Raw genomic sequence first — 71,356 nt, 5'->3', positions numbered from 1 at the left:
AACTAGCGTTGTTGCGCTTCGTCTTGGTTGTGGATTTTGACTGGTCAGACTCATACGCTGGCTCCAGGTAGGCTACATGTGATTTTGTACTCTTATCAAACGAGATGCAGACGCGCGGGCCAGCGAAAACTCTACCGCTAGATGCTGTTTGGAAGAGAGAGAAAAAAGTTAACCGAAGGTAGTCAGCTAAGGTTGTTTTGTGTGTTTGCAAAATTGTTTGTTTTTGGCAAATAAAGCTAATGTTTAATTTATTTTTAATTTTAATTTATGTCAATTTTTGTACTGTGCACATTTTAGAAAAGCTACTTGATTTTTCTTGCAAAAAAATAAAAATATATTCCAAATAATATAATTATATTATCTATACCTAATATACCACTTCTAAGCCGTAACCAATAGCCTTGACAATGACTCTCCAGACGTTTTTGTCATCTTTGTCGACCGTTTTGAGGTCCTAGACACGATAACATATTGTGAGGAAAATATATTGTGTTTAACAAACACAAGGGAGACCGAACAATCGGAGTATACATTGCGCGACGGAAAAACGCTTATGGAAGCACTTCATCAACCAGAGCGAGACGGAGGCAACAATGAGATTGTTGTCATCGTCATAACACTTAAACATGTTATCAGCTTCACGTGGCAGGTGACCGTCACCTGTTGCAATGCATTTTTTTCTTCCGTCGCAACGCACGGGCAATTTTGCTAGTAATTTCTTATGTTCCATGCTACTTTTATGATGATACTTACATGTTTTATACACATTATATGTCGTTATTATGCATTTTCCAGCACTAACCTATTGACGAGATGCCGAAGAGCCAGTTGCTGTTTTCTGCTGTTTTTGGTTTCAGAAATCCTAGTAAGGAAATATTCTCGGAATTGGACGAAATCAACGCCCATGGGCCTATTTTTACACGAAGCTTCCAGAAGACCGGAGGGGAGACAAAGTGGGGCCACGAGGCGCCGCCACAACAGGGCGGCGCGGCCCAGGTGCTGGCCGCGCGGCCCTAGTGTGTGGGGCCCTCGTGTGGCCCCCTGACCTGCCCTTCCGCCTACTTAAAGCCTCCGTCGCGAAACCCCCAGTACCGAGAGCCACGATACGGAAAACCTTCCAGAGACGCCGCCGCCGCCAATCCCATCTCAGGGGATTCAGGAGATCGCCTCCGGCACCCTGCCGGAGAGGGGAATCATCTCCCGGAGGTCTCTTCATCGCCATGATCGCCTCCGGATTGATGTGTGAGTAGTTCACCCCTGGACCATGGGTCCATAGCAGTAGCTAGATGGTCGTCTTCTCCTAATTGTGCTATCATGCTCGATCTTGTGAGCTGCCTATCATGATCAAGATCGTTTCTTTGTAATCCTACATGTTGTGTTTGTTGGGATCCGATGGATATTGAATACTATGTCAAGTTGATTATCAATCTATCATATATGTTGTTTATGTTCTTGCATGCTCTCCGTTGCTAGTAGAGGCTCTGGCCAAGTTGATACTTGTGACTCCAAGAGGGAGTATTTATGCTCGATAGTGGGTTCATGCCTCCATTAAATCTGGGACAGTGACAGAAAGTTCTAAGGTTGTGGATGTGCTGTTGCCACTAGGGATAAAACTTCGATGCTTTGTCTAAGGATATTTGTGTTGATTACATTACGCACCATACTTAATGCAATTATCTGTTGCTTGCAACTTAATACCGGAAGGGGTTCGGATGATAACCTGAAAGTGGACTTTTTAGGCATAGATGCATGCTGGATGGCGGTCTATGTACTTTGTCGTAATGCCCTGATTAAATCTCATAGTACTCATCATGATATATGTATGTGCATTGTTATGCCTTCTTTATTTGTCAATTGCCCAACTGTAATTTGTTCACCCAACATCTGTTTATCTTATGGGGGAGACACCGCTAGTGAACTGTGGACCCCGGTCCTATTCTTTACATCTGAAATACAATCTACTGCAATACTTGTTCTTTACTGTTCTTCGCAAACAATCATTTTCCACACAATACAGTTAATCCTTTGTTCACAGCAAGCCGGTGAGATTGACAACCTCACTGTTACGTTGGGGCAAAGTACTTTGGTTGTGTTGTGCAGGTTCCACGTTGGCGCCGGAATCCCTGGTGTTGCGCCGCACTACACTTCGCCGCCATCAACCTTCAACGTGCTTCTTGGCTCCTCCTAGTTCGATAAACCTTGGTTTCTTTCTGAGGGAAAACTTGCTACTGTCTGCATCACACCTTCTTCTTGGGGTTCCCAACGGACGTGTGTTAATTGCACGCATCAAGCTCTTTTTCTGGCGCCGTTGCCGGGGAACTGAAGAAAAGCTACACCACGGAAATTGCCAACTCCCACGGCAACAACTCTTTTTCTGGCGTCGTTGCCGGGGAGATCAAGACACGCTGCAAGGGGAGTCTCCACTTCCAATCTCTTTACTTTGTTTTTGTCTTGCTTTATTTTATTTACTACTTTGTTTGCTGCACTTAAACAAAACACAAAAAAATTAGTTGCTAGCTTTACTTTATTTACTGTCTTGCTCTCTATATCAAAAACACAAAAAAATTAGTTACTTGCATTTACTTTATCTAGTTTGCTTTATTTACTACTGCTAAAATGAATACCCCTGAAAATACTAAGTTGTGTGACTTCACAAACACTAATAATAATGATTTCCTATGCACACCTATCGCTCCACCTGCTACTATAGCAGAATTCTTTGAAATTAAACCTGCTTTACTGAATCTTGTCATGAGAGAGCAATTTTCTGGTGTTAGTTCTGATGATGCTGCTGCCCATCTTAATAATTTTGTTGAACTATGTAAAATGCAAAAGTATAAGGATGTAGATGGTGATATTATAAAATTGAAATTGTTTCCTTTCTCATTAAGAGGAAGACCTAAAGATTGGTTGCTATCTTTGCCTAAGAATAGTATTGATTCATGGACTAAGTGTAAAGATGCTTTTATTGGTAGATATTATCCTCCTGCTAAAATTATATCTTTGAGAAGTAGCATAATGAATTTTAAGCAATTAGATAATGAACATGTTGCTCAAGCATGGGAGGGTATGAAATCTTTGGTGAAGAATTGCCCAACCCATGGACTGACTACTTGGATGATCATCCAAACTTTCTATGCAGGACTGAATTTTTCTTCGCGGAACCTATTGGATTCAGCTGCTGGAGGTACCTTTATGTCCATCACTTTGGGGGCGGCCACAAAGCTTCTTGATGATATGATGATAAATTACTCTGAATGGTACACGGAAAGAGCTCCACAAGGTAAGAAGGTAAATTCTGTCGAAGAAACCTCCTCCTTGAGTGATAAGATTGATGTGATTATGTCTATGCTTGTGAATGGTAGATCTAATGTTGATGCAAATAATGTTCCTTTAGCTTCATTGGTTGCTCAAGAAGAAAATGTTGATGTGAATTTCATTAAAAATAATAATTTCAACAACAATGCTTATAGGAACAACTCTGGTAGCAACTATAGGCCATATCCTGCTGCTAATGGTAATGGTTATGGTAATTCTTATGGTAATTCTTATGGGAATTCTTACAACAATAATAGGAGTGTACCCCCTGGTCTTGAAGCCATGCTTAAAGAATTTATTAGTACACAAACTGCTTTTAACAAATCTGTTGAGGAAAAGCTTGATAAAATTGATATTCTTGCTTCTAAGGTTGATAGACTTGCCTCTGATGTTGATCTTTTAAAATTGAAAGTTATGCCTAATAAGGACATTGATAATAAGATTGCTACTACAGCAAATGCCATCCAAGTTAGAATTAATGAGAATATAAGATTAATGGCTGAATTGCGTGCTAGGTGGGATAGAGAAGAAAATGAAAAACTAGCTAAAGAGAATAATGTAGCTAAAGTTTGGACTATTACCACCACTAGTAATGATAATGATTCACATGTTGCTACACCTCCTACTATCAATGGTAAAATAATTGGTGTTGGCAATGTTTCTACTCCTAGTGCAAAGCGTACAAAACTGCCTGAAATTGCTAAAACTGCTGAAACTGCTTGTGATAAAACTGCTGAATTTTTTTCCAACATTGGGGACAATGATCCCATTGCTGTAGCTCATAATGGTTTAGATTTTAATGATTGTAACATCTCTGAAGTTATAAAGTTCCTACAAAAACTTGCTAGAAGTCCCAATGCTAGTGCTATAAATTTGGCCTTTACAAAACATATTACAAATGCTCTCATAAAAGCTAGAGAAGATAAACTAAAACTTGAAACTTCTATTCCTAGGAAGTTAGAAGATGGTTGGGAGCCCATCATTAAGATGAGGGTCAATGATTTTGATTGTAATGCTCTATGTGATCTTGGTGCAAGTATTTCTGTTATGCCTAAGAAAATTTATGATATGCTTGACTTGCCACCATTGAAAAATTGTTATTTAGATGTTAATCTTGCTGATAATGCTATGAAGAAACCTTTGGGGAGGATTGATAATGTTCATATTATGGTTAACAATAACCTTGTCCCCGTTGATTTTGTTGTCTTGGATATTGAATGCAATGCATCTTGTCCCATTATATTGGGAAGACCTTTTCTTCGAACTGTTGGTGCCACCATTGATATGAAGGAAGGTAATATTAAATATCAATTTCCTCTCAAGAAAGGTATGGAACACTTCCCTATAAAGAGAATGAAGTTACCTTATGATTCTATTATTAGAACAAGTTATGCTGTTGATGCTTCGTCTCTTGATGTTACTTGATACACACTTTCTGCGCCTAGCTAAAAGGCGTTAAAGAAAAGCGCTTATGGGAGACAACCCATGATTTTACTACAGTACTTTGTTTTATATTTGAGTCTTGGAAGTTGTTTACTACTGTAGCAACCTCTCCTTATCTTTATTTTATTGCATTGTTGTGCCAAGTAAAGTCTTTGATAGTAAAGTCAATACTAGATTTGGATTACTGCGCAGAAACAGATTTCTTGCTGTCACGAATCTGGGCAGAATTCTCTGTAGGTAGCTCAGAAAAATCTGCCAATTTACGTGCGTGATCCTCAGATATGTACGCAACTTTCATTCAATTTGAGCATTTTCATATGAGCAAGTTAAGTGCCCCTGTAAAATTCGTCTTTACGGACTGTTCTGTTTTGACAGATTCTGCCTTTTATTTCGCATTGCCTGTTTTGCTATGTTCGATGGATTTCTTTGTTCCATTAACTTTCAGTAGCTTTGTGCAATGTCCAGAAGTGTTAAGAATGATTATGTCACCTCTGAATAAGTGAATTTTCAATTATGCACTAACCCTCTGATGTCTACGCCCCCTCCTTTTCCTGTAGACAGTGTTGGGCCTCCAAGAGCAGAGGTTTGTAGAACAGCAACAAGTTTCCCTTAAGTGGATCACCCAAGGTTTATCGAACTCAGGGAGGAAGAGGTCAAAGATATCCCTCTCATGCAACCCTGCAACCACAAAGCAAGAAGTCTCTTGTGTCCCCAACACACCTAATAGGTGCACTAGTTCGGCGAAGAGATAGTGAAATACAGGTGGTATAAATAAGTATGAGCAGTGGCAACGGCACCAGAAAAGTGCTTTGCCCAGGACAGTAAACAAGCAGTAGTAACGCAGCAGTAGTAACGCAGTAAAACAGTAAACAAGCAGCGATAGCAGTATTTAGGAACAAGGCCTAGGGATTAGACTTTCACTAGTGGACACTCTCAACTTTGATCACATAACAGAATAGATAAATGCATACTCTACACTCTCTTGTTGGATGATGAACACCACTAATTGCGTAGGATTACACGAACCCTCAATGCCGGAGTTAACAAGCTCCACAATATTCAATGTTCATATTTAAATAACCTTAGAGTGCATGACAGATCAACACAACTAAACCAAGTACTAACATAGCATGCACACTGTCACCTTCACACTATGTAGGAGGAATAGATCACATCAATACCATCATAGCAATAGTTAACTTCATAATCTACAAGAGATCATAATCATAGCCTACGCCAAGTACTAACACGGATGCACACACTGTCACCATTACACCGTGCAGGAGGAATAAAACTACTTTAATAACATCACTAGAGTAGCACATAGATAAATTGTGATACAAAACACATTGCAATCATAAAGGGATATAAATAAGCACTTCACTATGCCATTCATAACAGTGAATAAGTATTCTGTGAAATATAGCCTAAGAGACCCACACGGTGCACACACTGTCACCTTTACATACGTGGGACAAGGAGTCTCCGGAGATCACATAAGCAAAACCCACTTGACTAGCATAATGACATCTAGATTACAAGCATCATCATATGAATCTCAATCATGTAAGGCAGCTCATGAGATTATTGTATTGAAGTACATAGGAGAGAGATGAACCACATAGCTACCGGTACAGCCCTTAGCCTCGATGGAGAACTACTCCCTCCTCATGGGAGACAGCAGCGTTGATGAATATGGCGGTGGTGTCGATGGAGAAGCCTTCCGGGGGCACTTCCCCGTCCCGGCGGCGTGCCGGAACAGAGACTCCTGTCCCCCAGATCTTGGCTTCGCGATGGCGGTGGCTCTGGAAGGTTTCTCGTACCGTGGCTTTTTCGTATTGAGGTTTTAGGTCGAGGGGCTTTATATAGGCGAAAAGGCGGCGTCAGAAGGTCAACGGGGCGACGACACTATAGGGGGGCGCGGGCCCCCCTTGGCCGCGCCGTCCTAGGGTTTGGTGGGCATGTGCCCCCTCTCTGGCGGTTCTCGTGTGTTCTGGATGCTTCTGGGCAAAATAGGAACCTGGGCGTTGATTTCGTCCGATTCCGAGAATATTTCGTTACTAGGATTTCTGAAACCAAAAACAGCAGAAAACAAAGAATCGGCACTTCGGCATCTTGTTAATAGGTTAGTTCCAGAAAATGCACGAATATGACATAAAGTGTGCATAAAACATGTAGATATCATCAATAATGTGGCATGGAACATAAGAAATTATCGATACGTCGGAGACGTATCAGCATCCCCAAGCTTAGTTCCTGCTCGTCCCGAGCAGGTAAACGATAAACACAGATAATTTCTGGAGTGACATGCCATCATAACCTTGATCATACTATTTGTAAAGCATATGTAGTGAATGCAACGATCAAAACAATGTATATGACATGAGTAAACAAGTGAATCATATAGCAAAGACTTTTCATGAATAGTACTTAAAGACAAGCATCAATAAGTCTTGCATAAGAGTTAACTCATAAAGCAATAATTCAAAGTAAAGGCATTGAAGCAACACAAAGGAGGATTAAGTTTCAGCGGTTGCTTTCAACTTGTAACATGTATATCTCATGGATATTGTCAACATAGAGTAATATAACAAGTGCAATATGCAAATATGTAGGAATCAATGCACAGTTCACACAAGTGTTTGCTTCTTGAGATGGAGAGAAATAGGTGAACTGACTCAACATAAAAGTAAAAGAATGGTCCTTCAACGAGGAAAGCATCGATTGCTATATTTGTGCTAGAGCTTTGATTTTGAAAACAAGAAACAATTTTGTCAACGGTAGTAATAAAGCATATGTATCATGTAAATTATATCTTACAAGTTGCAAGCCTCATGCATAGTATACTAATAGTGCCCGCACCTTGTCCTAATTAGCTTGGACTACCGGATCATCGCAATGCACATGTTTTAACCAAGTGTCACAATGGGGTACCTCTATGCCGCCTGTACAAAGGTCTAAGGAGAAAGCTCGCATTGGATTTCTCGCTATTGATTATTCTCAACTTAGACATCCATACCGGGACAACATAGACAACAGATAATGGACTCCTCTTTTATGCATAAGCATGTAGCAACAATTATTTTTCTTATTTGAGATTGAGGATATATGTCCAAAACTGAAACTTCCACCATGGATCATGGCTTTAGTTAGCGGCCCAATGTTCTTCTCTAACAATATGCATGCTCCAACCATAAGGTGGTAGATCGCTCTTACTTCAGACAAGACGAACATGCATAGCAACTCACATGAAATTCAACAAAAGGTAGTTGATGGCGTCCCCAGTGAACATGGTTATCACACAACGAGCAACTTAATAAGAGATAAAGTGCATAAGTACATATTCAATACCACAATAGTTTTTAAGCTATTTGTCCCATGAGCTATATATTGTAAAGGTGAAGAATGGAAATTTAAAGGTAGCACTCAAGCAATTTACTTTGGAATGGCGGAGAAATACCATGTAGTAGGTAGGTATGGTGGACACAAATGGCATAGTGGTTGGCTCAAGTATTTGGATGCATGAGAAGTATTCCCTCTCGATACAAGGTTTAGGCTAGCAAGGTTATTTGAAACAAACACAAGGATGAACTAGTACAGCAAAACTCACATAAAAGACATATTGAAAACATTATAAGACTCTACACCGTCTTCCTTGTTGTTCAAACTCAATACTAGAAATTATCTAGACTTTAGAGAGACCAAATATGCAAACCAAATTTTAGCATGCTCTATGTATTTCTTCATTAATGGGTGCAAAGTATATGATGCAAGAGCTTAAACATGAGCACAACAATTGCCAAGTATCACATTATCCAAGACATTATAGCAAATACTACATGTATCATTTTCCAATTCCAACCATATAACAATTTAACGAAGAAGAAACTTCGCCATGAATACTATGAGTAGAAACTAAGGACATACTTGTCCATATGCAACAGCGGAGCGTGTCTCTCTCCCACACAAAGAATGCTAGGATCCATTTTATTCAAACAAAACAAAAACTAAAACAAACCGACGCTCCAAGCAAAGCACATAAGATGTGATGGAATAAAAATATAGTTTCAGGGGAGGAACCTGATAATGTTGTCGATGAAGAAGGGGATGCCTTGGGCATCCCCAAGCTTAGACGCTTGAGTCTTCTTGAAATATGCAGGGATGAACCACCGGGGCATCCCCAAGCTTAGACTCTTCACTCTTCTTGATCATAGTATATCATCCTCCTCTCTTGACCCTTGAAAACTTCCTTCACACCAAACTTCAAGCAAACTCATTAGAGGGTTAGTGCATAATCAAAAATTTCACATGTTCAGAGGTGACACAATCATTCTTAACACTTCTGTACATTGCACAAAGCTACTGGAAGGTAATGGAACAAAGAAATCCATCCAACACAGCGAAAGAGGCAATGCGAAATAAAAGGCAGAATCTGTCAAAACAGAACAGTCCGTAAAGACGAATTTTATTGAGGCACCAGACTTGCTCAGATGAAAATGCCCAAATTTAATGAAAGTTGCGTACATATCTGAGGATCACTCACGTAAATTGGCATAATTTTCTGAGTTACCTACAGAGAATTAGGCCCAGATTCGTGACAGCAAGAAATCTGTTTCTGCGCAGTAATCCAAATCTAGTATGAACCTTACTATCAAAGACTTTACTTGGCACAACAATGCAACAAAATTAAGATAAGGAGAGGTTGCTACAGTAGTAACAACTTCCAAGAATCAAATATAAAACAAAAGTACTGTAGTAAAATAAACACATGGGTTATCTCCCAAGAAGTGCTTTCTTTATAGCCATTAAGATGGGCTCAGCAGTTTTAATGATGCACTCGCAAGAAATAGTAGTTGAAGCAAAAGAGAGCATCAAGAAGCAAGTTCAAAACAAATTTAAGCCTAACATGCTTCCTATGCATAGGAATCTTGTAAATAAACAAATTCATGAAGCATAATGCAACAAGCATAGAAAGATAAAACAAGTGCAGCTTCAAGATTTTCAGCAAAAAGAGAGGTGTTTTAGTAACATGAAAATTTCTACAACCATATTTCCTCTCCCATAATAACTTTCAGTAGCAACATGAGCAAACTCAACAATATAACTATCACATAAAGCATTCTTATCATGAGTCTCATGCATAAAATTATTACTCTCCACATAGGCATAATCAATTTTATTAGTAATAGTGGGAGCAAATTCAACAAAGTAGCTATCATTATTATTCTCATCATCAAATATATGAGGCATATTGTAATCATAATCAAATTTATCCTCCATAACAAAGTGTACTAAAAGACCAATATCATTATAATCATCATAAATAGGAGGCAAAGTATCATCAAAGTAAATTTTCTCCTCAATGCTTGGGGGACTAAAAATATCATGCTCATCAAAGCCAGCTTCCCCAAGCTTAGAATTTTCCATATCATTAGCAACAATGGTGTTCAAAGCGTTCATACTAATATGTTCCATAGGTTTTTTAATTTTCGTATCAAACCATCCATGTCTTAAATCAGGAAATAGAATAAGAAGCTCATTGTTGTCCATTATGCCTAACTAGTGTAAACAAGAAACAAAAAGATGCAATTGCAGGATCTAAAGGAAATAGCTTCGAGTACTTACAACGGCGAAAATAGCTTAGTAGCCGAGATCCGGAGTGTGAGTACCTTTTACCTTTCCTCCCCGGCAACGGCGCCAGAAAATAGCTTGATGTCTACGCCCTCCTTTTCCTCAGAGACGGTGTTGGGCCTCCAAGAGCAGAGGTTTGTAGAACAGCAGCAAGTTTCCCTTAAGTGGATCACCCAAGGTTTATCGAACTCAGGGAGGAAGAGGTCAAAGATATCCCTCTCATGCAACCCTGCAACCACAAAGCAAGAAGTCTCTTGTGTCCCCAACACACCTAATAGGTGCACTAGTTCGGCGAAGAGATAGTGAAATACAGGTGGTATAAATAAGTATGAGCAGTGGCAACGGCACCAGAAAAGTGCTTTGCCCAGACAAGAAACAAGCAGTAGTAACGCAGCAGCAGTAACGCAGTAGAACAGTAAACAAGCAGCGATAGCAGTATTTAGGAACAAGGCCTAGGGATTAGACTTTCACTAGTGGACACTCTCAACTTTGATCACATAACAGAATAGATAAATGCATACTCTACACTCTCTTGTTGGATGATGAACACCACTAATTGCGTAGGATTACACGAACCCTCAATGCCGGAGTTAACAAGCTCCACAATATTCAATGTTCATATTTAAATAACCTTAGAGTGCATGACAGATCAACACAACTAAACCAAGTACTAACATAGCATGCACACTGTCACCTTCACACTATGTAGGAGGAATAGATCACATCAATACCATCATAGCAATAGTTAACTTCATAATCTACAAGAGATCATAATCATAGCCTATGCCAAGTACTAACACGGATGCACACACTGTCACCATTACACCGTGCAGGAGGAATAAAACTACTTTAATAACATCACTAGAGTAGCACATAGATAAATTGTGATACAAAACACATTGCAATCATAAAGGGATATAAATAAGCACTTCACTATGCCATTCATAACAGTGAATAAGTATTCTGTGAAATATAGCCTAAGAGACCCACACGGTGCACACACTGTCACCTTTACACACGTGGGACAAGGAGTCTCCGGAGATCACATAAGTAAAACCCACTTGACTAGCATAATGACATCTAGATTACAAGCATCATCATATGAATCTCAATCATGTAAGGCAGCTCATGAGATTATTGTATTGAAGTACATAGGAGAGAGATGAACCACATAGCTACCGGTACAACCCTTAGCCTCGGTGGAGAACTACTCCCTCCTCATGGGAGACAGCAGCGTTGATGAATATGGCGGTGGTGTCGATGGAGAAGCCTTCCGGGGGCACTTCCCCGTCCCGGCGGCGTGCCGGAACAGAGACTCCTGTCCCCCAGATCTTGGATTCACGATGGCGGCGGCTCTGTAAGGTTTCTCGTACCGTGGCTTTTTCGTATCGAGGTTTTAGGTCGAGGGGCTTTATATAGGCGAAGAGGCGGCGTCAGAAGGTCAACGGGGCGACGACACTATAGGGGGGCGCGGGCCCCCCCTTGGCCGCGCCGGCCTAGGGTTTGGTGGGCCTGTGCCCCCTCTCTGGCGGTTCTCGTGTGTTCTGGATGCTTCCGGGCAAAATAGGAACCTGGGCGTTGATTTCGTCCGATTTCGAGAATATTTCGTTACTAGAATTTCTGAAACCAAAAACAGCAGAAAACAGCAACTGGCACTTCGGCATCTTGTTAATAGGTTAGTTCCAGAAAATGCACGAATATGACATAAAGTGTGCATAAAACATGTAGATATCATCAATAATGTGGCATGGAACATAAGAAATTATCGATACGTCGGAGACGTATCACCCTCTAATGAGTTTGTTTCGAGTTTGGTGTGGAGGAAGTTTTCAAGGGTCAAGAGAGGAGGATGATACAATATGATCAAGAAGAGTGAAAAGTCTAAGCTTGGGGATGCCCCCGTGGTTCATCCCTGCATATTTTAAGAAGACCCAAGCGTCTAAGCTTGGGGATGCCCAAGGCATCCCCTTCTTCATCGACAACATTATCAGGTTCCTCTAATGAAACTATATTTTTATTCAGTCACATCTTATGTGCTTGCTTGGAGCGTCTGTTTGCTTTAGTTTTTGTTTTGTTTGATTAAAGTCGGATCCCACAATCCTTTATATTGGAGATATTACGCTCCGCTGTTTCGTATGAACACACGTGTTCTTAGCTTTATCTTTAATGTTCATTGCGAAAGTTGAACTACCTCATTCATTGATATATGGTTGGAAACGGAAAATGCCGCATGTGGTAATTGGTATAATGTCTTGAATAATGTGATACTTGGCAATTGTTGTGCTCATATAGATCATGTTTAAGCTCTTGCATCATGTACTTTGCACCTATTAATGAATAACTACATAGAGCTTGTTAAAATTTGGTTTGCATGATTGTTCTCTCTAAGTCTAGATATTTTCTGGTTGAGGTGTTTGAACAACAAGGAGACGATGTAAAGTCTTATAATATTTACAATATGTTCATATGTGAGTCTTGCTGCACCATTTTATACTTGAGTTTGCTTCAAACAACCTTCCTAGCCTAGCCTTGTATTGAGAGGGATTCTTCTCGTGCATCCAAATCCTTGAGCCAAAACTATGCCATTTGTGTCCACCATACCTACCTACCACATGGTATTTCTCCGCCATTCCAAAGTACATTACTTGAGTGCTACCTTTAAAATTTCTATTCTTTACCTTTACAATATATAGCTCATGGGACAAAGTAGCTTAAAAACTATCGTGGTGAAGAATATGTACTTATGTGTCTTATTTCTTAATAAGTTGCTTGTTGTGCGGTAACCATGTTTTCTGGGGATGCCATCAACTCTTTTACCTTTGTTGAATATCATGTGAGTTGCTATGCATGTTCGTCTTGTCTGAAGTAAGGCGGTTTTCACAATCAAATGGTTTGAGTATGCATACTGTTAGAGAAGAACATTGGGCTGCTAACTAAAGCCATGATTCATGGTGGAAGTTTCAGTTTGGACACAAATCCTCAATCTCTTATGAGAATATTAACTGTTGTTGAATGCTTATGCATTAAAGAGGAGTCCATTATCTGTTGTCTATGTTGTCCCGATATGGATGTCTAAGTTGAGAATAATCAAAAGCGAGAAATCCAATGCGAACTTTCTCCTTAGACCTTTGTACAGGGGGCATAGAGGTACCCCTTTGTGACACTTGGTTGAAACATATGTTATGCAATGATAATCCGTGTTAACCCAAGCTAATTAGGACAAGGTGTGAGCACTATTAGTATACTATGCATGAGGCTTGCAACTTATAAGATGTCTTATACATAACTCATATGCTTTATTACTACCGTTGACAAAATTGTTTCTTGTTTTCAGAATGAAAAGCTCTAGCACAAAAATAGTAATCAATGCTTCCCTCTGCGAAGGGCCTTTCTTCTACTTTATTGTTGAGTCAGTTTACCTATTCTTTCTATCTTAGAAGCAAACACTTGTGTAAACTGTGTGCATTGATTCTTACATATTTACCTATTGCACTTGTTATATTACTTTGTGTTGACAATTATCCATGAGATATACATGTTGAAGTTGAAAGCAACCGCTGAAACTTATATCTTCCTTTGTGTTGTTTCAAAGATTTCTACTAAGAACTTATTGCTTATGAGTTAATTGTTATGCAAGTCTTATTGATGCTTGTCTTGAAAGTATTATTCATGAAAAGTCTTTGCTATATGATTCATTTGTTTACTCATTATCTTCATCATTGCTTCGAATCGCTGCATTCATCTCATGTGCTTTACAATAGTATGATCAAGATTATGATAGCATGTCACTTCAGAAATTATCTTTGTTATCGTTTACCTACTCGAGGGCGAGTAGGAACTAAGCTTGGGGATGCTTGATACGTCCCAAACGTATCTATAATTTCTTATGTTCCATGCTACTTTTATGATGATACTCACATGTTTTATACACATTATATGTCGTTATTATGCATTTTCGGCACTAACCTATTGACGAGATGCCGAAGAGCCAGTTGCTGTTTTCTGCTGTTTTTGGTTTCAAAAATCCTAGTAAGGAAATATTCTCGGAATTGGACGAAATCAATGCCCAGGGGCCTATTTTTACACGAAGCTTCCAGAAGACCGGAGGGGAGACGAAGTGGGGCCACGAGGCGCCGCCACAACAGGGCGGCGCGGCCCAGGTGCTGGCCGCGCGGCCCTAGCGTGTGGGGCCCTCGTGTGGCCCCCTGACCTGCCCTTCCGCCTACTTAAAGCCTCCGTCGCGAAACCCCCAGTACCGAGAGCCACGATACGGAAAACCTTCCAGAGACGCCGCCGCCGCCAATCCCATCTCGGGGGATTCAGGAGATCGCCTCCGGCACCCTGCCGGAGAGGGGAATCATCTCCGGAGGTCTCTTCATCGCCATGATCGCCTCCGGATTGATGTGTGAGTAGTTCACCCCTGGACCATGGGTCCATAGCAGTAGCTAGATGGTCGTCTTCTCCTAATTGTGCTATCATGCTCGATCTTGTGAGCTGCCTATCATGATCAAGATCGTTTCTTTGTAATCCTACATGTTGTGTTTGTTGGGATCCGATGGATATTGAATACTATGTCAAGTTGATTATCAATCTATCATATATGTTGTTTATGTTCTTGCATGCTCTCCGTTGCTAGTAGAGGCTCTGGCCAAGTTGATACTTGTGACTCCAAGAGGGAGTATTTATGCTCGATAGTGGGTTCATGCCTCCATTAAATGCAGGACAAGGATGTAAAGTTCTAAGGTTGTGGATATGCTGTTGCCACTAGGGATAAAACATCGATGCTTTGTCTAAGGATATTTGTGTTGATTACATTACGCACCATACTTAATGCAATTGTCTGTTGCTTGCAACTTAATACCGGAAGGGGTTCGGATGATAACCTGAAAGTGGACTTTTTAGGCATAGATGCATGCTGGATGGCGGTCTATGTACTTTGTCGTAATGCCCTGATTAAATCTCATAGTACTCATCATGATATATGTATGTGCATTGTTATGCCTTCTTTATTTGTCAATTGCCCAACTGTAATTTGTTCACCCAACATCTGTTTATCTTATGGGAGAGACACCGCTAGTGAACTGTGGACCCCGGTCCTATTCTTTACATCTGAAATACAATCTACTGCAATACTTGTTCTTTACTGTTCTTCGCAAACAATCATCTTCCACACAATACAGTTAATCCTTTGTTCACAGCAAGCCGGTGAGATTGACAACCTCACTGTTACGTTGGGGCAAAGTACTTTGGTTGTGTTGTGCAGGTTCCACGTTGGCGCCGGAATCCCTGGTGTTGCGCCGCACTACACTTCGCCGCCATCAACCTTCAACGTGCTTCTTGGCTCCTCCTGGTTCGATAAACCTTGGTTTCTTTCTGAGGGAAAACTTGCTACTGTCTGCATCACACCTTCCTCTTGGGGTTCCCAACGGACGTGTGTTAATTGCACGCATCAGTGGGCCGAACCTGCGTGCTGCCATCGGGCTCCGGTCGCTGTCGTCGGGATGGGGCGGCGACGGCGACGGGCGTGTCGCATCTCCCTCTCTGGTCGCTCGCGAGGAAGAGCCAGACAGTTTCCGTGCGATTCCGAGGGTCTCACCTCGGAATGTTTCGGGTCGAGTTAAGAGCATCTCTAACAGAGCCCGTAAAAGACCCAAAACCGAAAAATAACCGCCGTTTTACAGGTTCGGGGCGAAAAACGGCGCCGATCAGTGACCGAAAACGGCCCAAAACCGAAAATATTTTTTCGGGCTGCGTTCGGTTCGCTCCGTCGGCCTGTATTTGTAGGGGCCGACGGAGCAAACCGAACGCAGCCCGAACACAATCCCTAATTTGCGCGCGAGGGAACCTTCAGCTCGTCCCAACCGCCGCCGCCCCAGCCGATCTGTGCGCCCTCGCTTCCTCTGCGCCGCCAACCTCCTATTTGTCCCCGATGAGTCTCGAATCGACCCCGCCGGCCGCCGTTGCTACCCCGCCGGCGCCGGCACCGGCTCCCGTGGTCGCCGGAGCTTCCGCCGCTCCACCAACAATCCCGGCCATCGCTCCAACCCCTGTGACCCCCGCGGTCTCGTCGATGACTGCGGCGAAGAGGCGGCGCGCGGGAACGCATCTGCTCCCGCAAGCCGGTGCAGGGGCGGTCCCCGGTGGTGGGTCGGCGATGAAGCCGAAGGCCGTCCGTGCGAGACCGAAGAGTTCGGCTCCGAAAAGGACCAAAGTGAAGGCGGCGACTGGCCGTGGCCCCGCGCCTCCCTGCCCATCTCCGCCTACGCCGCCGCCGCCTCCGAAAGCCACCGCGGCCGCCGCCCATCCCGTGCTCGACGATGGCGCAACAAGGTACACATGAACTTTCCTTTTTTTCCATTGCAAATCCGTATTGAGGCCTCGTCAAATTAGGAATGATTCCACCTCGTACATGGAGATGTTGGGGGAGGTGAGCATTAACCCACTACCGCCATTCAGCAACGATAACTACTGCGCGGAAGAAGGGGAAGAAGGGGACGAAGGGGACGAGGAAGAGGACGACGGTGTGGTGGAGGTCACGGCCGATGGAAATCGGAAGAAGAGGCGGGCCAACAACTACACGGAGGTTGAAGACGCCACCTTGTGCCGAGCTTGGGCCTCCGTGGGGATGGATGCTGTCTCCGGCACGGATCAAACAGGCAAGCGCTACTGGCAGCGCATCGAGGACAAGTTCCACAAACTCATGCCGCGCGTTCACCATCCTGTCGATCGCACCTACCGCTCCCTCCAAGGTCGTTGGGACGCGATCAAACCGGCGTGTAGCCGGTGGGCAGCAGCAATGGACCAAGTGGTGTCCAATCCTCCTAGCGGCGCAACTGTCGACGAATATGTGAGTGCATATTTCAGATAGCTAATTCTAGTTTTAGCGTCGGTGAGATGTTGACGATTCGTTGGTTCCTTTTGCATATGTAGGATCGCATTGCCGATGCTAGGTATAGAGACATGGCCGGCAGCAAGGGCAAGAGCTTCACCATGCGTCATTGTTTTGATGTGCTCCAACACCTTCCCAAGTGGAAGTTGAGGGATGAAGAGGTCGCTCTGAAGAAGGCTGCGATGGTTGCGCTCGACGACACCGAGGACGAGAAGGATGGCAGGAACGCCGACAAGCCAGAGGGGAACAAGAAAGCGAAGGAAAGGATGAGGCTCGAGGGGGAGGCTGCATTGTTGAGGGACAAGTTTGATCAAATGATGAAGTCGAAGGAGGTGATAGCGACAAAGACTTTGGAGACCAAGCGTGTCATCATCGAGACGAAGAAGGAGGTGAGCCTTGCAAAGCTTGAGGCCAGCCGAGAGGAAGCAAAGAACAAAGCCAAGTTGGAGGAGATGAGGATCGATGTGAAGAAGGCCAAAGCAACGAAGCTACTATTGGCCGAAGAGAGGGCAATCTTGATGATGAACACGAAGGAAATGAATGAGCTTCAGCTGGAGTGGTGGAAGGAGACCTCGGCGGAGATCACGGCGAGGCGAAGAGCTGCTCGTCAAGAGGCAACTGCTGCTGCCGATGTGCATCCAGGAGGTGGTGCCGATGTGACTCCTGCAGGTACTGCCGATGGTGCTGATGGCGGTACTGCCTATGTTTGATGCCGGCGGTTAGATCTGATGGTGAACTATGAACTGTGTCATTTGGTTGTGTCATTTGATGTCTGCACTATGAACTATGCATGATTTGTTTGTGTTTTAAACGTTCAGCTTTGATCGATCATATGCAAATCAATTTCATAAACCTTGTTTTTACGGGTTCGGAAGCCCGAGGCGCAGAATAGAGCCCGTAAACCCAAACTGAAAAACAGAATATTCTGTTTTTCAGTTTTCGTTACGGGCTCTGTTCTGCGCCTGCCATTTTCCGGCCCGTAAACACGAGTTCGGTGCACCGAACTCGTGTTTTTCGGTTCCAATTTATATGGGCTCTGTTAGAGATTCTCTAACACATACCGATTCGGCCCGTGGAATTTAAGCTCGGTTTCCAGGCTGTGATTCTAAGGCCTATCCAAATGGTGGAAACTGCTCACGAATTCCAGATTCAACGATTCCAAACCCAATTCCATACATCCAAACACAGCATATATGTTTTATTGTGTAAGCTATGTAGATCTTTAGTTTGATCTATATGTTGTATTGTGTAATCTAGATAGATCTATACATTACTACTTTTTGTATATGTTTCATGTATTTAAGTCGAGCTATCTTTTATTATAGGATGATATTTTGGTGACACTTAATAAAAATTGGACAGACTGACTTTGCACAATCACTTATGAGTAAGAGCAACACATCATTTAAACTTGCATTTATTTGATTTTAACTTACCTATTTATGTTCTAAATCCAATGATTTTGTGTGTGCAGTTTGCCATCATGTGCCAATTTTTTGCGATGTGGAGTGTTGTATCTGGATTAGGGCTAGTGAGAATGCAGGCATATGAAATCGCTCTACTGGCGGGGCTTGAGGAAAAAATGGAGGTCAGGCTGAGTGAAGGTAGCACATCAATGCTAGAGGCACTATTTTTGCACATATCTCATCTGTATAGCTAGCAAGTGAATCTATATTGAGATACATGTATATATGTGGTGTATGAATGTATAATTAAATATAAATGAGTTTTGCTAATGTATTAGCATGCATTGTTAAGTCATGGGCTACTGGGTACAGCTGGATATTGCCTGTTGCATTCTTCCTATAAAGGATGCAACGCTACTCGGCCAGCCAGGGGCCTTGCCGGGGCACATTCATCTGGTCCGTTAAATTCGCCAGCTACAGTGTGGTTTCACCCCCGCTTTTCATTACACCCATTGGATGTTGTCATTTCTTTTTTCACTTGTTGCTCCTCTGGATATGTCTATGCCGAGTGGGACCAGGCACGCGTGGGGCCGACGAATGGAGACAGCGCAGGTGCCCGCTTATGTCGTCTTTCTTCGTCTTCTTTTTACTGTGTGGGGCGACTGCGGGTGAAACCCTGGATCGGAGAAAATATCCCAAACCACTCCCCCAATCAGTGGCGTCCTCTCGTCCCCAATCCGCCGCCCTCCTCTCCTCACCCAATCTCCACCTCGTGTCCCCTCTCCTCTTCTCCTTCCCCAATCCAATGGCGGCAGAGGTGGGCGGACTTGGCGAGCGGTAGGAGCGGAAGCAACTTGTGGCGCATCTGGAGGAACTCCGGGAGCTCTGATGGCGGCGGCGGTCGGACTGGACTGTGGCGGCAGCGAGCAGACGGGAACGGCTGGTCGTCTCGTGGACGGCGGCGGTGGACTGCCGATGGCTGCAGCGGGTAAGTTTTTTCATTTCGTCCTTGCAACCGGGCTCCTCTTTCTAATTCCTCTTCCTCCCTAACTTTATTTTGCGGCTAGGCTTATTCGTCCAGCAGATTCAGCCACAGGGAAAGCAATCCCCATTGGTACTCGTGAACTCCATGGCTACCATAGGTATCGTCCCCTTTTCTTTCTCTTTATTTCTAGATGTTTAGATGGATTCGTCTTGATCTGAGATGTTACCTTGTGGTATTGTTCTTCCCTTTTTATCCCAGGACGTGATTCTATCCTCCCCTTCTTTTTCTCTTTATTTCTAGATTTTTAGATGAATTCTTCTTGATCTGAGATGTTTACTTTCTTCCCTTCTAATACTAGGATGTGATTCGTTTTGCTAAGATGAGTTGGCAGCACTTTAATGGACCTGGCCGGTGATTTACGATGTTAGATTGCCTCATATGTTTCAACTTTGCTAATGTTTTTTCTTTACTTGACGTCTTGAATGCTTTACACATGTTGAGGTTTTACTTTGAAGGTTTGCGTTTGGGTGGCCCAAGATTTCTACGATGTTGTTGATAACGACCAACATCGGTGCAGGAGGATTTAGTGCTTATCTCTCATGTAGGTGAATCTTCCTCTATTTTATTATTTTGTTATGAATGCTAATATAATAACCATCCCTTGATTTTTCATCTTGAGTGTGAATATGCATTTCCTAATAGCTTCTATATTTATGTTGCTTGAATAAGGATTGCATTAGTTGAATAAGATTTTAAGTAAATATTGTATAGGGTACCTATTTTCCATTGTTTAACTCTCTTATCCTTTCAAGAACTAATAATGTTGCCATACTGACCGTTGTTTTCTATATATGGCGTGTGATTAATTAATTTCTCAATTTTGTGAGTTGCGAATGTCCTTAGAATTGATTTGGTGTTTTCTTTTTGTAGGATAATTGTTCACTCCAGTTATGAAGTTTCCATATTTAGAGGGCTGACTCATGGTGCTAGATGCCACTTTTGTTTATATCATTTGCCTCATCGTCATTTCTGTAAGTATGTCCTCAACAATCTCTATTGTCAAATGCTCTTAGAGGATCTATGTACTTATTACTGGGTTTCAGTCACGAGTCTAATAAAAAAACATAAGAGTAGTGTAGTCAATCTATTCTTGCTGCATATTTGTTTGTTGCTTATATGGTTTCTATTCATAAAAGTAGTGTAGTCAAGCCTTTCTGAAGTTTGGTTAGAGCTGCTACATAATATAGTGAGAGCATTCATGTCCACAGTGAAGCCAGTGATACTTTGTGACTTGGGTGGTTTCTATTCATAAGAGTAGTGTACTCAAGCCTTTCTGAAGTTTGGTTAGAGCTGCTACATAATATAGTGAGAGCATTCATGTCCACAGTGAAGCCAGTGATACTTTGTGACTTGGGTGTGAAGCTAAGCTAGCTTGTTTAAAATCCTTCTGACAAGCCTAATGCACTCTGTTCCTAGCTTAGATCTGGTGGAGATGCTTAGCTATGATATCATGTTTGTGTTTAGGTCATATATATAGCCTGAATCCATGCTTTGTGTTAGGTCATATGTAGCCTGAATGCATGCCTTTTTCCTCTTAAAATATCTTACTGAACTGAATACAGGAACACTTCCTTATTTAGTAGGAATTCCTTCCCTTCGCCACATCTTGTAATTTGTAACTGATGTCTGTTCCATATAATTTGGTGTTCAGGTTAAAATTGGTAGCTGCTTATATTGATAGGGACAGTTCGACACAGCTTGAATGCTATTGTCTGGCATGGTAGCTTTAGTCCTGTTTTCCCCTTCTGCTATTGTTTATCATTAGAGCTGAAAATTGTTTCTCAACCAGAGGAAATACAATTGCGTGGTTCTCTTACATTTTTTAAGGCTTTTATTTTCATGTAGAGATGTTTTATACCATGGATCTCTGGCCCTAATCATTTGTGTGATGTATTTGTACATTTATGGTAAGTAGGATGATAGTCCACGAATGATTCAGTAACCGGAAGTTATTTATTCGTTGACACGCCTGTAGGTGTTATTATTATTATTATTTCTGGAATTCTTACATGATCGCCAATTGGTTAGGTTCTAGGTAACTAAGAGGTCATCTCTATAGTTGAAGCATTTAAAGTGTTAGCGGTAGAGTTGGGTCTCTTGCCGTGTATTATAGTAATTGTGGTATTCTCGACTTTTTTGGCTGGAATTTTGAAAGAACAAATTTTTGTTTTGCAGCTAGGATTTAGTGTTAGTTGATTCTAAGGTTGGCTGCAGCCTACAGGTATGCCCATTCTCCCTATCTCAGTTTTCTCTCTATCTTCTACTGTACGTTGAACTGCTTATTAATCACAACACTCTTACCGACCAAGCATTTATGCGACTTGGTGAAAGAACAACCTCGATTAATTGGACCATAAATAGTAGTTTGCGACCATTAAGTATCTTTATCTTTTCTTCTATTGGATGACTTCCTTCCATGTTTTGTTTTTTTGCGCAGCAAGAAATTTGGTAATTTTCTTAGGGTCTTATACTCCTATAAATACATAAAATTGTTAGATTCCCCTGTGTGAAATTGAGCACCAGCGCGGACTCGAGGGATGGGGGCGACAGATAGTTTTCACATTACACAGTTTGACAGATAGTTACACCAGTACTTGTGTATACCAGTGTGTTAACAAACTCTATGATATATATACAAATTTATCTAATAGTCCAGGACCTACTAAGGTTGAACCAAGCAGTATCTCAGGCTTCAAATAAAAATATTGTCCATGTTTTGTTTTCCTAGACAGACTAACGACTGAAGCAGCTCATACTAAGAAGCTCTCTGGTATAGTTCTCTCAAAGAACTTCCGACTCACTGTTTTGGTTCAACGGGATTACTTTTTAGATAATATAGGAAATTGTCATTTCACACTCTTTGGTTTCTGAATGGTACTCCCTCCGTCCCAAAATACAAATGGTTTTCTCTTTCTATATAGGTATCTCATGCGAGATTGGGGCTTTTTGTCTTCGGTGTCTAACTTAAACTGCACAATCTTCCACTGAAACCTTCTGGACAATGCACACTATATTCCGTGAATATGTGTTTGCCTTTACTTTCACGGTTGAATCTGTGTTGTCCACAACGATTTTGCCGACTTGTCGAATATTTGGCTAGCTTGGATTGTTGAAAATCCTTATAGATAAGCATGTGGGTCATAGCAGAATAATTTGCATCATAATTAAATATATGCTGCCACTGCCAACGATAAATTAAACCTATGTTTTGAATTGCATGATATGCTTGTAGCACGAGGTTTTCATGTTTTCAGTTTTTTGCATTGTATCCTTGCTTTATAAAAATGAAGTTTTTTCTTAGCTTATTTGGAAAATATGTATACATTGATTCTTAAAAGCTTAAGTGAAGAAATGTCCTAACCAAATATGTAACTTCAGGTTTGAATTCCTAATTTGGTGCAAATAACTAAAATGAATGGATATTATTCTTAATGGGTCCAGCCTCCTCGCCTATCCCAAATCTTCTGCCCAGCGGCTTGCCTCGTCTGCGCCAGCATCCACGACCCTAGCCGCCGACCATGAGCTTGTATGGATATAACTGGTTAGAAATTCTTCATCTTTGAGGTCCTACTGGTTTTCGCCAATGCCACGTTGCAGAATCATTGTCTGGTTCCAATGTCCATTTTGTTGGTGAGGCTGGTCAGTTCAGATGTTGCCAGGATACATAAATGGCCTGAAACAATTTGAAATGAGAGGTTTGTGATTGAGCACACACGTTTTGAGTTACCTCAATGTTGTTGCAATTTTCTGCCATGTTATGATATGCTGATTTTAGTATAGTACTGAAATGTTAATATGCTATCTGTAAGGTGCCTAAAATAATATTGCCATGATTGAGCACACACGTTTTGAACTACAGATGGTTATTCTGAACTTGTGTTTATGTTGCTCGCTATTGTGAAACATAATTAGTCTATATCTTCTAAACATTTAATTTTTTGCGTAGCTAGAAAATCAGATGCTATGCTTTAGTGATTGTACCACAAATATTTGTGGTCTTCATGCTCCATCTCAAGATCTAGACAATGTCCAGATTTTGATGGTCGACCTTCGTTTCTAGAGCAATGATTTGGTGATTGTACCTCAAATATTCGTGGTCTTCATGCTCCATCTCAAGATGCAGACAATGTCCAGATTTTGATGGTCATCCTTCGTTTCTAAAGCCCTCAGGTATTTCTCAGTTCTCTTATATTGTCTCTGCTCCTAACGATCTCATCTTGTTTACTTCTTGACCATGCCATGCTGCTTGTTTTAGCCACTGTTGAATGATGCTAATTATGCTTGTCATTTTTATTATGTTTTAGCCACGACCTGATGTGTTCTACTAGGTGTGTGTGTGTGTTGTCGCCGTTGTGGGCTACTGCTAGATGTGTGTCTATCTGAATTCAAGTTTAATACATGGATCTGATGTATGTTTGTCATGGATATAATTCCGCATGGTCTTTTATTTGGGGTCCTTTTGGTGGTGAGGTATGTGTTGCTTCCAAGGGTCGCTTGGCTGCGCTCCGCCTGCGCTGGGTATGAACCCTACTGGTGGAGTAGCATGGAGATGGAGAGAATAGGAGCACATCGCAGCTTTGTTGTGGTATTTTTATGAGATGGAGATCAAGTGGTTATGAATCTCAGTGTATTCTAATCAGATCAATTTTATTTGTGATGTAATCTTGCTGATTTGATGCGGTTAGTGTAGTGGTAACCTTCCCAACTACCAACTGGTGCTTTTGAGGTTTTTAATTTTTTGTTTCTCTGCTGAGCAGATTGGTCTAAAGGTGGAGGACTACAAGGGCTTGTCGGTTTGCAAAGCGTTGGTTCTTGAGATGAGCTTATGTGGATCATCTGGGAAGCTCAGGGATGGAGCAGCAATTCAAGGAGATCTGGTTTGAAGTTTGGGAAGGTAGTGTTGTGCAATATGCAGGCAACAAGTCACTTTTTCGCCAGCGCATGTCTCACTCAGTTGTTTTTATGCTTCTGCTTATCTTTTGTCATTTTTAGGCTTCATTTGATCTCTGGACTGCTTTGATGTACGTTGATGAATAAGAGCACCCATCCAAGATACTAAGGTCAAATCCTGATTTCTTTCTCTGCCAAGGTGCATGTTTTTTTGGTGGATTTTCTATTTATCCATGTAGTCATCTTACTAGAAGTAAAATCTAAGTATGCCATCTTATTGATGATTTAGATTCAGTGGTGCTTACCTTTGCTGCATACTCAACACTCTCCTTTTTTTGCTTGAGTAACCATTGCTTTTTATATACAATTTTTTATCTCTTTTTATTAGTTACGAAATTCTGTATGAGGAGGCCAATCATGCACCAGATGTGGTAAAATATAAATAGTCTCGCCTGGGTGAGGAACACTACGGGATGCCACAACCCATTTTCCTACTTTCACTTTCTATATACAATTTGTGAGGATTGATTTGGGTCCTTGCTGCCTTCTCCTAAGGTTTGTAATTTGATTTTTCTTTTCGTAGGGTTTGTTATTTCCACCTTGATTCCCATTTTCTAGGGTATCAACCATCATGTTGGTTAATTGGTCGGCAAGATATGGCGTTTATTGCTTCAGGTCCAATTAAAATGCTTCAGGTCCGACTAAAATGTTTATTGCTGCCAGTGGTCTCCTTATTTTCTGAGAGAGATACAGGATTCTTGGGAGAATGGCTCATGTTTATGACTGCCAGTGATCTCCTTATTTCAGAGAATGTGCATAAAGCTTCCGGCCTTCCCTATATATTTCCAGCAGAGAATATATGCAAGTCCCCTGTATACCTGTCAGAAGGCCAACTTTCAGATGGATCATCTATCGTGTGAGTACCAAATTGCTTCACTAAATATGCATGCTCGCTTGCCCTTCCGTTTATTGTTTTACTACTACATGATTTTGTAGAGTATTAGCTGAAGGAACTGCGATGAAACTCTTGCATTGAAATTATAGAATCAGATTTCAGCTTCCTAATGGATGACATTTGGCTTATGAAGTAAAAAGATATCCAGCTGGCAGGGCAATATTTTGGTTGACCTCATTCTCTTCTTTCGTCAAGGCTAGAAGGTAACAACACATGTTGTTGTGTTTTTGCACTATATTTAATATCGGTCTTGAACCAACATCTTCTAATTGTATATCACCAGACACTTTCTGCAAGGTGCTAAATAAGTGAAAAACTGGCATCTAGCCCCCCCTAATGTTCTTCCAACTCAATGTTTTGAAGTTGCTACGAGCTTATCTTTCAAACTGAATTCTACATTCAGAAAAAAATCTGTGTTTTGATATTACTTACCAATGATAGATCCTTACTGTAAAGAATGCTACTTATGTACTTGATTTCTTCGATTTCAATTTGATTTGCTTGCCCTTCTTCAGTTACGAACTTACAATAGCATATGAATGCATATCTAACTGATGAAGTGCCATCCAATATGCAATATTTTACCATGATAATTATCGTAGATAGCAGCTGTATGTTCATACCATTAGTCAGTGCTTCTCATTCTAGCTAAGTTAGAATGGTGACTAGCATTCGTGTGTTGAATATAGCACTCCCCTTTATCAGATGCTTTAGTAAAGACTATTGATATAAGAGAAAAGGCAAGTTCTGTCTTTTTGTGCAAAAAGTTGAGCACTTCTTTTATTTTGTCTCGCTTCTCTTAGAAAAAATACAAAAATTCAGAAATTTTGCAGTCTTGATTTCAAGATTTGAAGTGAACGTACTAGCTGTCTTGAAGTGATTCATATAATTGGAACCTTTTTTAGGGGCATATAATTGGAACCTGAATTGTGTAAAAACTGAATTTCATTTTAAAAAATACTTATCTTAGCAGTCCCCTTTGTTTGTATTAAGATTTTGATTCATATAGTCGTAACATATAAACAGTTTTGCAGTTTTGAGGTGAATTAGCTGTCGATATGCTTTTTGTGAGAACTATGTCCATGTGCTCAAGATGATAGGATATGAATCTGCCCTATAATTTAAGGTTATATGTTTTAAATTCTTTTGGGAGAAGATGCTGCAGCAATCATACAATTCAGATTTGGAAAGATTAGGAATGAAAATAGAAGGGACCATACACATACAAGATCATTCAAAGCTGTGCCGAATGAAATCGTAATCGGGAAGGCATTGAACTGAAATCATGTTCTTGTTTAGTTATGCCATAGATTTGTTTGGTCTGATTGCAGATGATGCCCTTTAACTTCGTACTACCTATTTAGAAGTGTTCACGGGAAGTTTCTTCCCTGCACGCTATAAGATTAAAAAATGATCAATTGATTTACTTGTTTCTTGCTGTCATTTTAGTTGAGGTGATGCTTAAATAATCTGGGTTTTTTTTACGATGGATAGTTGTTTATCTACAAATCTAATAGTTTGATAGGCCTCTGCGCATTATGATGATAGGTTGCCTCAAATGATTCAAATTTACATCAAATGAGGCATACAGGAGGCCGTTGGATGGGCATTAGGTTTCCTTGTGTTGGGAGGAGGTGCAGTGATTTTGCCGCAGTTTTTTCTACCTAAAATACTTCTTCAGCACCGTTATTTCATTGTGTTAATGTCTTTGCTTTTTGTACAGGTAGTGTCGATCCCGCTTCTGGGGAATTGATTTGGGTACCTTTTGAAGTTTGGTTCTCATATATTGGTCCTGAAAGATATTTTTGTGCAAGTGGCCAATTGATGTTACGCTTATTTGAAAGCCAAGCCTGGTATGTCTCAGGCTCTTCTTTTCTATTCTGAATTTCTTCAGAAAAATATATTACTCTCTGGGCTTGATGATTTGGGTAACAAGTGTTTAATCTAAATTTTAGTGTGTTCTCGAGTAGGCGAGTAGCTGCTTGTCCGTTATTTACTTCTTATTTCAGTTTATAGTTTTTTATGCTTCATTTTCCTTGATGATGTGCAAGAAGTTTAATTTATGCCATAAGTTGTATATGAGTCCCTGCACATCCAATCTCATTAAGAAAAGAATATTTACACTCTACTATGTATGCATGAACCACTATTGCAGAGCTCTTATTGTCAAACAGGTCCAGCAGTGTACACCAAGTGCACACCACTTGGCATGCCAGCTAATTTGTTGCTTTTAGGATGTAACATGTGGTGTAGTTGGCTTAATACAGATACAAATAATATGTTCTTTTTTACTCATGAACATCAAGTACTCAGCTTTTCAGTGTGCCTGCAACCCAGTTTGGCAACAACAAGAGCACATGGTATTTGCTTTGTCAATATATCACAATTTAATTATGTTTATAGGTGTGCCTGCACTGCAATAATCAGAGCTGGAATCAGTGAGTGGGGCTTTCAACATGATTACGGGGTTGCATCTAGCTCCACAAGCCACCTTTATCACATCCTTTTAAGACCTGAATGCGACGTAGTACTACATTACAAGGGTCATTCAGGTAGGTGGTGTCAGTTCTTGATTGTGTATGACTGATTATGCCAAGGTATTTAATCTACCGTTTTTTCACTCGATAGAGGTTTCCTAGGATACTCAATCTCTGCATGTGTTATACGCGTCGGCCAACTTTGTGTTCGCCGATGACCAGTACCTCCGCGGCATTAGATAATTTTTCCAGCGTACAGATTTTAGTAGACAAAACGAATGTTGTTATGAAAGATTTTTCAGACCAGAAAACACATAAGAGCCTGCGAGAGCAAGGGGAACCAGTATGCATCTTGTTTGGAATGCATTTGGCCAGCTGCCATGGATGTGGTATGGTGGCATTACAAAAATTTCTATTTTCTTCATGTTGGGTAGTGTGCTGTATAACACCTCAGCTTTCTTGTTCTTCATGTTGTGTAGTTCTACAAAGGAAAATGATAAATTAGTGTACTTGTTTCTTTCTGTCATTTAATTGAGGAGATGCTTAAATTATCTGGCACTGTTTGAAATACTACAGAAATAGATGCATGTATATTTACCTTTGCAGCACTTGTATTTATGATACACACATGTTGTATTTTCCATAGATAAAGCACCTTTATTTGTCTACTTCACCGTTTGATTTACACTCATTCACAACACAGTACACCATGTGATTTTCGGTGAGTTTCACACTCACATCCATAGTTGATTCTGTTCCCTGTAGAAAATTCATAGTAGCAGTGCTGTGAGGATTATAATTTATCTGATGTGCTATGCTTTGTTATGTTAATGGATTTGACAAAGATAATGATGACCCAAGCATGTTTTATTTCATAGTTGTGGAACTCTAAGCAAGGCGCAGTTCCCCTCCAAGTTACCCTCCAAGTGTACAGCGTGTGATTCGCCATGTTGAGGAATCCTGCATTTACTTGCATATAATCCTCCATTTTTTTGTAAAATTAGAGCTTAAATCAGCTAGCCAGTGGCAGCTAAATGCCCAGGTAGGTTGAGATATTGATGGAGCTGATAATCTCTATTACTTTATGAATTAATGATTGCTGGTATCACTAGGATAGTAGTTAATGAATCTTGAAATCATGTCTCGCCATGCATAATTTTGCTGATTGGTATAACCATGTTACCTACGATATTGGTTCTTGTTTTGAGTACAAGAAAATAAAGATTGGGGGCATTGAAAGTATCCTTTTTTGTAGTTAAACTAGATGACCACTTCTGATGTTGTTTTGCAATCATGATATGTTCTGAATTTCTATTGGAAGGGTGGTGATGATGTCGCTCTGTGGACAGCCTGGCAGAAGATGAAGCGGCCGATTACCTGAAATTGTTTTACCGTGTAGCTTACTACTAATCTAAGACATCTCTATTGCTTGGTTCATTGTAATCTGGTATACTGTTGCAGTAGAGCTTTATGATGACATTATTGTCACTTTACTTCCAATATAGTATTATTGCTGCTTAAAATTTACATTATTTATGGGTATTTCCTTGCCATTCATGTAAACAATGTACCTTCAAAATAGTTACTATGATCAGTAGTAGATATCGCTGATTCACTCCAGCTTTGTACAAACTCTGGTCGACACTTCATATGAATCGAATAGAGTGGTCTATGGAAACAAATGTTTCCTTAGAACTAAGGTCATATAACACAATGGATAAGACCTGTAGGTACTAGCCCTCGATTTTTCCACTGGCACGTGCTTACCTACAGAAATATGGGGGCTTAAGTTGTTCTGCTGAACTGCGGTACAATTAATTGTATTGTTCTTTGTTTGTATTTGTTTGTTGCCTCGCTCGGGTTAATTGGAATTGTTGCATAAGGGGTTGGAAGAGGAAGAGCGAGGATGTAGGAGGAGTGGAACTGAGGCGTCGAATTGGGGGGATGGTGTAGGGAGAAGTTTATACTAAAATCAGCTAAACTTATGGTTTAAATTTTGATTTGATTTTGCCATTTGCGCGATAGCGCAACGGGTCATCTAGTATATAAAACGTCTACGATATTTGCTGAAATCATACAACTGATTGAAAAAGGCGGGTGCCATGTAGTACAACACATACGCCCAGTTCAATACTACTCATTTGTGATCTTGTAATGCACTGACAGAAGGGTATACCTGCAAAGAAGCGTCTGCAAATGGAGACCCCATCGCACACGGTAAACTAAACCGTGTGCGCTGTAGAGAAGCATCGCACATCATTACATACTGACGATAAGGTTTAACATATGTGGTAGACCATGTATGAAGATATGTTCTGTACTAGTGCCGACAATACATTAATTTAGTGTATGTTCAACGGTTGGCATTTAGAACTAATAAACATAGAGGTTTTGCACCCATTTGTCGGACGTCACAAATACAATATCAGAAATATATTTTTTCTGGTGAGCTACCAAAAAGAGTGTCATAAGAGCATCTCCAGTCGCGTCCCCCAAACCGTCCCCAAACCGCGCCGGATCGAGCGTTTGGGGGACGTGTTTTGTTCGTGCCGCCTTTGGGTGACGTCGCTCCCCAGCCGCGTCCCCCAAACGCCGCCCCCAATCAGAAATTCAAATAGATGCATTCAAAAGAGATCGTTCCCGCCGATTCGTCGCGATCAGAGTAGCGGCGATCAAAGTACTGGGCGCGCGATCATATTACAGACCGGTGGTGCATGCAAATTAGAAGAATGGGTTGGGCTACGGCGTCGTATCCTGAGTCGACGCAGACCCGTCGAGCACGATGACCTCGTCGCGATCTGCCTGTTGCTGTGCATGGTGCGTCTGCTCCGTCGCCGACGCAGAGGCCGACGCAGGTGTAGCAGTAGAAGACGCGTCAGCCTGCTCTTGCTGCGCTGCCGCTGCCGCCGATGCCGCTGCCAGGGCCGCCGCGTCCGCCGCCGCCATTTTGGCTTCGATGTCGTCGAGGATCTGGCCTTTGAAGAAGTTGTGCGCCGCTCGCGTCCGGGGAGACATTCCCTCTGTCGACGTTCTCAGCAGGGACATGTCGTCCCTGCGTTTCTTGAGCTCCAGCTTCTCCTCTTGCCTCTTGAGCAGCTCGGCCCACCTTTGGTCGGCCTTCTTGTCGCGGGAGATAAAGGTCGAGGAGACGTCGGCGAGGCATTTCGTGATCGACGCCTGCGTCTTCTCAGACGACGCAGCGTCGGCCAAGGCGGCCTTGGCAGCCTTGTTGCCAGTAGGACGCCCTGTCGAAGTTGCCAGCGGCGCGTCCAGATCAATGGCGTCCTTCCCCTTGGACAGCGACAAGCGCGTCAACCGCCATTTCTCATTCATTTTGAGCTTGCCATAGCAATGCATGAGCACGAAAGACTTGTGACCTTCCGAGTTCTTCGAGTACAAATCCATGGCCCTATCAAACTAACCAAAGGAAGCAGAGTCATTTCATCGAACACAATGTAGGCGCTACGGATTATGGAAGAAAGAGTCGTACCAGTTGGGTGACATCGACGCCGCTGTCGCCTATGGTCTCTAAGTCCTGATGGTACCCATGGAAGGAGTTCACCGACGCCTGGATGATGGCCCATCGCGTCGACATTGCCTTCTGGCTCCTCTTCATTGGCACTTTCTGGTAGTCGATGTTGATCAGCTTGCGCTCATCGAACTCGGCCTTGATCCTCGCCCAATACTTCCCGCTTTTTTGGTTGGCGCCGATGATGGAGTCATGGCTCACCGTCGCCCACGACTCGCACAGACAAAGATCTTCCAGAGGCGTCCACTTCGGGCCTCGTGTGCCCGACGCCTTCTTCTTCTTCTTCTTCTTCTTCGTCCTCACGCCGTCCGCGTCTACCTCCACGAGATCATCGTCACCGGCACCCTCGTCGTCCTCTTCCTCGCCGCCCTCTTCGTCCTCATCGTCGTCCTCCTCGTCGTCCTCCACCCCGTCCTCTTCCTCGTCGTCCTCCTCCTCAACCCCGTCGTCCTCCTCAGCACCGGCGCCGTCGTATTCGAGCGGACCCCTGCGGCCGGTGAAAGGGTCGCCGTCCGGACCTGGTCCTGGCTCGCGCTGCTCGTACGCCGGGGAGTAGAGGTTGTTGGGGTTGAAGCCGCCGTGCGGCAGCGCATCCTGGTAGTGCGGCGACAAGTTAGGCGTCACGCACCCGGGAGTGGCGGAGGGGCCGTCGTTGTAGAAGGCGGCTTGCGACGGAGAGATCACTCCCGGAACGTACACCGGCACGGACGTACTCCATGGGCTTGCGTTGGTGGCGGCGATACACCCGGCCATTACGTGCTGGTGCTGGCGCGCCGCCTGAGCCTTCTTCTCCAGCTTCGCCGCCCTCCGTCCTTTCCGCTCCGTCGTCGATAGCTTCCGGCGCAGGCAATCTTGCTGCCATTGATCATCGGTCCATCCTTCAGGCTTCTTCTTCGCAGCCGGCGCCTTCCGCGGCCTCGCGAACGGCGCTTTCGCGCCTTTCGTCCCATTGCCCAGCGGCTTCTTGGCCGCTTTCTTCGCCATCTTTTTGGGGGCTGTCGGCGGCGCCATGTGGAGAGGGTAGCGGCGGCGGGTGGACGGCGGGAGGGAGAAAGAAATCGGCGGGATAGGAGAAATGAATTGGCGGCGGGATATGTTTTGGGAGGCCTGAAATGCGCGGCGGTATAGGCGCGATTTGGCGGGAGCGGCGGGATTTGGCGGGAGTGTGAGACGAATTTTCCGTGTGCCGCTGACGGGTCGGGCCCGCGTCGGTTCGCCTCGCTTTTCGTTGTGTCCGGCGTCCCCGGTGCGTCCCCTGTGGGACGGGGACGGGCTCGGGGCGCCGGACACCGTATCGGACCGCGCCGGACAAAAATGGGTTTTGGGGGACGCGGCTGGAACGCATTTTCTGTCCGGCGCGCCCCAAATCCCTTTGGGGGCCGCTTTGGGGGACGCGACTGGAGCTCTAAAATGCTATATGGACACGAACCTTAAAGCCCCCAAAGTCAGGCTCCACGGAAACGGCCGAATCGGCAATTTCCGCACGACCACTTCGACCAGGCCCGCATGGGAACAAAGCTGGAAAATATTTCCTTGCTTTCAGTGTCAGACTGCATGAACCTCCTATAGAGAACGCAACGACAACAAAACACACGGCTAGAATGTTTCCAAAGCCCACCAAGCACATCTCAAGATACCAAACAAACTGGCAACACCTTTTTTTTCCCATCATTCCCACAACGCCAAACCCTCTTAAATGAAGAACAAGCGTTGTCGTCGCGTCGAGCCTGGCTCCAGCGCAACGGCAGCCAAACACGCCCCAACAAGCAGTCCTCAACAGCTGCCTAGCTAGATTTGCTCCATAGTTCACACACGACATACATATATGCAGCCACTGTACAGCGTCTGCATGATTAACGCTGCAGCATTATTGAATTCAATCAATCATATACAGTAATGCTAATTCTCTTGCCTACCTAACGAAACTGCTTGTTACTTTTTTTCTCTCCATGGAGGAGTGCCCAGCCGTCTCCTACCTAGTAAGTACTGCTGAGGAACCTGCAAGCTCACAGTCTTCTCCGTCTTTCTGCGCCTTTTTCCTTTGCTGCCTTGTGCTGATGTCTGAATGCCAGCTAAAGATGAACTCTGCCTTCCATGGATACTTTGTTCAGCTAAATCTGATTCTCTCTGCGAATACCCTGCTAGACTTGTCCACGATGCCTCCTCTCTATGTTCCGCTGCTTTATCTCCAAAGGACAACTCCTCAACTTTGTTCTTCCCCTGGGAACCAAACAACTTCAGCTCACTCATTTCAAGCATTGCCTCATCCTCCATCTCCTTGTCTGTGACCACGCGTAGAGTTTGGGAAGCACTGCGCAGGGTGCCCGACAATGAGTCCAGTACTGCCTTCTGCTCCTCGAGGGCTTCACAGTCGGTTGGCAGAAAGAATTCCAGCACGAAGTCTGCTGTCCCGGTGCGTGTGCACCTCAATCGGATTGCCACTGCACCTTTTAAGTTGAATATCCTCGCATGGTGAGACAATGGGTATTCCATCTTAGTTGAAGATCCAATGTCTTGTAGGAAGCACGGCTGGTTTGTGGTGAAGGCTTTCCCTGCAACCCCTTGCCCACGCAGAAGGTGGTGGTCAGAGCAGGCGTCATGGAATTTCTGCATCTTCGGATCATTGACGTAGCATGCCGCGTCAATGGTGGAGATGCAGTACCTGTAGTTTTCATCGGAGTTGCGGCTGCCATGTTTCCCTTGCTGAGCACATGTGACCCAAGTCTGAGCTAATGGGAGCCTGTGGGTGGTGCAGGCTTCTCTTAGGACGTCCAGTATCTCGTTGTTGAGCTGGTTGATAATCAGCAAGAGCAGACATGAAGTCATGAGAAGATATCAGTGCCATTATGTCATCTCGAGGTTTTTATGTACATTTACTGTTAATTTGCGTTAGGTTGACAAACTAGTACAGTATTTTACATACTATACTCTCTGCTTTCACAAAATTATTAATGTGACGCTATACTACGGAACAGTTATTTAACCCTCTCAAGTCTCAAGAACTCAATACTGAAAACTAGTACAATTTTCTCCCCGAGACCATGATGGGTGTACTGGTGTTGGTTCATCTGACTGGACTTGAGCCAATGAACCATCTGAAAAGCCACCCCAAATGTGATTCAGTAAGATAACCAAAAAAGGAAACAAAGAACAAGCATCACTTCTCTTTGACGAGGCATTTTTGCACCCAAGAGCATATGCTCCCGATTTTTGAAATGTGTTTTAAATTAAAATGTTAAAAAATTCGAACAAAAAATTGACGCATACGTGTCAACATTCTATATGGTCATAAAGTCGTCTTGCCGAAACCCGACATTTTTTGTGCCGCGTGCAAAAAAGACGAAATTTGGTGCTTAAAAAGAGCTTTTCATGATACATTTCTTTATCTTTTTTACACAGGATAAAAAAATGACTTTTTTTGTGAAACTTGACGTGCTCACGTATAATGTCGATGTATGCACACCAAATTTTTGTTCATGTTTTTTCTGACATTTTAAAATGGTTTTGTAGATAGCGGGAGCATATGCTCCCAAGTTTAAAAGTGCATTTCCACACTTCTCTTCTTTTTTCTCCTGTCTCCTCTTGGTGTGTCTGCTTTATTTGATGATCAAACACTGATTGGGATGCCACGTAAATGTCCAACATTTGCTAAAACAATTGTAAACAGCTAATGGGGTGATTTGTTTCTGCTAACAGAATGTGGGAGTTTAAATAACCAATTTTTTTACTAGTATGTACTTTCACGAGAGCAGAAGGAAACCAAAACTCAAAGCTGTGATCCAGTAGTATTGAGTTTATTTTGCTGCCTACCTTTGCACGTGGAATTCTTAAAACTTCTGTGATTCTCATATTAACTGCCTGCAAAGAGAATGGCTATTAAGAAATCTCAAACCTAGAAAAAAAAACTTGGTTGTTTCCTATTGAAGACATTAGTTTTGTGTATTACAGCCTAACAGGTGACGACAGACATGCTCTTTCTGCAACTATACTTGCTACATACTGATGTTTGAAGTTTCAGTTAAGTGAGGCATCTATACCTGGAGAGCACTGAAGATGTTATTCATCTCAGATGTGAAGTTGAGCTTCTGTCTAGTCATGATCACTTCCATAACACCCAAGCACGTGTTGTTCCCCTCCTCGAACAACGGAAGCCACATCGCCCCATGGAGGTTCAAGTGCTGGGCATGGTTCACCTGGGGGTATTCATATCTGCTGAAGTAGCGAACATCCGGAGACCACTCGGGGAGCTTGCCCATGAACACCCTCCCTGGTAGCCCCACCGGTACCGGTGAGGACTCCGACGAGACAACTGTAGAGAACGTGTATCGGGTCGACAGGTCCCTGAACCGTCTGAGGCTCTCCGAGCTTTTGTCAAGAAAGAACGGCATCCCGGTCGTTGACAGCACCAGCTGCCCATCGTTGCCTTTGACAGGCAACCAGAACTGCGAGAGCACATCGGCGTCTATTAGCGTCTTAAAGATGTATGCTAGTGCTTGATCAAGCCGTTGCATGAAGGTGGAGCATGACTGCACCCAAAAGGTGTTATTGGCACTTGTTGGCGGCATGGTGGTGGTGGTTGTGGCATCTGATAGGAAGGTGGAAGGAGAAGCAAAGTAGTTGGACGAGCAGGAAGCGTTGGTCGCCCCTTCAAGACAGCCGTTATCATCGGAGAGCAGCTGCTCCAGGAGATCCATGTCAACCGCCGCACCCTCAGATGACGTGGTGCGCGCCATGTAGATGGTGGGCTGGGCTCCTCTTCCGTCTTCCATACAGGTAAAGCCTCCTTCAGAACCTGATCACACAATTTGACACCGTAATAATACCGCATCAGGTGTTAGAGCCATGAAAGATAGGTACTCCTGGAATTGAGGATAGCAAAATAGCATGCAAGTTAGTCACAATACTTCTCTCATGTTCCGAATTAAGAAGCATAGTTGGATGGTGAAAATCTTGGGTGCGCCAAGAATTTCAAGGGTGGGAATCTAGGGAAGACATTTGTGTCAGATGTGCTGGTGCTTGGGTTGCAGGGTGCGGGTGGTAGGCAAGAACACATCATTTTCCGCGGAAAAGAAGCAAAGAAAGAGATTGATAGAGTAGTAGCTGCTCACTGGTAATCGTGTGCCTCCCTTCTGGTCATGAAAAGAGTCTTCCCCTCCCCCTGTTCCTCCTAGCTCCGTGGTAGAGCATCTCAGGTGAAAAGAAAAACTAACTTGTTGGGATGCATTCTGTTGGATCCCGTTTTTTAGACTTGTGTTTATCCCTAAAACATGCCTCCAGTTTTTGCAGCATGCCCTAAATTTGCCCCCCCCCCCGGCGTGACTTCCCAACCATCACCTTGAACTCTTTGGTACTCCCCTCCAGCATCGCACGACCTCCCACCGCCGCCTGCGATGTCGATTCCCGCAATGCAATGCACGGGAAACCACAAATTGCCGGAATTATATGGAAAGGCAGCAGTTTTAGTAGCTTCTCATTACCGCTGCATACATGCATACACACGCTACATGATTCCGTCTAGCAAAAAATTAAATCGTGAATAATAGTCTTCGGAAAAATTCTCTCCTAGCCTTCAAACATTAAGTACAACAAAAAATATGAGTGGCTGTTCTGTGAGGAAATTTCTTTTTTTTTTTTTTTTTTTTTTTTTGAAATGGAGGCAAAAGCTTTGCCTCATCTATTAATTAAGAAGGGAGTGCCCAGTTTTTAGGAGAAAACCGGGCGAAAACCTACAACGACAGGGCCAAGCCCACACACGCTCACAAACAAGATACTCCAACACTTCCACACCGCAACACTAAGAGCATCCCCACTCGTTGGCGCTCCCCACGCCCAAATCCGGACGAAACAACCGCCGGATTGGACGAAATTAAGTCGTGGGGAGTACCGTATTTCCAGTCGTCCACCCGGAGTTCGGCGGATAGAGTTTAAATTCAAACAAATCGCCGTCCTGCGCTACAAGTACGGCCAGTTGATCGGCAAAAGGAGCAAAAGGATCAGCCACAGATCGGCGATCGGAGGGAAATTACACGGAGACAGGCTCGTCGGCAGTCCCGGCCGGCACGGCGGTGTCCGACGGACCAGTTTCCTCACACGCCGTGGCCGAAGCGGCTGCGGCGGGCGACGAGGAAGCAGCGGCAGTGAACGTCGAAGCAGCCGCAGTCGACGAGGTAGATGGTGAGGTAGACGAGGTAGGAGCCGGCGGAGACGACGAAGGACTGGCCGGAGTGGCTCGGAGGATGTCGCTGCGGTGGCCCTGGTACCAATTCCTCGTCTCCTCGTCCATCAGTTCCATGTCGCCGCCGCCCATGAGGAACGCCAAGTCTGTGTTCCTCTTCTTCGCCGCCGCCGTCGTCTTCGACAGGCGATCCGGACGCCTTGGTTGGCGAGCATCTCCCGCCACCTGCCGTCGAACTTGTCGTTCCTCCCGTCGGCGTGCGACCTCAAGTCGGCCCAGCACTTGTCGATCGACGCCTGCATCCTGTCGGCGGGATTGTCCGTCCGTTTGAGCTCTTTCAGCTTCTTCTGGCCGAGTTCAGGGCGCCCTTCCGCCGCGCAAGCCGCCGGAGCGTCGGGGTTGTACTGCTCGGTCTTGCTCTTCGAGAGGGTCGTGCGAGTTTCCTTCCACTTCTCGCAATTCTCGAGGCGGGCGTAGACGTTGAGGAACTTGAACTGCAGGCCGGTGTCGTCCGTGTACATGTCCAAAGCTCGGCGCAGCTGGGGAAAAAAGAGCACGGCGATACGGGTCAGCTAACGACGATGTACCTCGGTGATGCAGGGTCGACGGAGCATACCTTTTGCTCCAAGTCGTGGCCGCTGATCGGCCGTTTGTCGCACTCCTCCTGTATGCCGTGCCATTTGTTGCACGCCGTCTGCATGATCCCCCAATGGGTGGCCATTGCCTTGTCTCCCCGGTACACGTTCATGTTCGTCTTGTTGAAGTAGTGATCGACGAGTTTGCGCTCCTCGTACGCCTGCTTCACTCGAAGCCAGTATGTGTCGAACGACTGATTGGCCCCGATTATGCCGTTCGTGGACACGGTCTTCCAAGCTTCGGCGAGGCACTCCTCTTCCTTCGGCGTCCATTTGATACGCGGTTCGGCAGGCGGCGAGTCCTTCTTCCTCTTCTTCTTCCCATTCGACAGGTTGGCGGCGGCTTGTGTTGGCTCTTCTTCTTCCTCGTCTTCTTCTTCGACGGCTTGGCTTCCGTCGGCAACATCCTCCCGATGCTCGTTGCGCGCCGCCACAGCGGCCGTCGCCCTCGCCTCCTCTTGTGTGAAGAACCCCGGGCACGCAGCGGCGGCGGCCATGAAAAACCCCGGGCTCGCAGCGGCGGCGGCGGAGCCGGAGGTGATCATCTCGTGGATCTACTCTTCGTTCGGCGCCGCCATCGCACCGAACTCGAGCGGCCCTCGTCGCAGGGCCGGCGAGGTGCCCTCGAACTGGCCGCCGCCGCCGACGTCAAGCTCGGGCGGCGACGGCGTGGACCTGGACGGTGGGACGTAGGCGCCCTCTTGGAACACGGCAGTCGGCGACGGCGAGTACAGCGAAGGGGAGAAGGACGACGGGGAACTGGTTGTACCTTGCGTCGGCCATTGGCCGGGGAACATGCTGCCGCCGCTCATAGCCATGCTGATCATCCTCGCTTGTTCGTCCTGGGCCACCGCCGCCCTCTTGGCGGCGGCTCTTTTCACCCTCTCCGCCCTGCCGCTTGTTTCCACCTCGCGCCGTTTCTCGTCCGCCGCCCACTCGGCGTTCGACATGCCCGGCGGCTTCGTCTTCTTCGCCCGCATCTTCCTCACCGGCGCCTTCGGCGGCATTGTGGTGGACGAGAAGACGAGGAGGAGAGTGGTGGTGGACGAGAAGACGCCGCCGGGAACTGGAGCTGGAAGACGAGGAGATTGGGGAATTTCGGCGGGAGAGAATGGGGATATGCAAGCAAATTGGAGGGAATGGGGATATGCAAGCAAATTGGAGGGAATGGGGATATGCAAGCAAATTGGACGACTACGCGGGTCCACACGACGTTTCGCGCCAAAATCTTTCGTCCGGAGTCCCCGAGCGCGCCCCGGGGGGGCCGGGGATGGCGTGGGCTCGCCGGATGGATGAAGGGCCAAATCCGGACGAAAACGAGGAACCGGGGGCGCGACTGGGCCGAATTTCGCCGTCCGGATGGAAAAAACGTCGCTCGGGGGCCTCGTCGGGGGGGGGGGGGGGACGAGTGGAGATGCTCTAACAAACACTCACACAAGACACTCCAACATTGAGCCGTCAGGGACATGCTACGACATTGGGGGCACCCATCAGCCAACCGCAGATCCAGTAGCCAATGTGGCGAGAAAATCGCAAACTTCCCTGGCGACGACAGCTCCAGCTCCAGGCACGGAAGCCGACAATCCAGACATAGGTACCCCATCATCAATAGGAACCATCTGCCTGTCGGAATCAAGCGAGAGAGAGACTGCAGCGTCAACAACATCACATTTCTCAAAGCCAAGACATGTCGAAGAAGCCACATCCGAGGAAACGTGTGAGCCGGGCCTCACTTCCTCGACGGAGGGAGGCGTAAGCACACCACCACACAACTCTAGGATCTCAGGCATGATCTTCATGACCGGAGCCGTGATCACCGAGCTCGCCCTAGCACGAGGAGAGAAACAACCATGAAGGCTCGCTCCGGTCGCACCCACTTTGCCAACAACAGGTAGAACCAAAGGATCGGCAGGCAATTTCACAGATCTTAAATAAAACTATGTGCTGTGTGCTGCATGGCACCAAATTGTTTTAGCAGTAGGCTTTATGAGCAGTCAAATGTTATTATTTCAGTAGCAAGATGAGAGTGTGAAACAGAAAAAACACAGTAAGAAACTATGGAAATCAGAGTGACTGAATTTCGTAAAAAAAGTAAGAAATAATTGTGCCATTAGTGATCACACCTTGTACATCGATGAACGCAGTCTCCATCTCATTCAGCATATTGATGATTACCCCTATACTTGGCCTTTTGTGACGATCAGCATTCATGCAGCTTAAAGCTATCTCAGTGCATTTCTTTACTGGTATGGAATGTTGGTCCAACATGTAAGCTGATGTTTTTTCTAGCTTATTCTTCCAGTTCGCATGTACCTACCATTGTGGAGCATAAAGAATGATAGTGTATCACGAAAATATCGAAGTATTATTCAAAAAAATATGTATTACTGATCTCACTAAAGGCACTAACTTACAAGCTCTATGAATTCCTGGGAAGACATTTCAGCACTTCTAAAGTAACCTGTTGGTCCTGCCAATATCTTTATGATTACCACCCCTAAACTATATATGTCAAACTTAATAGAGATGATAGCCGCGTCAATGTATTCCGGTGGTACATACCCACTGCATGACAAAGTAAACCATAAAAAATAACGCTAGTGTAGAATGGCTATTCCATGGCTGAATGTAGAATAGCTTATTACATGCCCCTAGTAAAAACAGCATATAAAATTTGCTTGGATAGTAAGACATTGTGTTACTAGGGGTGCAGAATAGTTATTCTACGCTCTAGCTTAGAATAGAGTTACTATTCTGCAACATTTTTGCGCTGCATTTGATACATCATTTTGTGTACCTTCAGTTAATATATTGTACAGCGTCAGTAGATGAGGGCTGAAATGTAGTGCAACATTTAATTACAAATAAATGTGGAACGATAAGAGCAATGCAAAACGGGAAGACGAAGACGATGCAAATATGTACTACTAGAAACCATACATTGTACTGTATCACGTTAAGCAAGGATAACTAGATAATTCAATACAGCCGCAAAATTATTGCAGGATAAGCAGCTACATAATAGTATTACTCTGTATATAAATACATCCTACTACAGAACGAAGTCACGTCCACGTCTCATATACTACCATGGGTTGTGTATATACTATTTTACAACTTTGAATGTACTCAGATCCTATTTCTAAGATTGACGAAAGCCAATTATACAAGAAACTTCAAGTGAGTCCATAACTTTTACTAGTGTATTCTTAAAATACCATATTTGCACATATATATATGTGTGTGTAAATATAATTATCTTTGTTTAATTTTTAGTAACACACATATGATTAGGCTTACTGTGTTCCTATAGCACTTTTCGTGATTTGTGAACTTTCTCCAGTGAAGAGTCTCGACAAGCCAAAATCTGTGATTTTGGGCACCATTTGTTCATCTAGCAATACATTGGCTGGTTTTAAATCCAAATGAGACATAGGAGTATCCAATTCCTCATGAAGATATTTCAAACCTTGGCAAATTCCTTTAATTATTGCATAGCGTGTGCACCAATCATGTCCATTAGATTCATCTGCAGCAACAAACAGATGGCACCCTCAAAAGGTATTTCTTAGGAATGATTGCTCAACGTGGTATCTCCTAATACAAGTACGAAACCGTGCATAATACCATTAAGAAAACTTGCAAGGCTTCCATTTTGCATAAACTCGAAGCAAAGCGCTCTCTGTGTCAACTCAGCCAAAACCACTTTTCCATTGTGAGGTAGGAATTCTCGCTGAGTTTCATGGCAATAGCCAACTAACCGCACAATATTTTTGTGTTCCAGACTTGCAAGATTGTGATACTCCTTCTCAAATTGCTCATCATCAAGCCCTGGAATGGGATGAAGCACCTTCACAGCAATCAATTCCCCATTTGTATGCTCTCCTGTTCAACATATCAATACATGTTTGATGTTATGCTTGGAGCGATAGTATGTAATATGTTTAAGCTGAAAATTTGTGTATACTCATCTTTATTTACGTGGGGAGTCATACCATATACTTCTATATATTTTGTCTTGTCAGAAAGTAGCACAACAGTGTAAGCAAGCTAGTCATTAACAACATCAATATAGAGAGGACATAATATTTGCATGGTGGTTCCCATAAGGTCCCAAGACATTGACCTTGATGCGGCCGGTGTGTGTGTGTGTATGGGGGGGGGGGGGGGGCGTCATGTTCGTCCTTACATCGCAAGGGATCTTCTACCTCACCCCTCTCAACATCCTTGGGGGGTTGGGAATTCTACACCTTCAGAAATTTGCGAGAGCCCTTCATTTGCGGTGGCCTTGCTTTGGATGGCGCGACCCTAAGAAGCTTTGAGTTCGAATGGCCACACCTTGCAATGAGGTCGACATGGCCTTATTCTATGTTGCCGCAACCATCGCCATTGGCAATGGGGAAATTGTCCCCTTTTGGGATTCCCCTTGGCTAAATGGAAGGAATCCAAAAGACATTGCCTATCTCATATATGAGGCCTCCTCTAGGAAAAAAAAAATGGAAAATCAATCAAGCCTTGCACAACAACAGTTGGTCTCAAAAATAAAAATGGACACCAACTTACACTGACTCACATTCATCAATACATCCTGCTTTGGATACAACTCAATGGCATTCACCTTCATGAAGACACCGAGGAATCAATCTCGTGGAACCTCACGCCAAATGATGAATACTCCACGACTTTGGCTTACAACACACAATTTTTTGGTGCCACCCTCACAAGGATGAAGAAGTTAGTTGGAAGTCTCGGGTGTCCCCAAAGATCAAGTTCTTCACATGGTTGGCCATCCGGAAAAGGCTATGGACAGCGGACCATCTTGAGAAATGAGGACGGAATGATTGTGGTCTTTGCCTGCTTCATGAACAAACTCAAGTGAAGACAACGCACCTATTCTCTCATTGTCGTTTCTCCAAAAGACTTTGGGAAATGGTGAAGGAGTGGCTCGGCATCTCTTCTATTTGAACTCAAGATTGGGCGTCGGACTCCTCCATTAAACATTCGCGGACTATGGTGTCGTGCAAGCCGAACCCAATCTGGAAAGCTATGGCTTCCCTTACCATGCTTGAGTTGGACTATTTGGAAAGAACGAAACACAAGGATCTTCAACAACAAAGCTGCGCCACCGACTATTCTCCTCAAGATCATTAAAAGTGAGGCTAAGTTTTGGGTTGCCACGGGTGCAAAGCATTTGAGTTTTGTAATGACGCGAGAGTAATCCGTATAGGCCTTTCTTTGTTCTTGTTTAAACTCTTGTTATGACTCTTCTCCTTAATTAACGAATGGTGGCAAGCCTTTTGCCACCCCTTCAAAAAAAAAAAAAAAAAAAAAATTTGTGGCGTGTGAACTTGCGAAGTTATCCAGAAGAAGGCCAATCAGGTCCCCAATGGTTCATTGTCCTACAAGCTCATGTAAATGAGGTGACTATAGTTGGGCTTGTCTTCCTCTTCCTGATTGCACGGCATTTATATGTGCAAAAATGTTGTACGCGGTGATGGTACAAACCCGGTCTTGGTATCACTATTTGCCTAGAGTTCTGTTTGAAGCTCCAATGAACGGTATACCAAGGGCAAAATAGCACTGTCATTTTGCTGTGATTAACAAGAATGATGACAAAGCTGCGACGAAGACACAGTGGAAACCATCTGGAAGAAGCTGAGCTAAACGTCAACGCTGGATGGGACACCCATTCAGTCTGAGTGGGGATCGGATGTTTTTGGGGACGGGAGCTCCTTAGGGACTAGGCACATCATAAAAATGTCACAGTTGCAAACCTTATGGCTTCGATCCCCTTAAACATAGGTTCTAGGCCAGCTTTATCCGGTAATAAATGGGATAGATGGATACATTGGTCAAAAAAAAAAGAGACTCATGTTGTTTCAACTATCCAATAATGATGACGTTTTAAAATGGAATCTAACCTCCTCTGGGTGATTCACTGTTAAATCAAAGTATTTAGATTTACTTGATGGCCACACAGTGTATCTTAAGAAATACAGATGGAAGATTAAGATACCACATAAAATAGAACATTTATGTGATTCTTGTTCTTGCGTAGGAAAGGGATTCTTACTAAGGATAACCTCGTTAAACGAAACTAGCATTCTAGCAAGACTGTACGAAATGTTGTTTTTATGATCAATAAGACGAGAAAATACAACACCTTGTCATAACTTTCCCTTTTGCAAAGATTTTATGAAGGATCGTTTATACGACTTCTAATATCCCGCCCCCAGCTGCCAATATTACAAATCTATTTTGGAATTGGTTAAATGGAATAGCTAAGGAAGATAAGGGCAACATTAGACTTGGTGCATACGATTTATTATGCGCCATTATCTTTAACAAAACAAGCTTCCCATCATGGATAACAAACGCCATCAAGAGCACGATTGTCAAACGACAGAGAACATGATAGCGTCTCCAATATCCCTTTTTGACGCTGTACCCAAATTAAATTAGTAATGCAATATACCCAAACTACCCACCAGAAGCCCCGCTGATCTACAGCCGCTACTACTCACCCATATCAGTATTCATTATTAAACTGTATGTAAAATATCTCAAATAAAAAACCTTGTCTAACTATAGGAGATTGTAACTAGAAACCATGCATGGGTCTTCCACCGTACCTTATAAACTTTTCCATATGATCCCACGCCAACTATCCTGTCCTTAGAGAAATTATTGGTAATTTCTTTTAATAATTGCAACGACAGAAGCCTTGGTGCCACGCTTACATTGTCCATGTTATTGCCTTCTCCAAGAAAACGAACATTAAACGGTTACCTGAAAACAAGTTATAAGTCTATATTTTTCATGTAGAATAAGCAAGATATATGTCGAATTTGAGTGCTTCTCTCCTTGTTTACCTCTATTAAGAGATCAATTGAGCTTGCACGAGATCTGAATATTTGGTCCATGTATTAAAACACAATGCCGGAACATGATATAAGGTTCCATTTGGAGGAATTTTAATCAATAGCAGCCGGACCATAGATAATGGAACAAAGAATTGAAAGCTAACTGAGATTTGGATCCAGGTGGTCTAATGATCCAGAACAAACTGGAAATTAACTACTATGCGGAGGTCGAGCTAATTGGTGCAATCAAACCATGCATCAAGCAACAGATGCAAATTTTGTTCTGAGATCGCTGTAGTAGAGCAAATTTAGAGTAGAACATAAGATAAAGATGGAAACAATGCCAAGCAAGTTCAACAAACTGAATATACGTTGAGGATGAAATTAAATCGGAAGGATTCACAAGCACAATACAGAATGCAAGCTATAAACATGTTCAGAAGAGCTAAATTTCAATACATCTTTAAATAACAGCTAACAGAGCAAAATGACTTCTACATGAGATGTGAATCAACACTACAGCTTGCACGTACCTTTAGACTTCCAATCATGTCTTCTCTGACTGGAAACTGCTATGCAGAGGTCCTGTTAATGGATGCAATCAAACCCTCCATCAAGCAACAGAGATGCAAAATTTGTTGCAAGATCCATATAGTAGACCCAAAGTTAGAGCTGAACATAGTATAAATGAGATCAATTAGAAACAAATTCAAGACTAAATGTATGTCCGAATGAAATTAAAGCGAGCGAGTTCAAAAGCACAATACCAAATGCTAGCTAGACATGCTGAGCAGAGCTACAATATTAAGTTTCGATACATCTCTGAAACAGCAGATAACACGGATTAAAATCACTTTTGATGCGAGTCAACGCTAGCTAGTACTACCTGTTAGCAATGGATAGGGAGGCAGGCGGCGTCCCGCAAAAGTCCTACGAACGCAGAATCGCAGCAAAACAAGTGATTAAACCAGATCAGAATTAGTGCATGGTTAGTGATAAAATTTCGCCGCTTGCAAGCCTAGCTATGGATCCAGCGCTCAGATCAGGGAAGACATGATTGGAACTAGATCTACAAAAGCAATGGAGTCCATATTTCTATATTTATTATTATCCTTAGCTTCGTAAGACTTGACGAAGTCTACACCTATAGCAGAGACGTACGGTTCCTCGATGAGCTGCACTAGCTAGACAATTGCCAATTATATTATATAATAACCACCTTGCAAATGGTGCCAAAATTAAGCCCACGCCCATGTGAACTGATGCGATGGGAGCAGGCGAGCAGCCAGCACAAAATATAAATTGACTAAAAAATAGTATACGGTAAATGGGAGCAGGCGAGCAGCCAGACTCCACCCTCGTCCACTGGCTGCAGGATAAGAAGGGGGGCCAGGGAGGGGACAGGGACCTCTGGACAGCGGTGGTTCTTGTGTGCTGGATCTTCTAGCGTCACCGCAACGATGTAGTTTTTGAAGGTCTGGCCCCTTCCAAGGCCGTGGTGATTCGCAAGATCTCAGAGGAGGCGGAGCTTTGGCGAGCTGCTAAGTTGTTTAGAGGCACGCTTGTACCGGTAGAGAAGTGGAGATGTCGCGAGTAGTTGCTTAGGTGTGTGTGCTAGCATTTAGGGTTAGTGTGGGTGCGCTCGTGGCTTCTGTGCCAGAGGCGTGTTGTATCTTTTGGCCTCTTGGCCACCCCTTCTATGAAACCGATACGTCTTTCCATGACGTATCCTTGAAAAAAAAAGATAGTGCTTACAGACCTGCTAAATCAATCCACAAAACCAATACGCTGCTGGGAAGGATATCGGTAAAATAGCAAAAAAAAAAAAAAACCCACTGCGTTTAATAGTCTGGATGGACCTTGGTTCGCATTGGCCCAACAAATTTCGGTCCATTTGGATGCCTGCAGCCCACTGCGTTCTTGCATGCCCCGGGATAGGCCTGGAGGAACGCCCGGGTTCTAGATTGTATTCTTCCTGATTGAACTAGGCCGATGATTGTAACCGGGTATCATAGTGTGAGGAGATGATTGATCAGAACCTATGGCATGACTGAACTCCTCTATATGTGCTCATTGTATGAGGCCTATGTTACCTTGCTTTGCATATTTGTACTTCTTCAGTTGTGCAATGGCCAATGATTTAACTATGGCACAACGGAAGGCAGGGTGCTGCCCTCAAACTTAGTCGTGTGTGCCATATTTCTTGCACACTGGACTTAGTTTGCAGAGAGTCCCTTTGCCTGCAGTGTGTTCTTATGGCAGACTGAGAAGTTCGAGCTTGGGTCACCTGAGACCCCAGAGGAGGGACGCTCCAAGAAGCGAAGGGCGGCTAACGTCGGGCATTACCAGCCGGACGTAGGCCGGACTAGCGTATCATCTTCAAGCCCACCTTCAGCCGGCTCCGGATCCCTCAAGATTTCGTCAGGTGGTCGGAGAAATCCCTTCGAACATCATCCTGAAGACCAACACTGGCTGCAACTGGAGGATGACTACGGCGAGAGAAGGTGATGACGTATGCATCGACCAGGGGTGGGCGGCCTTCGCCATCTCTCATCAGCTGCAGGTAGGCCAGTTCCTCATCTTCAAGAGGGTGTCCTTCTTCGAGTACAGTATGGTCATCTTCGACTACACATGCACTGAGGTGATGACCAGGTGCGGTTACCATGGCGATGCCACCAGGTGTGTCGTCTTCGAAAATCATGTCTAAAGTTTACCTGGTTCTGCCTTGTTGTTACCATGTCTGTGTCTAGTTGTTGTTCCTGTCGTCTGTTGAACTATGATCGTCTATGGTGCGTCGTGAAATATGATCGTCCTGTGTCGTGAACTATGACCGTGTTTGAACTATGATCAGTGCTAAGTTTGCCTGAACTGTGATTCTGTTCTTACTTGCGATGTTGATCTCGGGTAACCTCACCACCGAAGGTAAGAGGTAAGCAGAAGTAAATTTTAGGTTGCAACAACAGCAGGGGCGCGTTCTGAGCTGCTACAAGGCCTGAAAACCGGCCTACCAAACGGGCAGAGCCCAAATCTCCACGGGACCAAAAATACTCTATGCAGGCCACCAAACAATGTGACTTTTATGGCCCATGACCCGTCTACGACGCGCAGGGGACTGCTTCCCGCTGCACCAGTGGTGCAGGAATCTAATGCAGGCAACCAAACACGCCCAAGGCAAAAACACCTCCAGGCGAGCCAGGAACCTTCGGGACAAACAAAAGGAGCCACACAACCATCCTGACGCCGGTAGCATCTATCTACGCCACTGTAACATCCCAAAAATTTCAAAACAAAACAAATGAATTTCCCTTTTTCCAAATTTTGGAACCAACAAAAACTTTCATCAAATTAAGTTTGACACATAGTGATCTTGCTTAATTCTTGTGCTATTGCTATGATTGCTTGTTAAAGTATTTTGAAATGATCTTAAACCCTAAATCTCACCCCTCTTTTCACCACCCAAGTTAAAATAAAATAAAAGGAAATTAAATAAGAAAAAGGGCATATGTGCCTATGGCTATTTTTGTAAATCTTTACCCTAGGCCTTTCTACTTTGTTTAGAGGTTTGGAAAACCTTCATAAATCTTACCTAGTACTTATCAAACCAAATCCAAAGTGAAATCAAAGAAAATAAAAAGAAACTAATAATGCCATAGAGGCATATGAGAGCAAATAGCAAATTTGTGAATTTGAGAATCTTGACCCTAGGACTTGCTGTGAATGGTTGGATCACTCCTCTATGCCATTTCAACACTCAACAACATCAATTGGGTCAAGCCAAATCAAATTAAAATCAAATGCAACATATGCATAGAGGCATATGTGGCACATAGCCATTTTACCCAAATCTTGTTCTATGCACTTATACCTTGACCAAATGGTGTGAAACCATCTTTAAACCTAATCTCACACTAATTTGACCCTAACCCATGCCCAAGTAAAGCAAGGGAAACCAAAATAGAAGAATAAGGAAAAATTGCATATCACCTCTTATGTGTTTATGGCCATTTTTGCAAATCTTTGAGCTAGACCTTTTGGAATGGTTTCAATGGTTGGGAAATGATCCTAAACTAATAAGAATCACTTTTGAGTTAAGAAAAGTCAAATCAAATAGAGAGAAATCAAATGGTGAGAAAATTCCATTTTTCCCTCACATACACTTTAGCCACTTTTGCAAATCTTCAACCAAGGCCACCATGGCTTGTGCCATTGTTTGTAAAACACTTATATATCAATAACAAACTCAAATATTCGTGGTCTTCATGCTCCATCTCAAGATGCAGACAATGTCCAGATTTTGATGGTCATCCTTCGTTTCTAAAGCCCTCAGGTATTTCTCAGTTCTCTTATATTGTCTCTGCTCCTAACGATCTCATCTTGTTTACTTCTTGACCATGCCATGCTGCTTGTTTTAGCCACTGTTGAATGATGCTAATTATGCTTGTCATTTTTATTATGTTTTAGCCACGACCTGATGTGTTCTACTAGGTGTGTGTGTGTGTTGTCGCCGTTGTGGGCTACTGCTAGATGTGTGTCTATCTGAATTCAAGTTTAATACATGGATCTGATGTATGTTTGTCATGGATATAATTCCGCATGGTCTTTTATTTGGGGTCCTTTTGGTGGTGAGGTATGTGTTGCTTCCAAGGGTCGCTTGGCTGCGCTCCGCCTGCGCTGGGTATGAACCCTACTGGTGGAGTAGCATGGAGATGGAGAGAATAGGAGCACATCGCAGCTTTGTTGTGGTATTTTTATGAGATGGAGATCAAGTGGTTATGAATCTCAGTGTATTCTAATCAGATCAATTTTATTTGTGATGTAATCTTGCTGATTTGATGCGGTTAGTGTAGTGGTAACCTTCCCAACTACCAACTGGTGCTTTTGAGGTTTTTAATTTTTTGTTTCTCTGCTGAGCAGATTGGTCTAAAGGTGGAGGACTACAAGGGCTTGTCGGTTTGCAAAGCGTTGGTTCTTGAGATGAGCTTATGTGGATCATCTGGGAAGCTCAGGGATGGAGCAGCAATTCAAGGAGATCTGGTTTGAAGTTTGGGAAGGTAGTGTTGTGCAATATGCAGGCAACAAGTCACTTTTTCGCCAGCGCATGTCTCACTCAGTTGTTTTTATGCTTCTGCTTATCTTTTGTCATTTTTAGGCTTCATTTGATCTCTGGACTGCTTTGATGTACGTTGATGAATAAGAGCACCCATCCAAGATACTAAGGTCAAATCCTGATTTCTTTCTCTGCCAAGGTGCATGTTTTTTTGGTGGATTTTCTATTTATCCATGAAGTCATCTTACTAGAAGTAAAATCTAAGTATGCCATCTTATTGATGATTTAGATTCAGTGGTGCTTACCTTTGCTGCATACTCAACACTCTCCTTTTTTTGCTTGAGTAACCATTGCTTTTTATATACAATTTTTTATCTCTTTTTATTAGTTACGAAATTCTGTATGAGGAGGCCAATCATGCACCAGATGTGGTAAAATATAAATAGTCTCGCCTGGGTGAGGAACACTACGGGATGCCACAACCCATTTTCCTACTTTCACTTTCTATATACAATTTGTGAGGATTGATTTGGGTCCTTGCTGCCTTCTCCTAAGGTTTGTAATTTGATTTTTCTTTTCGTAGGGTTTGTTATTTCCACCTTGATTCCCATTTTCTAGGGTATCAACCATCATGTTGGTTAATTGGTCGGCAAGATATGGCGTTTATTGCTTCAGGTCCAATTAAAATGCTTCAGGTCCGACTAAAATGTTTATTGCTGCCAGTGGTCTCCTTATTTTCTGAGAGAGATACAGGATTCTTGGGAGAATGGCTCATGTTTATGACTGCCAGTGATCTCCTTATTTCAGAGAATGTGCATAAAGCTTCCGGCCTTCCCTATATATTTCCAGCAGAGAATATATGCAAGTCCCCTGTATACCTGTCAGAAGGCCAACTTTCAGATGGATCATCTATCGTGTGAGTACCAAATTGCTTCACTAAATATGCATGCTCGCTTGCCCTTCCGTTTATTGTTTTACTACTACATGATTTTGTAGAGTATTAGCTGAAGGAACTGCGATGAAACTCTGGCAGAGCAATTAAAGAAACAGATTTCAGCTTCCTAATGGATGACATTTGGCTTATGAAGTAAAAAGATATCCAGCTGGCAGGGCAATATTTTGGTTGACCTCATTCTCTTCTTTCGTCAAGGCTAGAAGGTAACAACACATGTTGTTGTGTTTTTGCACTATATTTAATATCGGTCTTGAACCAACATCTTCTAATTGTATATCACCAGACACTTTCTGCAAGGTGCTAAATAAGTGAAAAACTGGCATCTAGCCCCCCCTAATGTTCTTCCAACTCAATGTTTTGAAGTTGCTACGAGCTTATCTTTCAAACTGAATTCTACATTCAGAAAAAAATCTGTGTTTTGATATTACTTACCAATGATAGATCCTTACTGTAAAGAATGCTACTTATGTACTTGATTTCTTCGATTTCAATTTGATTTGCTTGCCCTTCTTCAGTTACGAACTTACAATAGCATATGAATGCATATCTAACTGATGAAGTGCCATCCAATATGCAATATTTTACCATGATAATTATCGTAGATAGCAACTGTGTATGTTCATACCATTAGTCAGTGCTTCTCATTCTAGCTAAGTTAGAATGGTGACTAGCATTCGTGTGTTGAATATAGCACTCCCCTTTATCAGATGCTTTAGTAAAGACTATTGATATAAGAGAAAAGGCAAGTTCTGTCTTTTTGTGCAAAAAGTTGAGCACTTCTTTTATTTTGTCTCGCTTCTCTTAGAAAAAATACAAAAATTCAGAAATTTTGCAGTCTTGATTTCAAGATTTGAAGTGAACGTACTAGCTGTCTTGAAGTGATTCATATAATTGGAACCTTTTTTAGGGGCATATAATTGGAACCTGAATTGTGTAAAAACTGAATTTCATTTTAAAAAATACTTATCTTAGCAGTCCCCTTTGTTTGTATTAAGATTTTGATTCATATAGTCGTAACATATAAACAGTTTTGCAGTTTTGAGGTGAATTAGCTGTCGATATGCTTTTTGTGAGAACTATGTCCATGTGCTCAAGATGATAGGATATGAATCTGCCCTATAATTTAAGGTTATATGTTTTAAATTCTTTTGGGAGAAGATGCTGCAGCAATCATACAATTCAGATTTGGAAAGATTAGGAATGAAAATAGAAGGGACCATACACATACAAGATCATTCAAAGCTGTGCCGAATGAAATCGTAATCGGGAAGGCATTGAACTGAAATCATGTTCTTGTTTAGTTATGCCATAGATTTGTTTGGTCTGATTGCAGATGATGCCCTTTAACTTCGTACTACCTATTTAGAAGTGTTCACGGGAAGTTTCTTCCCTGCACGCTATAAGATTAAAAAATGATCAATTGATTTACTTGTTTCTTGCTGTCATTTTAGTTGAGGTGATGCTTAAATAATCTGGGTTTTTTTTACGATGGATAGTTGTTTATCTACAAATCTAATAGTTTGATAGGCCTCTGCGCATTATGATGATAGGTTGCCTCAAATGATTCAAATTTACATCAAATGAGGCATACAGGAGGCCGTTGGATGGGCATTAGGTTTCCTTGTGTTGGGAGGAGGTGCAGTGATTTTGCCGCAGTTTTTTCTACCTAAAATACTTCTTCAGCACCGTTATTTCATTGTGTTAATGTCTTTGCTTTTTGTACAGGTAGTGTCGATCCCGCTTCTGGGGAATTGATTTGGGTACCTTTTGAAGTTTGGTTCTCATATGTTGGTCCTGAAAGATATTTTTGTGCAAGTGGCCAATTGATGTTACGCTTATTTGAAAGCCAAGCCTGGTATGTCTCAGGCTCTTCTTTTCTATTCTGAATTTCTTCAGAAAAATATATTACTCTCTGGGCTTGATGATTTGGGTAACAAGTGTTTAATCTAAATTTTAGTGTGTTCTCGAGTAGGCGAGTAGCTGCTTGTCCGTTATTTACTTCTTATTTCAGTTTATAGTTTTTTATGCTTCATTTTCCTTGATGATGTGCAAGAAGTTTAATTTATGCCATAAGTTGTATATGAGTCCCTGCACATCCAATCTCATTAAGAAAAGAATATTTACACTCTACTATGTATGCATGAACCACTATTGCAGAGCTCTTATTGTCAAACAGGTCCAGCAGTGTACACCAAGTGCACACCACTTGGCATGCCAGCTAATTTGTTGCTTTTAGGATGTAACATGTGGTGTAGTTGGCTTAATACAGATACAAATAATATGTTCTTTTTTACTCATGAACATCAAGTACTCAGCTTTTCAGTGTGCCTGCAACCCAGTTTGGCAACAACAAGAGCACATGGTATTTGCTTTGTCAATATATCACAATTTAATTATGTTTATAGGTGTGCCTGCACTGCAATAATCAGAGCTGGAATCAGTGAGTGGGGCTTTCAACATGATTACGGGGTTGCATCTAGCTCCACAAGCCACCTTTATCACATCCTTTTAAGACCTGAATGCGACGTAGTACTACATTACAAGGGTCATTCAGGTAGGTGGTGTCAGTTCTTGATTGTGTATGACTGATTATGCCAAGGTATTTAATCTACCGTTTTTTCACTCGATAGAGGTTTCCTAGGATACTCAATCTCTGCATGTGTTATACGCGTCGGCCAACTTTGTGTTCGCCGATGACCAGTACCTCCGCGGCATTAGATAATTTTTCCAGCGTACAGATTTTAGTAGACAAAACGAATGTTGTTATGAAAGATTTTTCAGACCAGAAAACACATAAGAGCCTGCGAGAGCAAGGGGAACCAGTATGCATCTTGTTTGGAATGCATTTGGCCAGCTGCCATGGATGTGGTATGGTGGCATTACAAAAATTTCTATTTTCTTCATGTTGGGTAGTGTGCTGTATAACACCTCAGCTTTCTTGTTCTTCATGTTGTGTAGTTCTACAAAGGAAAATGATAAATTAGTGTACTTGTTTCTTTCTGTCATTTAATTGAGGAGATGCTTAAATTATCTGGCACTGTTTGAAATACTACAGAAATAGATGCATGTATATTTACCTTTGCAGCACTTGTATTTATGATACACACATGTTGTATTTTCCATAGATAAAGCACCTTTATTTGTCTACTTCACCGTTTGATTTACACTCATTCACAACACAGTACACCATGTGATTTTCGGTGAGTTTCACACTCACATCCATAGTTGATTCTGTTCCCTGTAGAAAATTCATAGTAGCAGTGCTGTGAGGATTATAATTTATCTGATGTGCTATGCTTTGTTATGTTAATGGATTTGACAAAGATAATGATGACCCAAGCATGTTTTATTTCATAGTTGTGGAACTCTAAGCAAGGCGCAGTTCCCCTCCAAGTTACCCTCCAAGTGTACAGCGTGTGATTCGCCATGTTGAGGAATCCTGCATTTACTTGCATATAATCCTCCCTTTTTTTTTGTAAAATTAGAGCTTAAATCAGCTAGCCAGTGGCAGCTAAATGCCCAGGTAGGTTGAGATATTGATGGAGCTGATAATCTCTATTACTTTATGAATTAATGATTGCTGGTATCACTAGGATAGTAGTTAATGAATCTTGAAATCATGTCTCGCCATGCATAATTTTGCTGATTGGTATAACCATGTTACCTACGATATTGGTTCTTGTTTTGAGTACAAGAAAATAAAGATTGGGGGCATTGAAAGTATCCTTTTTTGTAGTTAAACTAGATGACCACTTCTGATGTTGTTTTGCAATCATGATATGTTCTGAATTTCTATTGGAAGGGTGGTGATGATGTCGCTCTGTGGACAGCCTGGCAGAAGATGAAGCGGCCGATTACCTGAAATTGTTTTACCGTGTAGCTTACTACTAATCTAAGACATCTCTATTGCTTGGTTCATTGTAATCTGGTATACTGTTGCAGTAGAGCTTTATGATGACATTATTGTCACTTTACTTCCAATATAGTATTATTGCTGCTTAAAATTTACATTATTTATGGGTATTTCCTTGCCATTCATGTAAACAATGTACCTTCAAAATAGTTACTATGATCAGTAGTAGATATCGCTGATTCACTCCAGCTTTGTACAAACTCTGGTCGACACTTCATATGAATCGAATAGAGTGGTCTATGGAAACAAATGTTTCCTTAGAACTAAGGTCATATAACACAATGGATAAGACCTGTAGGTACTAGCCCTCGATTTTTCCACTGGCACGTGCTTACCTACAGAAATATGGGGGCTTAAGTTGTTCTGCTGAACTGCGGTACAATTAATTGTATTGTTCTTTGTTTGTATTTGTTTGTTGCCTCGCTCGGGTTAATTGGAATTGTTGCATAAGGGGTTGGAAGAGGAAGAGCGAGGATGTAGGAGGAGTGGAACTGAGGCGTCGAATTGGGGGGATGGTGTAGGGAGAAGTTTATACTAAAATCAGCTAAACTTATGGTTTAAATTTTGATTTGATTTTGCCATTTGCGCGATAGCGCAACGGGTCATCTAGTATATAAAACGTCTACGATATTTGCTGAAATCATACAACTGATTGAAAAAGGCGGGTGCCATGTAGTACAACACATACGCCCAGTTCAATACTACTCATTTGTGATCTTGTAATGCACTGACAGAAGGGTATACCTGCAAAGAAGCGTCTGAAAATGGAGACCCCATCGCACACGGTAAACTAAACCGTGTGCGCTGTAGAGAAGCATCGCACATCATTACATACTGACGATAAGGTTTAACATATGTGGTAGACCATGTATGAAGATATGTTCTGTACTAGTGCCGACAATACATTAATTTAGTGTATGTTCAACGGTTGGCATTTAGAACTAATAAACATAGAGGTTTTGCACCCATTTGTCGGACGTCACAAATACAATATCAGAAATATATTTTTTCTGGTGAGCTACCAAAAAGAGTGTCATAAGAGCATCTCCAGTCGCGTCCCCCAAACCGTCCCCAAACCGCGCCGGATCGAGCGTTTGGGGGACGTGTTTTGTTCGTGCCGCCTTTGGGTGACGTCGCTCCCCAGCCGCGTCCCCCAAACGCCGCCCCCAATCAGAAATTCAAATAGATGCATTCAAAAGAGATCGTTCCCGCCGATTCGTCGCGATCAGAGTAGCGGCGATCAAAGTACTGGGCGCGCGATCATATTACAGACCGGTGGTGCATGCAAATTAGAAGAATGGGTTGGGCTACGGCGTCGTATCCTGAGTCGACGCAGACCCGTCGAGCACGATGACCTCGTCGCGGTCTGCCTGTTGCTGTGCATGGTGCGTCTGCTCCGTCGCCGACGCAGAGGCCGACGCAGGTGTAGCAGTAGAAGACGCGTCAGCCTGCTCTTGCTGCGCTGCCGCTGCCGCCGATGCCGCTGCCAGGGCCGCCGCGTCCGCCGCCGCCATTTTGGCTTCGATGTCGTCGAGGATCTGGCCTTTGAAGAAGTTGTGCGCCGCTCGCGTCCGGGGAGACATTCCCTCTGTCGACGTTCTCAGCAGGGACATGTCGTCCCTGCGTTTCTTGAGCTCCAGCTTCTCCTCTTGCCTCTTGAGCAGCTCGGCCCACCTTTGGTCGGCCTTCTTGTCGCGGGAGATAAAGGTCGAGGAGACGTCGGCGAGGCATTTCGTGATCGACGCCTGCGTCTTCTCAGACGACGCAGCGTCGGCCAAGGCGGCCTTGGCAGCCTTGTTGCCAGTAGGACGCCCTGTCGAAGTTGCCAGCGGCGCGTCAAGATCAATGGCGTCCTTCCCCTTGGACAGCGACAAGCGCGTCAACCGCCATTTCTCATTCATTTTGAGCTTGCCATAGCAATGCATGAGCACGAAAGACTTGTGACCTTCCGAGTTCTTCGAGTACAAATCCATGGCCCTATCAAACTAACCAAAGGAAGCAGAGTCATTTCATCGAACACAATGTAGGCGCTACGGATTATGGAAGAAAGAGTCGTACCAGTTGGGTGACATCGACGCCGCTGTCGCCTATGGTCTCTAAGTCCTGATGGTACCCATGGAAGGAGTTCACCGACGCCTGGATGATGGCCCATCGCGTCGACATTGCCTTCTGGCTCCTCTTCATTGGCACTTTCTGGTAGTCGATGTTGATCAGCTTGCGCTCATCGAACTCGGCCTTGATCCTCGCCCAATACTTCCCGCTTTTTTGGTTGGCGCCGATGATGGAGTCATGGCTCACCGTCGCCCACGACTCGCACAGACAAAGATCTTCCAGAGGCGTCCACTTCGGGCCTCGTGTGCCCGACGCCTTCTTCTTCTTCTTCTTCTTCTTCTTCTTCGTCCTCACGCCGTCCGCGTCTACCTCCACGAGATCATCGTCACCGGCACCCTCGTCGTCCTCTTCCTCGCCGCCCTCTTCGTCCTCATCGTCGTCCTCCTCGTCGTCCTCCACCCCGTCCTCTTCCTCGTCGTCCTCCTCCTCAACCCCGTCGTCCTCCTCAGCACCGGCGCCGTCGTATTCGAGCGGACCCCTGCGGCCGGTGAAAGGGTCGCCGTCCGGACCTGGTCCTGGCTCGCGCTGCTCGTACGCCGGGGAGTAGAGGTTGTTGGGGTTGAAGCCGCCGTGCGGCAGCGCATCCTGGTAGTGCGGCGACAAGTTAGGCGTCACGCACCCGGGAGTGGCGGAGGGGCCGTCGTTGTAGAAGGCGGCTTGCGACGGAGAGATCACTCCCGGAACGTACACCGGCACGGACGTACTCCATGGGCTTGCGTTGGTGGCGGCGATACACCCGGCCATTACGTGCTGGTGCTGGCGCGCCGCCTGAGCCTTCTTCTCCAGCTTCGCCGCCCTCCGTCCTTTCCGCTCCGTCGTCGATAGCTTCCGGCGCAGGCAATCTTGCTGCCATTGATCATCGGTCCATCCTTCAGGCTTCTTCTTCGCAGCCGGCGCCTTCCGCGGCCTCGCGAACGGCGTTTTCGCGCCTTTCGTCCCATTGCCCGGCGGCTTCTTGGCCGCTTTCTTCGCCATCTTTTTGGGGGCTGTCGGCGGCGCCATGTGGAGAGGGTAGCGGCGGCGGGTGGACGGCGGGAGGGAGAAAGAAATCGGCGGGATAGGAGAAATGAATTGGCGGCGGGATATGTTTTGGGAGGCCTGAAATGCGCGGCGGTATAGGCGCGATTTGGCGGGAGCGGCGGGATTTGGCGGGAGTGTGAGACGAATTTTCCGTGTGCCGCTGACGGGTCGGGCCCGCGTCGGTTCGCCTCGCTTTTCGTTGTGTCCGGCGTCCCCGGTGCGTCCCCTGTGGGACGGGGACGGGCTCGGGGCGCCGGACACCGTATCGGACCGCGCCGGACAAAAATGGGTTTTGGGGGACGCGGCTGGAACGCATTTTCTGTCCGGCGCGCCCCAAATCCCTTTGGGGGCCGCTTTGGGGGACGCGACTGGAGCTCTAAAATGCTATATGGACACGAACCTTAAAGCCCCCAAAGTCAGGCTCCACGGAAACGGCCGAATCGGCAATTTCCGCACGACCACTTCGACCAGGCCCGCATGGGAACAAAGCTGGAAAATATTTCCTTGCTTTCAGTGTCAGACTGCATGAACCTCCTATAGAGAACGCAACGACAACAAAACACACGGCTAGAATGTTTCCAAAGCCCACCAAGCACATCTCAAGATACCAAACAAACTGGCAACACCTTTTTTTTCCCATCATTCCCACAACGCCAAACCCTCTTAAATGAAGAACAAGCGTTGTCGTCGCGTCGAGCCTGGCTCCAGCGCAACGGCAGCCAAACACGCCCCAACAAGCAGTCCTCAACAGCTGCCTAGCTAGATTTGCTCCATAGTTCACACACGACATACATATATGCAGCCACTGTACAGCGTCTGCATGATTAACGCTGCAGCATTATTGAATTCAATCAATCATATACAGTAATGCTAATTCTCTTGCCTACCTAACGAAACTGCTTGTTACTTTTTTTCTCTCCATGGAGGAGTGCCCAGCCGTCTCCTACCTAGTAAGTACTGCTGAGGAACCTGCAAGCTCACAGTCTTCTCCGTCTTTCTGCGCCTTTTTCCTTTGCTGCCTTGTGCTGATGTCTGAATGCCAGCTAAAGATGAACTCTGCCTTCCATGGATACTTTGTTCAGCTAAATCTGATTCTCTCTGCGAATACCCTGCTAGACTTGTCCACGATGCCTCCTCTCTATGTTCCGCTGCTTTATCTCCAAAGGACAACTCCTCAACTTTGTTCTTCCCCTGGGAACCAAACAACTTCAGCTCACTCATTTCAAGCATTGCCTCATCCTCCATCTCCTTGTCTGTGACCACGCGTAGAGTTTGGGAAGCACTGCGCAGGGTGCCCGACAATGAGTCCAGTACTGCCTTCTGCTCCTCGAGGGCTTCACAGTCGGTTGGCAGAAAGAATTCCAGCACGAAGTCTGCTGTCCCGGTGCGTGTGCACCTCAATCGGATTGCCACTGCACCTTTTAAGTTGAATATCCTCGCATGGTGAGACAATGGGTATTCCATCTTAGTTGAAGATCCAATGTCTTGTAGGAAGCACGGCTGGTTTGTGGTGAAGGCTTTCCCTGCAACCCCTTGCCCACGCAGAAGGTGGTGGTCAGAGCAGGCGTCATGGAATTTCTGCATCTTCGGATCATTGACGTAGCATGCCGCGTCAATGGTGGAGATGCAGTACCTGTAGTTTTCATCGGAGTTGCGGCTGCCATGTTTCCCTTGCTGAGCACATGTGACCCAAGTCTGAGCTAATGGGAGCCTGTGGGTGGTGCAGGCTTCTCTTAGGACGTCCAGTATCTCGTTGTTGAGCTGGTTGATAATCAGCAAGAGCAGACATGAAGTCATGAGAAGATATCAGTGCCATTATGTCATCTCGAGGTTTTTATGTACATTTACTGTTAATTTGCGTTAGGTTGACAAACTAGTACAGTATTTTACATACTATACTCTCTGCTTTCACAAAATTATTAATGTGACGCTATACTACGGAACAGTTATTTAACCCTCTCAAGTCTCAAGAACTCAATACTGAAAACTAGTACAATTTTCTCCCCGAGACCATGATGGGTGTACTGGTGTTGGTTCATCTGACTGGACTTGAGCCAATGAACCATCTGAAAAGCCACCCCAAATGTGATTCAGTAAGATAACCAAAAAAGGAAACAAAGAACAAGCATCACTTCTCTTTGACGAGGCATTTTTGCACCCAAGAGCATATGCTCCCGATTTTTGAAATGTGTTTTAAATTAAAATGTTAAAAAATTCGAACAAAAAATTGACGCATACGTGTCAACATTCTATATGGTCATAAAGTCGTCTTGCCGAAACCCGACATTTTTTGTGCCGCGTGCAAAAAAGACGAAATTTGGTGCTTAAAAAGAGCTTTTCATGATACATTTCTTTATCTTTTTTACACAGGATAAAAAAATGACTTTTTTTTTGTGAAACTTGACGTGCTCACGTATAATGTCGATGTATGCACACCAAATTTTTGTTCATGTTTTTTCTGACATTTTAAAATGGTTTTGTAGATAGCGGGAGCATATGCTCCCAAGTTTAAAAGTGCATTTCCACACTTCTCTTCTTTTTTCTCCTGTCTCCTCTTGGTGTGTCTGCTTTATTTGATGATCAAACACTGATTGGGATGCCACGTAAATGTCCAACATTTGCTAAAACAATTGTAAACAGCTAATGGGGTGATTTGTTTCTGCTAACAGAATGTGGGAGTTTAAATAACCAATTTTTTTACTAGTATGTACTTTCACGAGAGCAGAAGGAAACCAAAACTCAAAGCTGTGATCCAGTAGTATTGAGTTTATTTTGCTGCCTACCTTTGCACGTGGAATTCTTAAAACTTCTGTGATTCTCATATTAACTGCCTGCAAAGAGAATGGCTATTAAGAAATCTCAAACCTAGAAAAAAAAACTTGGTTGTTTCCTATTGAAGACATTAGTTTTGTGTATTACAGCCTAACAGGTGACGACAGACATGCTCTTTCTGCAACTATACTTGCTACATACTGATGTTTGAAGTTTCAGTTAAGTGAGGCATCTATACCTGGAGAGCACTGAAGATGTTATTCATCTCAGATGTGAAGTTGAGCTTCTGTCTAGTCATGATCACTTCCATAACACCCAAGCACGTGTTGTTCCCCTCCTCGAACAACGGAAGCCACATCGCCCCATGGAGGTTCAAGTGCTGGGCATGGTTCACCTGGGGGTATTCATATCTGCTGAAGTAGCGAACATCCGGAGACCACTCGGGGAGCTTGCCCATGAACACCCTCCCTGGTAGCCCCACCGGTACCGGTGAGGACTCCGACGAGACAACTGTAGAGAACGTGTATCGGGTCGACAGGTCCCTGAACCGTCTGAGGCTCTCCGAGCTTTTGTCAAGAAAGAACGGCATCCCGGTCGTTGACAGCACCAGCTGCCCATCGTTGCCTTTGACAGGCAACCAGAACTGCGAGAGCACATCGGCGTCTATTAGCGTCTTAAAGATGTATGCTAGTGCTTGATCAAGCCGTTGCATGAAGGTGGAGCATGACTGCACCCAAAAGGTGTTATTGGCACTTGTTGGCGGCATGGTGGTGGTGGTTGTGGCATCTGATAGGAAGGTGGAAGGAGAAGCAAAGTAGTTGGACGAGCAGGAAGCGTTGGTCGCCCCTTCAAGACAGCCGTTGTCATCGGAGAGCAGCTGCTCCAGGAGATCCATGTCAACCGCCGCACCCTCAGATGACGTGGTGCGCGCCATGTAGATGGTGGGCTGGGCTCCTCTTCCGTCTTCCATACAGGTAAAGCCTCCTTCAGAACCTGATCACACAATTTGACACCGTAATAATACCGCATCAGGTGTTAGAGCCATGAAAGATAGGTACTCCTGGAATTGAGGATAGCAAAATAGCATGCAAGTTAGTCACAATACTTCTCTCATGTTCCGAATTAAGAAGCATAGTTGGATGGTGAAAATCTTGGGTGCGCCAAGAATTTCAAGGGTGGGAATCTAGGGAAGACATTTGTGTCAGATGTGCTGGTGCTTGGGTTGCAGGGTGCGGGTGGTAGGCAAGAACACATCATTTTCCGCGGAAAAGAAGCAAAGAAAGAGATTGATAGAGTAGTAGCTGCTCACTGGTAATCGTGTGCCTCCCTTCTGGTCATGAAAAGAGTCTTCCCCTCCCCCTGTTCCTCCTAGCTCCGTGGTAGAGCATCTCAGGTGAAAAGAAAAACTAACTTGTTGGGATGCATTCTGTTGGATCCCGTTTTTTAGACTTGTGTTTATCCCTAAAACATGCCTCCAGTTTTTGCAGCATGCCCTAAATTTGCCCCCCCCCCCCCCCCCCGGCGTGACTTCCCAACCATCACCTTGAACTCTTTGGTACTCCCCTCCAGCATCGCACGACCTCCCACCGCCGCCTGCGATGTCGATTCCCGCAATGCAATGCACGGGAAACCACAAATTGCCGGAATTATATGGAAAGGCAGCAGTTTTAGTAGCTTCTCATTACCGCTGCATACATGCATACACACGCTACATGATTCCGTCTAGCAAAAAATTAAATCGTGAATAATAGTCTTCGGAAAAATTCTCTCCTAGCCTTCAAACATTAAGTACAACAAAAAATATGAGTGGCTGTTCTGTGAGGAAATTTCTTTTTTCTTTTTTTTTTTTTTTTTTTTGAAATGGAGGCAAAAGCTTTGCCTCATCTATTAATTAAGAAGGGAGTGCCCAGTTTTTAGGAGAAAACCGGGCGAAAACCTACAACGACAGGGCCAAGCCCACACACGCTCACAAACAAGATACTCCAACACTTCCACACCGCAACACTAAGAGCATCCCCACTCGTTGGCGCTCCCCACGCCCAAATCCGGACGAAACAACCGCCGGATTGGACGAAATTAAGTCGTGGGGAGTACCGTATTTCCAGTCGTCCACCCGGAGTTCGGCGGATAGAGTTTAAATTCAAACAAATCGCCGTCCCGCGCTACAAGTACGGCCAGTTGATCGGCAAAAGGAGCAAAAGGATCAGCCACAGATCGGCGATCGGAGGGAAATTACACGGAGACAGGCTCGTCGGCAGTCCCGGCCGGCACGGCGGTGTCCGACGGACCAGTTTCCTCACACGCCGTGGCCGAAGCGGCTGCGGCGGGCGACGAGGAAGCAGCGGCAGTGAACGTCGAAGCAGCCGCAGTCGACGAGGTAGATGGTGAGGTAGACGAGGTAGGAGCCGGCGGAGACGACGAAGGACTGGCCGGAGTGGCTCGGAGGATGTCGCTGCGGTGGACCTGGTACCAATTCCTCGTCTCCTCGTCCATCAGTTCCATGTCGCCGCCGCCCATGAGGAACGCCAAGTCTGTGTTCCTCTTCTTCGCCGCCGCCGTCGTCTTCAGCAGGGCGATCCGGACGCCTTGGTTGGCGAGCATCTCCCGCCACCTGCCGTCGAACTTGTCGTTCCTCCCGTCGGCGTGCGACCTCAAGTCGGCCCAGCACTTGTCGATCGACGCCTGCATCCTGTCGGCGGGATTGTCCGTCCGTTTGAGCTCTTTCAGCTTCTTCTGGCCGAGTTCAGGGCGCCCTTCCGCCGCGCAAGCCGCCGGAGCGTCGGGGTTGTACTGCTCGGTCTTGCTCTTCGAGAGGGTCGTGCGAGTTTCCTTCCACTTCTCGCAATTCTCGAGGCGGGCGTAGACGTTGAGGAACTTGAACTGCAGGCCGGTGTCGTCCGTGTACATGTCCAAAGCTCGGCCCAGCTGGGGAAAAAAGAGCACGGCGATACGGGTCAGCTAACGACGATGTACCTCGGTGATGCAGGGTCGACGGAGCATACCTTTTGCTCCAAGTCGTGGCCGCTGATCGGCCGTTTGTCGCACTCCTCCTGTATGCCGTGCCATTTGTTGCACGCCGTCTGCATGATCCCCCAATGGGTGGCCATTGCCTTGTCTCCCCGGTACACGTTCATGTTCGTCTTGTTGAAGTAGGGATCGACGAGTTTGCGCTCCTCGTACGCCTGCTTCACTCGAAGCCAGTATGTGTCGAACGACTGATTGGCCCCGATTATGCCGTTCGTGGACACGGTCTTCCAAGCTTCGGCGAGGCACTCCTCTTCCTTCGGCGTCCATTTGATACGCGGTTCGGCAGGCGGCGAGTCCTTCTTCCTCTTCTTCTTCCCATTCGACAGGTTGGCGGCGGCTTGTGTTGGCTCTTCTTCTTCCTCGTCTTCTTCTTCGACGGCTTGGCTTCCGTCGGCAACATCCTCCCGATGCTCGTTGCGCGCCGCCACAGCGGCCGTCGCCCTCGCCTCCTCTTGTGTGAAGAACCCCGGGCACGCAGCGGCGGCGGCCATGAAAAACCCCGGGCTCGCAGCGGCGGCGGCGGAGCCGGAGGTGATCATCTCGTGGATCTCCTCTTCGTTCGGCGCCGCCATCGCACCGAACGCGAGCGGCCCTCGTCGCAGGGCCGGCGAGGTGCCCTCGAACTGGCCGCCGCCGCCGACGTCAAGCTCGGGCGGCGACGGCGTGGACCTGGACGGTGGGACGTAGGCGCCCTCTTGGAACACGGCGATCGGCGAGCGAGTACAGCGAAGGGAGAAGGACGACGGGGAACTGGTTGTACCTTGCGTCGGCCATTGGCCGGGGAACATGCTGCCGCCGCTCATAGCCATGCTGATCATCCTCGCTTGTTCGTCCTGGGCCACCGCCGCCCTCTTGGCGGCGGCTCTTTTCACCCTCTCCGCCCTGCCGCTTGTTTCCACCTCGCGCCGTTTCTCGTCCGCCGCCCACTCGGCGTTCGACATGCCCGGCGGCTTCGTCTTCTTCGCCCGCATCTTCCTCACCGGCGCCTTCGGCGGCATTGTGGTGGACGAGAAGACGAGGAGGAGAGTGGTGGTGGACGAGAAGACGCCGCCGGGAACTGGAGCTGGAAGACGAGGAGATTGGGGAATTTCGGCGGGAGAGAATGGGGATATGCAAGCAAATTGGAGGGAATGGGGATATGCAAGCAAATTGGAGGGAATGGGGATATGCAAGCAAATTGGACGACTACGCGGGTCCACACGACGTTTCGCGCCAAAATCTTTCGTCCGGAGTCCCCGAGCGCGCCCCGGGGGGGCCGGGGATGGCGTGGGCTCGCCGGATGGATGAAGGGCCAAATCCGGACGAAAACGAGGAACCGGGGGCGCGACTGGGCCGAATTTCGCCGTCCGGATGGAAAAAACGTCGCTCGGGGGCCTCGTCGGGGGGGGGGGGGGGACGAGTGGAGATGCTCTAACAAACACTCACACAAGACACTCCAACATTGAGCCGTCAGGGACATGCTACGACATTGGGGGCACCCATCAGCCAACCGCAGATCCAGTAGCCAATGTGGCGAGAAAATCGCAAACTTCCCTGGCGACGACAGCTCCAGCTCCAGGCACGGAAGCCGACAATCCAGACATAGGTACCCCATCATCAATAGGAACCATCTGCCTGTCGGAATCAAGCGAGAGAGAGACTGCAGCGTCAACAACATCACATTTCTCAAAGCCAAGACATGTCGAAGAAGCCACATCCGAGGAAACGTGTGAGCCGGGCCTCACTTCCTCGACGGAGGGAGGCGTAAGCACACCACCACACAACTCTAGGATCTCAGGCATGATCTTCATGACCGGAGCCGTGATCACCGAGCTCGCCCTAGCACGAGGAGAGAAACAACCATGAAGGCTCGCTCCGGTCGCACCCACTTTGCCAACAACAGGTAGAACCAAAGGATCGGCAGGCAATTTCACAGATCTTAAATAAAACTATGTGCTGTGTGCTGCATGGCACCAAATTGTTTTAGCAGTAGGCTTTATGAGCAGTCAAATGTTATTATTTCAGTAGCAAGATGAGAGTGTGAAACAGAAAAAACACAGTAAGAAACTATGGAAATCAGAGTGACTGAATTTCGTAAAAAAAGTAAGAAATAATTGTGCCATTAGTGATCACACCTTGTACATCGATGAACGCAGTCTCCATCTCATTCAGCATATTGATGATTACCCCTATACTTGGCCTTTTGTGACGATCAGCATTCATGCAGCTTAAAGCTATCTCAGTGCATTTCTTTACTGGTATGGAATGTTGGTCCAACATGTAAGCTGATGTTTTTTCTAGCTTATTCTTCCAGTTCGCATGTACCTACCATTGTGGAGCATAAAGAATGATAGTGTATCACGAAAATATCGAAGTATTATTCAAAAAAATATGTATTACTGATCTCACTAAAGGCACTAACTTACAAGCTCTATGAATTCCTGGGAAGACATTTCAGCACTTCTAAAGTAACCTGTTGGTCCTGCCAATATCTTTATGATTACCACCCCTAAACTATATATGTCAAACTTAATAGAGATGATAGCCGCGTCAATGTATTCCGGTGGTACATACCCACTGCATGACAAAGTAAACCATAAAAAATAACGCTAGTGTAGAATGGCTATTCCATGGCTGAATGTAGAATAGCTTATTACATGCCCCTAGTAAAAACAGCATATAAAATTTGCTTGGATAGTAAGACATTGTGTTACTAGGGGTGCAGAATAGTTATTCTACGCTCTAGCTTAGAATAGAGTTACTATTCTGCAACATTTTTGCGCTGCATTTGATACATCATTTTGTGTACCTTCAGTTAATATATTGTACAGCGTCAGTAGATGAGGGCTGAAATGTAGTGCAACATTTAATTACAAATAAATGTGGAACGATAAGAGCAATGCAAAACGGGAAGACGAAGACGATGCAAATATGTACTACTAGAAACCATACATTGTACTGTATCACGTTAAGCAAGGATAACTAGATAATTCAATACAGCCGCAAAATTATTGCAGGATAAGCAGCTACATAATAGTATTACTCTGTATATAAATACATCCTACTACAGAACGAAGTCACGTCCACGTCTCATATACTACCATGGGTTGTGTATATACTATTTTACAACTTTGAATGTACTCAGATCCTATTTCTAAGATTGACGAAAGCCAATTATACAAGAAACTTCAAGTGAGTCCATAACTTTTACTAGTGTATTCTTAAAATACCATATTTGCACATATATATATGTGTGTGTAAATATAATTATCTTTGTTTAATTTTTAGTAACACACATATGATTAGGCTTACTGTGTTCCTATAGCACTTTTCGTGATTTGTGAACTTTCTCCAGTGAAGAGTCTCGACAAGCCAAAATCTGTGATTTTGGGCACCATTTGTTCATCTAGCAATACATTGGCTGGTTTTAAATCCAAATGAGACATAGGAGTATCCAATTCCTCATGAAGATATTTCAAACCTTGGCAAATTCCTTTAATTATTGCATAGCGTGTGCACCAATCATGTCCATTAGATTCATCTGCAGCAACAAACAGATGGCACCCTCAAAAGGTATTTCTTAGGAATGATTGCTCAACGTGGTATCTCCTAATACAAGTACGAAACCGTGCATAATACCATTAAGAAAACTTGCAAGGCTTCCATTTTGCATAAACTCGAAGCAAAGCGCTCTCTGTGTCAACTCAGCCAAAACCACTTTTCCATTGTGAGGTAGGAATTCTCGCTGAGTTTCATGGCAATAGCCAACTAACCGCACAATATTTTTGTGTTCCAGACTTGCAAGATTGTGATACTCCTTCTCAAATTGCTCATCATCAAGCCCTGGAATGGGATGAAGCACCTTCACAGCAATCAATTCCCCATTTGTATGCTCTCCCTGTTCAACATATCAATACATGTTTGATGTTATGCTTGGAGCGATAGTATGTAATATGTTTAAGCTGAAAATTTGTGTATACTCATCTTTATTTACGTGGGGAGTCATACCATATACTTCTATATATTTTGTCTTGTCAGAAAGTAGCACAACAGTGTAAGCAAGCTAGTCATTAACAACATCAATATAGAGAGGACATAATATTTGCATGGTGGTTCCCATAAGGTCCCAAGACATTGACCTTGATGCGGCCGGTGTGTGTGTGTGTATGGGGGGGGGCGTCATGTTCGTCCTTACATCGCAAGGGATCTTCTACCTCACCCCTCTCAACATCCTTGGGGGGTTGGGAATTCTACACCTTCAGAAATTTGCGAGAGCCCTTCATTTGCGGTGGCCTTGCTTTGGATGGCGCGACCCTAAGAAGCTTTGAGTTCGAATGGCCACACCTTGCAATGAGGTCGACATGGCCTTATTCTATGTTGCCGCAACCATCGCCATTGGCAATGGGGAAATTGTCCCCTTTTGGGATTCCCCTTGGCTAAATGGAAGGAATCCAAAAGACATTGCCTATCTCATATATGAGGCCTCCTCTAGGAAAAAAAAAATGGAAAATCAATCAAGCCTTGCACAACAACAGTTGGTCTCAAAAATAAAAATGGACACCAACTTACACTGACTCACATTCATCAATACATCCTGCTTTGGATACAACTCAATGGCATTCACCTTCATGAAGACACCGAGGAATCAATCTCGTGGAACCTCACGCCAAATGATGAATACTCCACGACTTTGGCTTACAACACACAATTTTTTGGTGCCACCCTCACAAGGATGAAGAAGTTAGTTGGAAGTCTCGGGTGTCCCCAAAGATCAAGTTCTTCACATGGTTGGCCATCCGGAAAAGGCTATGGACAGCGGACCATCTTGAGAAATGAGGACGGAATGATTGTGGTCTTTGCCTGCTTCATGAACAAACTCAAGTGAAGACAACGCACCTATTCTCTCATTGTCGTTTCTCCAAAAGACTTTGGGAAATGGTGAAGGAGTGGCTCGGCATCTCTTCTATTTGAACTCAAGATTGGGCGTCGGACTCCTCCATTAAACATTCGCGGACTATGGTGTCGTGCAAGCCGAACCCAATCTGGAAAGCTATGGCTTCCCTTACCATGCTTGAGTTGGACTATTTGGAAAGAACGAAACACAAGGATCTTCAACAACAAAGCTGCGCCACCGACTATTCTCCTCAAGATCATTAAAAGTGAGGCTAAGTTTTGGGTTGCCACGGGTGCAAAGCATTTGAGTTTTGTAATGACGCGAGAGTAATCCGTATAGGCCTTTCTTTGTTCTTGTTTAAACTCTTGTTATGACTCTTCTCCTTAATTAACGAATGGTGGCAAGCCTTTTGCCACCCCTTCAAAAAAAAAAAAAAAAAAAAAAAATTTGTGGCGTGTGAACTTGCGAAGTTATCCAGAAGAAGGCCAATCAGGTCCCCAATGGTTCATTGTCCTACAAGCTCATGTAAATGAGGTGACTATAGTTGGGCTTGTCTTCCTCTTCCTGATTGCACGGCATTTATATGTGCAAAAATGTTGTACGCGGTGATGGTACAAACCCGGTCTTGGTATCACTATTTGCCTAGAGTTCTGTTTGAAGCTCCAATGAACGGTATACCAAGGGCAAAATAGCACTGTCATTTTGCTGTGATTAACAAGAATGATGACAAAGCTGCGACGAAGACACAGTGGAAACCATCTGGAAGAAGCTGAGCTAAACGTCAACGCTGGATGGGACACCCATTCAGTCTGAGTGGGGATCGGATGTTTTTGGGGACGGGAGCTCCTTAGGGACTAGGCACATCATAAAAATGTCACAGTTGCAAACCTTATGGCTTCGATCCCCTTAAACATAGGTTCTAGGCCAGCTTTATCCGGTAATAAATGGGATAGATGGATACATTGGTCAAAAAAAAAGAGACTCATGTTGTTTCAACTATCCAATAATGATGACGTTTTAAAATGGAATCTAACCTCCTCTGGGTGATTCACTGTTAAATCAAAGTATTTAGATTTACTTGATGGCCACACAGTGTATCTTAAGAAATACAGATGGAAGATTAAGATACCACATAAAATAGAACATTTATGTGATTCTTGTTCTTGCGTAGGAAAGGGATTCTTACTAAGGATAACCTCGTTAAACGAAACTAGCATTCTAGCAAGACTGTACGAAATGTTGTTTTTATGATCAATAAGACGAGAAAATACAACACCTTGTCATAACTTTCCCTTTTGCAAAGATTTTATGAAGGATCGTTTATACGACTTCTAATATCCCGCCCCAGCTGCCAATATTACAAATCTATTTTGGAATTGGTTAAATGGAATAGCTAAGGAAGATAAGGGCAACATTAGACTTGGTGCATACGATTTATTATGCGCCATTATCTTTAACAAAACAAGCTTCCCATCATGGATAACAAACGCCATCAAGAGCACGATTGTCAAACGACAGAGAACATGATAGCGTCTCCAATATCCCTTTTTGACGCTGTACCCAAATTAAATTAGTAATGCAATATACCCAAACTACCCACCAGAAGCCCCGCTGATCTACAGCCGCTACTACTCACCCATATCAGTATTCATTATTAAACTGTATGTAAAATATCTCAAATAAAAAACCTTGTCTAACTATAGGAGATTGTAACTAGAAACCATGCATGGGTCTTCCACCGTACCTTATAAACTTTTCCATATGATCCCACGCCAACTATCCTGTCCTTAGAGAAATTATTGGTAATTTCTTTTAATAATTGCAACGACAGAAGCCTTGGTGCCACGCTTACATTGTCCATGTTATTGCCTTCTCCAAGAAAACGAACATTAAACGGTTACCTGAAAACAAGTTATAAGTCTATATTTTTCATGTAGAATAAGCAAGATATATGTCGAATTTGAGTGCTTCTCTCCTTGTTTACCTCTATTAAGAGATCAATTGAGCTTGCACGAGATCTGAATATTTGGTCCATGTATTAAAACACAATGCCGGAACATGATATAAGGTTCCATTTGGAGGAATTTTAATCAATAGCAGCCGGACCATAGATAATGGAACAAAGAATTGAAAGCTAACTGAGATTTGGATCCAGGTGGTCTAATGATCCAGAACAAACTGGAAATTAACTACTATGCGGAGGTCGAGCTAATTGGTGCAATCAAACCATGCATCAAGCAACAGATGCAAATTTTGTTCTGAGATCGCTGTAGTAGAGCAAATTTAGAGTAGAACATAAGATAAAGATGGAAACAATGCCAAGCAAGTTCAACAAACTGAATATACGTTGAGGATGAAATTAAATCGGAAGGATTCACAAG

The 71,356-nt window shown here is 44.3% G+C and overlaps 2 protein-coding genes and 3 long non-coding RNA genes across 28 annotated transcripts in view; 2 read left to right on the top strand and 3 right to left on the bottom strand.

Annotated features, from left to right (window-relative positions):
• The first annotated feature begins 19,252 nt into the window (after positions 1–19,252).
• Positions 19,253–29,669, top strand: LOC127300504 (uncharacterized). Of its 12 annotated transcripts, none has more exons than XR_011745214.1 (17): positions 19,254–19,675; positions 19,755–19,829; positions 20,031–20,095; positions 20,188–20,273; positions 20,603–20,703; positions 21,908–21,953; positions 23,111–23,427; positions 23,793–23,902; positions 24,490–24,626; positions 24,725–24,792; positions 25,206–25,317; positions 25,413–25,538; positions 25,733–25,780; positions 27,126–27,211; positions 27,301–27,430; positions 27,981–28,129; positions 29,376–29,669. It is a non-coding gene; the product is annotated as an uncharacterized lncRNA (long non-coding RNA). The 12 variants fall into 12 exon arrangements; XR_011745215.1 differs by having other exon boundaries at positions 28,933–29,669; XR_011745212.1 differs by adding an exon at positions 25,011–25,078 and having other exon boundaries at positions 27,981–29,669.
• A 3,716-nt stretch (positions 29,670–33,385) lies between these two features.
• Positions 33,386–42,750, bottom strand: LOC127300503 (protein NLP3-like). The gene is made up of 9 exons (XM_071820960.1): positions 42,732–42,750; positions 42,021–42,278; positions 41,694–41,922; positions 40,808–40,958; positions 40,517–40,706; positions 36,116–36,375; positions 35,621–36,025; positions 35,394–35,441; positions 33,386–34,373 (listed from the first exon to the last, which is right to left on the bottom strand). The coding sequence occupies exons 1-9, from the start codon at positions 42,748–42,750 to the stop codon at positions 33,516–33,518; spliced, it is 2,418 nt and encodes an 805-aa protein (XP_071677061.1). The 3' UTR covers positions 33,386–33,515.
• Positions 42,751–44,974: 2,224 nt separating this feature from the next.
• On the bottom strand, positions 44,975–46,402 carry LOC139831320 (uncharacterized). Its single transcript, XR_011746024.1, has 4 exons — positions 46,143–46,402; positions 46,024–46,078; positions 45,790–45,928; positions 44,975–45,182 (listed from the first exon to the last, which is right to left on the bottom strand). It is a non-coding gene; the product is annotated as an uncharacterized lncRNA (long non-coding RNA).
• A 3,093-nt stretch (positions 46,403–49,495) lies between these two features.
• On the top strand, positions 49,496–55,354 carry LOC127300507 (uncharacterized). 9 transcript variants are annotated; one of them, XR_011745206.1, is made up of 10 exons: positions 49,496–49,583; positions 50,171–50,307; positions 50,406–50,473; positions 50,887–50,998; positions 51,094–51,219; positions 51,300–51,461; positions 52,809–52,894; positions 52,984–53,113; positions 53,664–53,812; positions 55,061–55,354. It is a non-coding gene; the product is annotated as an uncharacterized lncRNA (long non-coding RNA). The 9 variants fall into 9 exon arrangements; XR_011745205.1 differs by having other exon boundaries at positions 54,616–55,354; XR_011745203.1 differs by adding an exon at positions 50,692–50,759 and having other exon boundaries at positions 53,664–55,354.
• Positions 55,355–59,076: 3,722 nt separating this feature from the next.
• The window catches only part of LOC127300502 (protein NLP3), a 23,073-nt gene continuing 10,793 nt past the window's right edge, over positions 59,077–71,356 (bottom strand). For 2 of the 5 annotated variants that reach the window (XM_071820147.1, XM_051330633.2), the window contains 8 exons: positions 70,720–70,876; positions 67,721–67,979; positions 67,394–67,622; positions 66,508–66,658; positions 66,217–66,406; positions 61,314–62,068; positions 61,087–61,134; positions 59,077–60,064 (listed from right to left, as the gene is read on the bottom strand). In XM_071820147.1, the coding sequence (XP_071676248.1) occupies positions 59,207–60,064; positions 61,087–61,134; positions 61,314–62,068; positions 66,217–66,406; positions 66,508–66,658; positions 67,394–67,622; positions 67,721–67,979; positions 70,720–70,836 (2,607 nt within the window). In that variant the 5' untranslated portion in view covers positions 70,837–70,876 and the 3' untranslated portion in view covers positions 59,077–59,206. Of the gene's footprint in view, positions 60,065–61,086; positions 61,135–61,313; positions 62,069–66,216; positions 66,407–66,507; positions 66,659–67,393; positions 67,623–67,720; positions 67,980–70,719; positions 70,877–70,959; positions 70,994–71,356 lie in introns of all 5 variants that reach the window. The other 3 variants (XM_071820146.1, XM_051330635.2, XM_051330634.2) reach the window with 3 other exon arrangements.

The sequence above is a fragment of the Lolium perenne genome, chromosome 5 (genome assembly GCF_019359855.2).
Source record: "Lolium perenne isolate Kyuss_39 chromosome 5, Kyuss_2.0, whole genome shotgun sequence".
Taxonomy (NCBI): Eukaryota; Viridiplantae; Streptophyta; class Magnoliopsida; order Poales; family Poaceae; genus Lolium; species Lolium perenne.
Note: the sequence above shows the minus strand (reverse complement) of the source record. Positions and strands in the feature narration are given on the sequence as shown.

What these genes read in the sequence shown, in the direction of transcription:
- LOC127300503 (XM_071820960.1), bottom strand. An exon ending in CCTTGCAAGTTTTCTTAATG is followed by an intron (nt 41,923 to 42,020) that starts GTATTATGCACG and finishes TTGTTGCTGCAG; the next exon opens with ATGAATCTAATGGACATGAT. An exon ending in TGCGTTCATCGATGTACAAG is followed by an intron (nt 36,376 to 40,516) that starts GTGTGATCACTA and finishes TTGTGTGATCAG; the next exon opens with GTTCTGAAGGAGGCTTTACC.